The sequence below is a fragment of the Neophocaena asiaeorientalis genome, unplaced genomic scaffold, assembly GCF_003031525.2.
Source record: "Neophocaena asiaeorientalis asiaeorientalis breed wild unplaced genomic scaffold, Neophocaena_asiaeorientalis_V1.1 scaffold533, whole genome shotgun sequence".
Lineage (NCBI taxonomy): Eukaryota > Metazoa > Chordata > Mammalia > Artiodactyla > Phocoenidae > Neophocaena > Neophocaena asiaeorientalis.
The window spans coordinates 106,543-178,631 of NW_020172671.1; positions in this window are offsets into that span (position 1 = coordinate 106,543).

The following is a 72,089-nucleotide window of genomic DNA, read 5'->3' on the forward strand; positions in this document are numbered from 1 at the left end:
CACAGAACACAGAGAATATCCAATTCTATTTTCAAGCAAATGTGCAAATGTTTATGTTCTCTATGGTTTATTCTGCCACCTCCCTCCAAAATCTTATAAACATGGATCTCACTTTAGCTCTCTAGAGTCACAAAAATTCTTGGTCATCATTTTTCTATGTGTCAGACACTGAGTACATTAGCAAAAGTTTCATGTCCACTATGTCTTGTTTTTTCCAGGGTAAAAACTTTATTTTTGTCAAATATTTTTCATATTGCCTTTTCATGGTGGTCCAGAAGAAAGACTGCATTCTTGCCTCCCATGCAGCTGTGTATAGATAACTGACCAAGTGCTAGTAAATTGAATATAGAAGGAAGCAGTCTGTGCTAAATTCAGAAGTGTCTTTAAGGAGAGATGTGTCCCTCTCTGCCTTCCTCTAACTTCCTCCTTTCATTGGTTTCTTTTAAATGTGCTTGAAATTTGGTTATAAATATATGGAGCTTATGTAAACATCTGAGTATAATTATGAGCTAAATATTCTAGGAAGATTTCACTGGAAATAGGGAAGGCAACCTGTTACTGGTATCTTGGAGGAACAATGATCCCAACTTGAATGACAAATCTCCAGAGATTTGAATAAGGAATAAAACTTTGTGTGCAATTAAAACACTGTTAGTATAGGTGTTTTCTCAATTGCTGCTGAGATGTCTTTTTAAGGAGATGTATTTTTAATGGATACATCCTCATATAAGCTCTCATATTCCAGATGTTTTTGTGTGAAGACATTTTGCAATACTGAAAAAAAGCACTATATTCATGTATAATATTAATTATGAATGATGACATTTAACTGATATTAAATTATATGAAAAGAATTAGAATAATTTCAAACATTTATATTATTCACTGCACCTGCTGACTCTGTTTTGAAAAATGAGAGATTTAGCACACTTCTTCCTACCTTTTATCTCCATTCCAACAACCTGATTTTGTCCGGTGAATTATCATTTTATATAGTCGAGATATATCACATTTACTTTCCTCTTACCTAAGTGTAATTTTTAAAATTAGTTTGCACAGATTTCAGATTGAATAGAGTCAAAGTTCCATAGCAATTATTTTTTTAAACTATAGCTTTCCAAATTCCTTCATTCTTTATTTTTAGGAATTTATTTGTTGTCCAGATATGATACTCTTCTAGTAGTTTTCTCAATAGTAAATGCTCAAGGATGGTTTTGCAGATATAAGAACGTTCATTGCTTTATGGCTGGTTGAATTTTTTCTGAATATAAAATTACTGAGATACATTTCCTTTACTCAAAATTTTGTTTTATTTTGAGAATATCTGAAGCCAACATGATTTTCCAGTAGGATACAAATTCCTTTTCTGACTAGATGCCCATCAGCTTCATAGGACATTTTTTAGTGTTAATTATTTACATAAAAATTTTCCCAAAAACTTCTAAATTTTGTACTGTTAGATTTTTTTGAATTTGTTAACTTTCCTTCATGGAATTAGTTTTCTTTCTGATTGTTTTTCTGTATTTTTAATGACTAATTCTTGTTCACCAGTGTTTGTTCTATGTATATAATTCTATTGAGTGCATGGAAGGGGTAGGATTATGTAAACTTTATAACTTCCCTAAAGCATCTCCCTCATTCTTCAGTGCCAACAGTGGTTAGCCAACCCTCTTATACTACGACTTCCTGCTTAATAACTCTAGTGAATGCCAGAGGGTTCAATATTATTCTATTAAGTTTGGTTTATATATCCCTTGAAATATTTCTACTGCATCAACAATGTATTTTTGTTATTGATTTGAACTGTGGTTTCCCTGGTTATCTTTCTCTGTAGAATCTGAAAATGAAATCTTCTTCTTTACTGAGAGAAATTTCTGAAAATTTTTGACATATTGATGGCACGCTTTCTTGTTTCTCTCTGCCATTGTAGCTATAGTCTTATCTCTATGATGGTGCTTAAACTTTCCATGGGACCTGGGGGTTTGTAGGGTTGGTGATCTTAGCTTTGTGTGGAATTTTTGTCTGCTGTCTTAAACTTGCCTCTCTGAAGCAAAGTAGTTTCTCTGGAAAATATGACTATATTTTCCAGTCTGTTGTGGTAATTTTATAGCCTGTCTATGTGCTTCAATGGCTTACTGCCAGCTTCAGGTCATCTGTGAATTTCATTTGCATGTTTTCCATGTACCTGGCTAAACCACAGATAAAGATGCTCAACAGGATAATATTAAGAACGAAGTCCTGTGCCTCTGTTCATTCCAAGCTGACACTGAGTCATTAATCAACATTCCCTTGGGATTCTCACTGAGAAGTTATTAAGTGTTGCTAACCATATTATCAGGAAGTTCAGAATTATCCATCGATTCCTCAAAAATATGAAAAAAAGTTGTCAATAATCACGTTAAAATTCTCTTACTCTGTAGCTTTAGCATTTCATATCTCGTCTCTCTGCTTTCACTGTCCTTCTGACTGTTCTCTGCTCAGGATCCAAAATAATCCTTCAAATCTGATTAGGTTACAGCCCTGATCCTAATGCATCAATGTCTTTCCTATAAGTCCCCAGATGATCTGAACTCTAGTTACCTCCAACCATTCTTGTAAAACATTGCCTTTCTTCAGAAATTTTATAATTGCTGATATTCTTACATGAAATGTTCTTCCCTCACATAGGGACATGGCTTTCTCCTTCACAGTGTACAGACTCTACTCAAATGTATCCCAACAGATACCTTCCCTAATTATCCTGCTTCAAAGAACATGTCCTGGGCTTCCCTGGTGGCACAGTGGTTGAGAGTCCACCTGCCGATTCGGGGGACACGGGTTCGTGCCCCTGTCTGGAAAGATCCCACATGCCGTGGAGCGACTAGGCCCGTGAGCCATGGCCGCTGAGCCTGCGCGTCCGGAGCCTGTGCTCCGCAACGGGAGAGGCCACAACAGTGAGAGGCCCACGTACCACAAAATAAAAAAAGAACATGCTCTTTTCATCACTTTTTATCTCCTTACACTGTTTTATGTTTTTGCATAGTATTTGTCATTACTTGACATTGCATATCACATAATATGTATCATGCACAGATCAATAGATGATAGATAGATTTAGAGATAGGTATAGGTGTAGATGTAGATATAGATACATAGGTATAGATACATATATAGATATACACTTATATTAGGCAATTATGTTTTAATCCTTTTTTTATTTTTCACCAAGAAGGCAGGGCCTTTTTGTTTTATTCACAAGCTTATCCCCTGTCTTTTGAAGAATTCCTTGCACTCAAAAACTGTTTGCTGAATAAAAGTCTAAATGATGGAATGGAGGAATGAACCCTCTTCTTCTACAAGTCTATCAAAAAATAACTTTAATTAAGTGAGGATTTTTAAAAAATCCTCACTGGCTTTTATGGGTCATTCACTGCCTTTCTAAATGTTTATAAATCATCTGTTTGAAATTTTTTACCAACATTTTCTTGACATTAGACTGAAATTCACTTGCTCATCGTCCTGGCATTTAGACCCATTTCATTGACTTTTAAGAAAATTATGTCTTTGAGTATTTCTAACCTTAGAGAGCTTCTAAAGAGATAAATATCATAGATAAGTGGTAGAGTATGTGTTAAAATAGCCCATCTTATCCCAAGAACAACTATATTATGCTCACTGTGATTCATCAGTTTTCAGTGATGATTGGTAGAGAGTCAAGAGCTAGGAAATCAGGGGCAGAACTCTAGGTTGGCTCCTTGGTTCAGCTGCTTATTTACCTTATTTCAATTTTCTGCCTCAACTTTTGCAATCATTATCCTAGGAATTATACTTCAAAGGGTTGTAAACAAGTATAATGGAAACAAATATAAAATACCACAGAAGTAGCAGGTGTTCAATAAAGATATGTTAATATAATTAATAGCGAGATGGAGCAAGGACAAATCTAGTGCTCCCACAGTCTTACCTAAACTGGTATTAACAGTTATTTTCACACAGTCTTACCTAAACTGTACTTTAGTTTTTTATACCAACATTTTCTATACTTTTCTACTCTGATGAGCATTTTCTTTGAAAATAAAAGGGAAGTTTGAATTTTTTTTCTTTATGTTTCTGTCAATACAATTCATAAATTCATAACATGGATCACTTGGTGAATGTTTTTTTTTTTTGGTTGTTATTTTCTTTATGTGTCTTGTCAATGAAAATTTATTGCTTAATTAAGGTTTCATTGTTTGTAATATAATTAATGCATGATTTCTCTAAATTTACCCATCTGCCACATCTGGACATGTTAGTAAATAAAAATAGAAATACAACACCCCCTCCACTGACACATACACACACACACACACACACACACACACACACACACACACACACACAGATTGCTTCCAGAGAGTAATGGCAGAAATTAATAGTGATCTTGTAGATATAAAGAATATAAGGATGGAGGTGGCTGTCTTTCTGTATATAATTACCAGTCTGGCTGTTACAGAGCCAAATAGATTATGTTAAATGACAATGGGCAAGTACTAACAGCAACTGAAGTTATGTTATATCTGGTGTCTTCCTTAGAGCATTAACAAGGCCTCAAGTAAAAGGAAGGTGACCAGTGAGCCAATTAATATATTCTTGTCTATCCCTATCACTAAAAGAGGATTTTTCTTTTGTTTTATGATTTATGATTTTGAATTCTATTAAGAACTCTTTACCTAAACCAAGTGCAAGGTATGCTTAGGGCTAAATATTTTTGCATATTTTCCCACCCCATTAGTTGAAAAGTATTCTACTCTTATAGTTTTGTACTAGGCCTGGTCTCCAGATTTTTCTACCCTCTGATCATAGGAGATAGGAGTCTTTATATGTTTTCAAAAAGAATGACTAGTTTTCACACTTAGGAATTAATTGGTGGCTAATCACCTTTAGTTTTTCTTTGTATTTCTCTAAGGCATTAATTATACTCAGAAAAAAATCTAATTCCATAATATCTATAACAACTATTTATATCTTTCGAATGTCTAACACATTATATTTGCATATACATTCTCTCCTACTAGTACCCCATACTAGGTCAGATCTTAAATTATGCCATAAGACAAAGAATTAGGAAGTATAGGGAAGGAAGAAATGAAATGCTGCTGTTTGTAAATAACATAATTATATAAACAGAAACTCCCAAAAAACTGCAAATAATATATCCAAATTTATAAATAAATTTAATTAGGTCACTAGAAACAAGGTAAATACTGTACTAAAATAATTACATTTTTATTTTACAGCAAAGAGTATTTAGAAAATGTAATTAATATCATTTACAACTGCATCAAAAATATTAATACTCAGAAATACACTAATGAAAGATGTTCAGGATCTTTATAGTAAAAATTATGGCCATATTGGTTTCCTATTGTTGCTATAGTAAATATCCACAAACTTAGAATACATATTCATTATCTTAGAATTCTGTAGATCAGAATTACAAAGTGGGTCAGCAGAGCTACATTCTTTCTGGAAGCTCTAGGGGAGAATTTTTCCTTGCCTTTTCCAGCTTCTAGAAGCTGCCTATATTATTAGTAGGCTTATGGCTACATTTCTCCAGTCTTTACTTCCTTTGTCACGTCTCTTTTGACTCAGACCCTCCTGTCTTCCTCTTACAGATCTTTGTGTCCACCCAGATAATTCAGGATAATCTCCATCCATAAATGTTTAACTTGATCACACCTACGAAGTTCCTTTTTGCTTTGCTATCCAGACAATTCAGGATAATCTCCATCCATAAATGTTTAACTTGATCACACCTACGAAGTTCCTTTTTGCTATGCAAGGTAACATATCTACAGGTTCCAGAGATTAGCTTGTGGATTTTTTGCCATACTGCCTACCACAATCGAGAACAGTTGAAGAAGAAATGAATGAAAATCTTTATAGTAAACATTATGGGGAACAATTGAGGGAGGTGTAAATGTTCATGGGTTAGGAGTCTTAATATTGCAAAGTGGTCAACTCCTTCTAAATCATTCAATAGTTTCAATGTAATGCTATTTAAAATATTAGCAGTATTTTATCTTACCAAACGAAAATGCTGATTCTAAAATTTATATGAAAATTCAAAATACAAAGTGATATATGATAATTTTAAATTGACCTTAAATGTTGTACCACTACATTGTCATACATCAAAATTTATCATGAAGTTTACCATAGTTAAGACAGTGAGGTGTTAGTGTAAAGATAAATAAATATATCAGTGAAATAGGACAGATTAGAGATTCCAGAAATTCATATATATATATGAACATTTCTATATAGAGCCTATCTATATTATATTAGAACATACTATAAGAACATTACCTAATGATGTCATGGCAGGCATACCACTAATTCTTAAGCACAATACAGAAAAATCTAATTATAAACATAAGATTTAATAATGGGGGAGATTGATGTCAGCAAGATTGTAGAATAGGAGTTTTCTCTTTTTCCCCTCAAAGAACACCAGTTTTGACTATCACCCATGAACAAGAGAGAATACCTTTGTGGAAGTTTGGTAGTCTAGTACACTACTGAAGCAAAAATTCTGAGACTAGATGTACTGAGGAAGGTAAAAGGAATAGTTTCACTTTTGCCCACATCACCCTCCCCCAACGCAGCACAGCTCAATGCCAAGAGAGACTCTCTTAGTCCATGATGTCTCCCACAAGGGAAAGTGAACATTCTTCCCCAGCTGTGCGGGATGCTCCCAAAGAGGCCCACTTCTTTCCCAGTCCATCCAGAGTACTGAGGCTGCCTGCACAACTGTGGGGCAGGGAGAAAGTAGGAATGCAGCAGCCAGGGCTCAGAGCCTATCAAAAGGATATGGATCCTACTAACTACGGGGCTGGGGAGCTTTGGTGCTTCAGATTAGGAGGGGCTGGTCTCACCAGCCCCGAGCCCAGTTCTGCTGGGCCTGGTCCTGGGGGAAGCAGTCCCAGGTCCTGGAAGAAAGCTTGTCTCAGGAGCTCTCTCTCAGTCTCAACCTGCAAGCTCCACGCGGGGCTGTCATGGAAGCGTTACATTTAGTTGCTTATGCTACTGTCACCTGGGGAGTTAGTTTGCCTTTCAGATCTAAGCATTACATAGTTCAATAGGGTTTTTTCTCCAGATTAAAAAGAAACCTAGATGGAGATCAAGGTTTTCCCCTGTCCCAAGGCTTTTCCTCCACTTCATGCCTACAGATAAGATTAGCACAATACCGTTCAATACAAGTGTGAGACATGAACTGGGAGTGGTGGTGAACCCACAAGCAGTCTGAGTTCCATGCAGGGACCCCATTCAGGGAGAAGAGAGAGGAAAGCTGAACAGGGAGGTCACAAATAACTCAGGGCTCTGAGGTAGAGGACTAGTGGTCACGTGGACCCCACTCCTGGAGAGAATATGGCAGGTGAACTGAACAATCTAATCCAGCCTCGACTGGATTATTAATCACTTCATGGATTCCATCTAAAGCCTGTCCAGAGAATGCTGAAGATTCCTCACCTGTGGATCCCCCTGACTGGCCCACAGCCACCCCCAATATTCCACGTGCCTCACCTACACACTCCCAACCCCTATGATGGGCTGCCTGAGTGAGCCCCATGAGTGGAAAGTACCAGACTTTGAAGACAGTTAGTGAGCATGTGCAGAAAGCCAGCCCAACTACAAAGATTAAGAGAAAGCACACAAGCTTGAACATTTAGCACCACCTTAGAGAAAGAAAATGGGAGGCTGTCAGCATTAAGCCTGGCTTTGTAAGATTAATAGAAAGCATACCATTTTAAGAATTATCACCCTTCCCCAAGAGAGAATAAGTGTGGGAGGGGTAAATCCATACAAAAGTTCTGAGAAAACCTCAGAATCCCTAGCAGGGCTGACAGGTGAGAATATTTCTCTTTAGAAGCCACTCAGTAAGGACTGGAGGAAGGCACTGCTTCTATAAATGCAAAGATAGCAACACAAGATGTAAAGGAACACACAAAAAAATCAATAAAACATGACATCACCACAGGAACACAATAATTTTCCAGTAACTGACCACAAAGAAATAAAGATCTATAATTTGTCTGATTAAGAATTCAAAATAATTGTTTTAAGGAAACATAATGAGTTATAAGAAAACACATAAAGACAATAAAACCAAATCAGAAAAAAAAACACAAACCAGTTGAGAACTTAAACAGAGAGATGAAATCATAAAATATAACCACCCAGAAATTTTGGAGCTGAAGAACAGAATAAATGAAATGAAAAATGCAAAAATCAGTACAGAGATTGAATCAGTGATCAAAAATCCCCAACAAAGAAAGTTCAAGATCACATAGTTTCCCTGCTGAATCTACCAAACATTTAAAAAATTAAATTAATTTTTAAAATTAAAAAATTAATGCTAATACTTCTCAAACTCTTCCAAAAAACTGAAAAGTAAGAAGTACTTCCAAACTTATTTTACAAGGCCAGCATTACCCTGATACCAAAGCCAGAAAAGGACATAACAAGAAAAGAAAATTACAGGCCCATATCCCTAATGAAAATAGATGCAAAAAGTCTCAACAAAATACTAGCAAACAGAGTTCAACAGTGCATTAAAAGGATCATATACCACCAGAATCATGTGGAATTTATCCCTGGGATGCAAGGATGTTTCAATATACATAAATCAGTGTGATACAGCACATTAACAAAATGGTATGGATAAAATCATATGATCATCTCAACAGAATGACAACATTCATCCTATATTCATGATAAAACTCTCAACAATATTGGATATAGAAGGAATGTACATCAAAATAAGAAAAGCCGTGTATAACTCAAACCCACAGCTAACATCATACTCAAAAGGAAAAGCTCAAAGATGAGGAATAAGACAAGGATGCCTATTCTCACCATATCTATTTAACATAGTACTGGAAGTCTTAGCCAGAGAAATTAGGCAAGAAATAGAAATAAAAGGCATTCAAATTGGGAACGAAGAAGTAAAAATTGGGTCTGTTTGCAAATGACATGATCTTATATATAGAAAATCCTAAAGATCCCACCAAAACTTTTTAGAACTAATAAATGGGTTCAGTAAATTTGAAGGATAAAACACCAAAATACAAAAACCAGTTGCATTTCTATACAGTAACAAAGAACTATCAAAAATATAAATTAAGAAGACAATCCCTTTATAATTGCATTAACACAATAAAATATTTAGGAATAAATTTAACCAAGGAGGTGAAAGATTGGTACACTGAAAACTATGAGACACTGATGAAAGAAATTGAAGAATTCACAGATAAATGAAAAGATATCCCATGACCATGGATTGTGAGAATTAATATTGTTAAAAGGTCTACCCAAAGCAATATACTGATTCAATGTGATCCCTGTTGAAATTCCAATGGCATCTTTCATAGAAAAAGAAAAAAAAACCCTAAAATTTGTATAAAACCACAAAAGACCCTGAATAACCAAAGAAATCTTGAAAAAGAAGAAAGCTGGAGGCACCACACTTCCTGATTTCAACTTACAGTACAAAGCAGTCCAAACAATATGGTATTGGCAAAAACAAACACATAGACTAATGGAACAGAAGTAAAGAGAGACCAGAAATAAACCCATACATACATGGTCAACTAATCTTAGACAATGGTGTCAAGACTGAGTAAAGGATAGTCTCTTAAATAAATGGTGTTGGAAAAACTGGATATGCACATGCAAAAGAATAAACCTGGATCTTTATCTTACACTAGTCATAAAAACTAACTCAAAATGGATTAAACACTTAAGTGTTAAGACATGAAGTCATAAAACTCTAGATGAAAACTTAGGGAAAAAACTCCTTGACATTGGTCTTGGCAATGATTTTTTGGATATAATACCAAAAGCATAGGCAACAAAAGCAAAAATAAGTAAGTGGATCTACATCAGACTAAAAATCTTCTGCACAACAAATAAAACCACCAACAAAATGAAAGGCTACTTACAGAATGGGAGAAAATATGTGCAAACCACATATCTTATAAGGGGTTAATATCCAAAATATATAAGGAACACAGATAATACAATAGCAAAAGTAATACGGTTTTAAAATGGGCAAAGTACTGAATAGATATTTTTCCAAAGAAGAAATATAAATGGCCAACAAGTGTATGAAAAGTTGCTCAGCACCACTAATCATCAGGGAAATGCAAATCAAAACCACAATTAGCTATCACCTTACCCCTGTTAGGACACCATTTATCAAAAAGATAACAGATGGCAAATGTGGAGAATGTGGAGAAAAGGGACCCCTGTAAACTGCTGGTGGGAATGTAAATTGGTACAGCCCTGAAAGACTATGGAGATTGCTCAAAAAAATAATAAAACTAAAAATAGAACTACCAGACAGACATTCCAGCAATCACATTTCTGCATATATATCCATTTATATCTGAATGAAACAAAATCATTATTTTGAAGACATATCTACACCGCCATGTTTATTGCACCATTTGGAATGACAGCCAAGATATAGAAACAACGTTAAGTGTCTGTCAACGGATGAATGGGTGAGGGAGATGTGAGATAGATAGTTAGATAGATAGGTAGATGATAGACAGACAAGACAGACACAATGTAATTCAGTCATTAGAAGGAAGGAAATCATTCTCTTCATGACAACACAGATGAACCTAGAGGACACTATGCTAAGCCAGACAGAGAAAGACAAATAATGTGGAATCTAAAAAAAAAAAAAAAAAAAATCATAGAAAGGAAGAGTAGAATAGTGGTTACCAGGAGTTGAGTGTGGGGTAAATGGGGAGATGCTAGTCAAAGGGTTATAAGATGAATAAGTTCTAGGGATAATGTATAGCATGTTTACTATAGTTAATAATACTTTGTTTTACACTTGAAATTTGCTAAGAGTAGATCTTAAGGAATGGAGAGTGATGTCTAAGAGCCTGTCAATAAACTACATGAATCCAAAGTTTTCTGGTCCCTTCATAGTTACCTCTAAATCTGACTGTAGAATTAAATTTGGGCCAACCTATCTAAAGCTGCCCAAGTGTTCCTAGTACTAAAAACTAAGAGTTAGGGCTTCATTAATACTCTGTAGCAATATGAAACCCTGCTTAAATGCTTTCCTTAGTTTTATCTAAGCCCCCTCTGCCAGCCACACATCAGCTAAGGCTGGAGCAAGCAAGCACACACACACACACACACACACACACACACACTCCAAGTGTAGTTCAGTATCAAGATGTGGCCTGTAGGCCTTGCTTAATGCCCTTTGTATACACTTGCCATTTATCTCAGGCCATTTTCAAAGCCTAGCCTCACCTCCACAAGGTCATAAACTTTACCCTTGGTTAAAAAGCAATCCCAGGACTTCCAGTTTCCACTCCAGCATGTAAGAAAGTCATCAATTTGTCCTAACAAGTACAAATCTGAACAAACTGAAAAAATCAACAACTCTTCTTCGATCTGTCAGAGAAGTGAGGTCAAAGGGCAAGCCACTTTTGCCAAAATTGGAGAGATAGACAGGTGCATAAAAAGAATCACAACTTACCAAGAGGAGACTCATGAGCAGAAACCTCCACAGGAACTAGTGCTGGGGAAGGAAAACCTGAACTGTAATTCTTGGATTGCTGGAGGCTCAGCATGAACAAGTCTGAGAGTTAAAAACTTCAGTGAGGTCAAGTCATAGGTGGTCACCACACTTTTGTGAGTTTTACTTCCTGGAGCTCTACCAGGTTCTCACAGGGAATATGGTAAAACTTCTTCTGCCTCATGTAGGGGGACAGGGAAAATAACATTTTTAAACAAAGCATTCTATCCTTTTTAGTAAGACCTGCCCTTAAGACAAATGTTTTAAAATCAGAGCCTAACCTGTTGGGGTTTTACAGGGCCTAACTGACCCGGGAGAAAAGAAATACCCAACTCCAGCCCTCTCGAGCCATCCTTGTTCCACCTAAGGCACAGACAGGTAGGGAGGATGGGGAACTAAAGGCACTTGTAAAGTTCACAGCTCAGGGTCACAGCTTCAGTAAGTCTGAGAACTATTCATAGGAATATAGAACATTCTCCTCCCCCCACACTTTACCACCACATCATTAAAGTCCTATTTACCAGAGTTCCTCTTACCTAGCACATCATGTCTGGGTTTCAATAAAAAATTACAAGGTATACTAAACAGAAAAAAAGAAACATAGTTTGAAGAGAGAGAGAAAGAATCAGAACCAGACCCAGATATGGCAGGGATGTTGAAACTATCAGACCAGGAATTTAAAACAACTATGATTAATATGCTATAGGTTCTAATAGAAAAAGTAGACAACATGCAAAGAGAGATGCAAGAAGACAACATGCAAGAAGACAACATGCAAGAAGAGATGGATAATGTAAGCAGAGAGATGGAAATTCTAAGAAAGAATAAAAAGAAAGGCTAGAGAACAAAAACTATGTAAGAGAAATGAAGAGTGCCTATGGTGGGTTCATTAGTAGACTGGACACAACTGAGGAAAGAATTTCTGAGCTTGAGGATATGTTGACAGAAACTTTCAAAACTGAAAAAAAAAAAAAGACTGAAAAAAATGGAACAAGACATCTAGCAACTGTGGGATAAATACAAAAGTTGAAACATAGGTTTGATGGGAATACTAGAAGGAAAAGAAAGGAACAGAAGAAATATCTGAAGAAATAGTGACCAAGAATTTCCCCAAATTAATGTCAGATACCAAACCATAGATCCAAGAAGATCAAAGGACATCAAACAGGATAAATTCCTACAAACCCACACCTAAGCTCTACCCTTAACTTTCACCAAGGTCTCCAAGCACATACACCCCAGAGTTTATGAGAAGCATCCATCAACTGTAGATCAATGGTCCTCAATTGAGGGCAATTTTGGTTCCCAGGGGATAGTTGTCAATATCTGGAGACATTTTTGATTGTCACATGAAAGGAAGGTACTACTGGCATCTAGTGGGATACTACAATGCACAGAAACGTCCCCCATACAGACAACAAAGAATTATCCAGCCCTAAAAGTCAACAGTGCCAAGGTTGAGAAACTCTTCTTTGTACAAAGCCCCTAAAGCTACACTCAACCTTGAATAACAAAATGGCAGGTTTTTGGAGGATTAAAAGCCCCTACCTAGGCATCAACAGTTAAAAGCAAATGCAAACTCCTGCCCAACTGAAAATAAGCCTTCACAAAGCACCAGGTTAAAAATTTCCAATCTACATGTTGAAGAAGTAGAGAGAGTTCCACCAGTTGTGCCAGCCTGAATCAGCCAGCAGAAACCTTCAAAGAAAGGAATGTGATTAGGGTCTTTAAACAGATTTGGGTTTCATGAAAATTCTTCCACTTAGATTTACAACCCTGAGAGATTTACTTAAATTGTTTGAGTTTCATCTATAACATGAGGAGGAAATGCACAATTTTATATCATTGTTGTACAGATTAAGTTACTTGGTATATAACTGGTAAGTGTTCAAAGACGTTAGTTCTGATGAGGAAGATGAGAGTTTTGCTGTATGTCCTATATTTTCTCCTAAAGAGCTTCTCTGCAAAAGTTTCCACCCCACTCCCTGCCCTGGGAGGCTGAAGTCTGTAGGGTCTACATCAATGATCTCCCTTGACCTCTCAAACCCTGTTGACTTTGGCAAATAGAGAGCACCAGAAGTTAGCTGGGAAAAGAAGGAAAAGTGAGTATTGGTTATTCCCTGGGCTCCCTCTCTTAGGGGTTTATGGGTCATAACAGCCCTTCTGTTACTAGCCTCAAAGTTTTGAATTATCCCTGTGGTTTCTCTACACGTGACTGCACTTTCCTCTACACCTTTTGAAAAGAGTTCCTTTATTAAACTTTCCTGAAAATACCCAGTTTGAGCTCCACTTCTGTTTCCTGTCAGGACTTTTATTAATTATGATGATGGTGATTGCTGTCTTTGATGCCACAATGATTTCTGTAGGGGCAAAAATCATGTCTTAGACCACTATAAAAACTTTCCTGAAAATACCCAGTTTGAGCTCCACTTGTTTCCTGTCAGGACTTTTATTAATTATGATGATGGTGATTGCTGTCTTTGATGCCACAATGATTTCTGTAGGGGCAAAAATCATGTCTTAGACCACTATTTTCCTCAAAGTCCACAAGACTATTAAAATATAAGGCAGATATAAACAAAACCAGTGGATTCTTCTGTTTTAATTTGATTGCTATTAATATTAATTCATCTAGGTCATTTCATTAAAAAATTCTACACATTACTAGACAATAATAAGCATATAAAGCCAGAAACATTAATGGTAAGCAAACACAGGTATATCATCCTTTTAATGTTGGGGTTTGTAATGTTTCCTCAGAATAATAATTTATAAGCAAATGTCTCCTATTTCACCCTCCTCTAGAATTTTGAAATCTTAAAAAAAATTCCATTAAGTGCAACGAATGCTTAACATAAAATTTAAATAACGGATAAGCTTCTCATACTGCAACTTTTAGCTTAGGGTTCTCAAGAGATTTGGCTCTGAAATTAGATACAATCACTTTTCTGCCAAAGAAAATTATACTAGTTTAATGAAACTGTCACAGACTAGACCAAGCAATATACACATCAAATAGATCAGTTCCCAAAGACTGGTCTTCAAACTTCATGACTCTTTTTCTAATAGAATAGCAAAAGTTGCTCAAATTCTAGCAATCTTTTTAGTTTAGGGAGCATTTTCTTCTCAACAATGAAGGTCTTTTAGGATCTAAAGCATTAGGCCTTTAAGTTTTATGTGATCATATATAATTTATCACCCTATCAGGAGCTCTTTGAGAGTATCTGGTGGGGCTACTAATAATTATTTGAGGTAAAATGTGTAAACTGGGACTATGAGGAGAAAGCTGCGATATTTGGTTACTCCATTAAGTTCCTACTAGACTGAATAAAATACATTTCTTAAGATTTTCAGGTTGTTTTTTCTTATCCTGTATTAGTGTCAGTCCTCAGAATGTCTCACCTTGGGGTACTTTCTACAATTTTTCAACAGGCTTTGGTTTTCTTCACTTTTGTTTTTTGGAATTTAAGTGACAATTAGTCCCTAGGCCTAATTAACAATACTCTTGGCCCTTCTATTACTCTTCTCGGTAGGCATCAACTAAAGAAACAAAAAAAATCTGCTGGGTAACTACATCTATCAGTATTTTTGTGTGTGTGATTATAAATGTGATGTTTACCAGAATGTCTACATTCCAAATAAAGCATCCTATAGACAGGTTGGAATTTAGTAAGACTTCCACTGAGGATATTTCTTATTTAATTCAATTCCGTTAGAAAATATTAAAGTCAATACTATGGTATCAGGAGTGTTCTTTTAAACAAATAACTGTAGCTGATTATAAAATTTTTAAATTTGAAACTTATCTATAAAGGAAACATAGATGACAAGCATGTCATGTACAGAGTTTTCTGCCTACGGCCACGTGAACTGATTGAGACAACAGCCTTCAGTATGAGAGTTTGTAATGCAAATAAATACAGGAACGTAGCACTGAAAACTCTATTGGTTCTGCTGACATGAAGTGAATTAAATATAATAACCTTGTAAATGCTCATACTTCAATCAAGATATGAACATTTTTCATGTCATTTCATGGTTCTATTTTGAAGCAATAAATCATTATCTATGTACTGTTTTGCCATGGTTAAAGTTTAAATGGATGAGCAAAAATTCCATTGAGCTTTATGAAACCTTAGAAATTGAATATTGACTAACAGCTCTGAGCAGTTAGTAAATAAAAACATTCAGATGCAAAGCTCTTTCACTGTAGCTTAAAGCAGGATGTTGATATATAATGAGCAGTACAATCTATATAAATAACTGGCACCTATGTTGATAAGTTTATCAAACATATTCTATTAAGCCTTCATGAATTTAGAGATAAGTGCCTCTCTTTAGTTGATACAGAGAAACTTTTGACATTCTGCAAAGTAAAAAATGGTGTTCAAATTAAAATTACACCTTAGAATGTTCTAAGCAGTACCACACTCATTCACCTCAAAGAAACACACCTGACACGTCACTCATTCAAAACATTCTTACCATTGTAATTACAGTACATACATGGATGAGAGTCAAGTTAACAAGACGACAGACTTTTATCCTGAAAGCTTCTTGTCGGAGCTTTGTCCCAAGCTGACTTATAATAGGTAGGTAAGCCTTTTTATAATATATAGAAAAGCCTAAATCTTTCATGAGTTTGTTGTTACTCTAGCAGAGGGCAGGAAGTTCTGGTTTGAATAATTAAGGAGTATCAGCAATGGAGAAGGAAATCCAGGTATTTCTAAGATTTTTCTATTATTCACTATTCATTCTTCCATTATTGATTCATCTGCTCAACAGACATTCATTGTACCCCCCACATGATGAAGATATACACTAAGCACTGTAGAAACTAAAAATAAAACAAAATCTATTGATCCTGCATGTGGTAGAAAGAATAGTGGCCCCCGAAGATGTCCACTTCCTAATCCCTGAAACCTGTGAATATTTTACAAAGTAAAAAGGACTATGCAGATGTGATTAAAATAAGATTTTGAGATAGGATTATCCTGGATTATCTAGTTGATCCAATGTAATCACAAGGATCATTCTAGAGGAAAGAGGTCAGAGGCAGAAAGAGAAATTTGAAAATATTACTCTGCTGGCACTGATAAAAGAGGAAGAGACCATGAGCTAAGGATGCAGGTAGTCTCTACAATCTGGAAAAGGCAGATTCTCCCCTATGGCCTCCAGAGAGAATGCAGGCTTGCCAACACTGTATGGTAAGAGCCATTTTGAACTGCTGACTTTCAGAACTGTTTTATTAACTTAATAATAACATATTATTTAAAGAATTTTAAAAAGTTAAGTTATTTTAAGCCAAGAATTTTGTGGTAATTTGCTACAGCAGCTATAGAAAACTAGTGCACAACCTTACAGGAATTTGTGGGCTAAAAGAACTACACACTAAAGGCATAAGTTAACAAAAAGTCAATATCCCTCTGAGAGATAAAAGCATGAGATATGATAATGAAATACTAATAACTGATAACACTGATTGAGCAATTATTATATGCCAATGCACATTAATTTTTACAACTCTTAGGATAAAAATATCTTCTACCATTTCCTGTGGTGGGAAGTTTTTTTTAAACTTATTTTACTTAAAGTAAGTTTAATAAATGGGAAAGTCAGAGCTTGAATCCATGCCATGTGATTTCAGATCATGAAGTCTAAACCACTGTGGTCTATATAACACCTCACCACCAAACACAGACTAACGGGAGTTAACAAAGAACAAAGACCTAACCGTACAATGAATTCATGCATATATTATAGAGGGGTGAGGGAATTATTCTTGAGACCAGGAGCAGTAAACACAACATACATGTCCTGAATAAATATCTTCATTCAGGTCTTATGTAGCTTATAATCATACTCACCTACATATGTCATGCTTTATTTAATAGAAGGGCTTTGTGACATGGTATTTTTATCTTTTTTTACTTCTTAGGTAGCTTTCACTGAGTAAATTTTCCCCCAGAGTAATCAGAATCATTTGCCATGGTAAGAACACACACACACATACACATAATGGCCTGACATAGTTGTGTTTATCTTCGTGTATTCCCATACATGTCATGAAGCAAGGCATATACTGAATACCCCCAAAGTTTTATTGAATAAACAAATTAATGAATGAAGATAATCAAAATATTTTATGGTTTTAAGAGTCCTAAGAGCAATCTAGTATAACACTCGCATGAAGAATGAAATTCTTCTTGATAGGGTGATTAAAGTCATGTCTTAGAGCATTTATTTTAAATGTGAGAATGACATATATAATTGTTTCTATTGGAGTAACTTTACCGGTGAAGATTTTTAACGGGAAAATTAAAAGATGATAGTTTAAACTTATGAAAATAAGAAAACTAAATAGAAATTCTGTTTTGAAATATTGTTTGCGAGACAAAGAGAGTCTGTAGTATAAGTTAATATTCATGGAAATGGGAAGGGAGAGGGGTGACTGTATGATTCTTTTAAAAATAGAATTAACCAATTTTATTGAGTGGTTAGATGTAGACTGTTGGGAAAAGAAGAAAAGATAACTCCAATATTTTGAAACTGGGTTAGTTAATGGGAGCTTCACAGAGCCACTGGTAGGCATTCCCAGGAGAATTCTGTCTGGAACTTACTAAATTTGGGACTTCACTTGGAATGCCATCCTGCAGCGTGTTTTCTGTGAAGCCAAATTTCTGGTGGCAATTAGTAGGTTTTTATGAGAAAGAAAAGGGAGAGAGACTCTAGTGAAACAATTGGAACATCTGACCTGATCAAAGTCATTTCTTTTTCAGGATGTCTTTGCACCTTAAGTACTGCAATATACACTGTGATTATCAAAGAGGAGAATAAATGCTTGGCTGTAGCAAATTTTTCCAGCATATTTTCTGTAATATATAATCAAAAGAACATACTTTAGAAAACACAGGAACAGAATTATCCCATAGGTTGTTGAAATAGAAAAATTATGATTAGAAGAAAGAGAGTGACAAGACATTTATGTAGATGAGAACTGAATGTTGGGAGTGCCGAAGGTAGTTACGAAAAATGTGCAGATAGAATAGAGAGTGCAAAACAGATATGAATAACCTACATTTTTACGAGGAAAATGGGAATAGAACACATCAAAGAGGACAGCTAAATTGAAATGAGAATTAAGGGAATTAGAACAGTATGGCATCACTGAAAGAAAATGAAGAAAACATTTCAAGAATGATTCTCTTGATAACAAACCAAATTCTGTATAAAGGTTTCAGGGAATGAATAAGGAGGAAACTAAAGTTTGGGAATCAATTTTCCTAAGTCTAGTTATTTTAAAGAAAGCAGTTTCAATGGAATGGTGCAGTCAGAATTCAGATTGAATTCTGCAGATTGAAAAGGGCTAGAGAAATACGAGGTAAGTAATTTTAGTTGTTAATTTTTCAAAATGTTTATGCTGTTGATGAAATGCTCAAGATAGAAACTTAAAAATGTAACAGATTAGAAAGTAATAATATTAATAAAAATATTTGGGTGGTTAAGTAGAACCTGAGCATTTTTATTTGTGGAAAGAAATTATCAATAAAAGAGAAATGAGATTCAATTAGGTCCAAGAGAGAGACACAGGAAAAAAGCAGGAAAAAAAATTAAGATAACCAGCAAAGAGTGAAGATGGAGGAAAGAAAGGGGATTAGAAGATATTTTTGTAGAAATGAAAATGCAAGTGCCCCGGTGAGATTAACTCACTTTGAAAAGCCAAAGATAGGTAGGGGCAGGGGTCACTGAACAATATTCTGGTGGAAGATGTATTGTAATGGAAAGATCATTGCCTATAGAAAGAAATATCTCGCAGCTTGCCTCAGTCACTTTACAACTACAAACTGGGCAAGTATCTCTAACTTCTCTTAGACTTAGTTTTCATATTTTTTCTGTGTAAAGTGGTTTGTAGCTGATAAACCTCTTAAGGTAGAAGATAAAAGTTATTATAATATAGTCAAAAAAGAGAAACAAGGTCACAAACTGTTCTATTGCTTTGTCAAAGAATGTTTTATCCTTCAAGACATTCTGGTCTTTCTCTGATATACATGAATTTGGGACTTAAAAGTTACATTACAAGTAGTTTCTTTGCCCATAGATACTTGCAGTGTGGATTTGGGTTGGAGTTTCTGTATGTAAGAGATACCCTGTTTGCTTCTCCAAACCTTCTCATTTTCTCCCTGTTCTGCGCTCCTGGAAGGCTGATCTTTGTGGCTGCATCAGTGGGTTCCCTTGCTCTGTCTTTCTATTTGATTCCACCAATAGGAGTAACTGTAGGAAGATGGCCAGGTGGGAGAAGGGAACGGTCAGAGCCACAGGATCACAGTTTCCCACTAACCAAGGCCCAATTCCCGCAAGATGGCTCCCTCTGAGAGCTACTCTCTCTGTATTCTGACCACTGACCCTCACTTTTCTTCTTCAGGATTTGGGCTGATCATAGCTCCATGCTGTTACTTGGAAGAATGCTTCACTGTCTCACTTGTTGCTCTTAGCTCTGCCAAGAGCTTTGTAAATAATTCTGTTCTTCCTACATTAAATTATTCTCAATTATCCCATTTATGTGTGTCATCTGTTTCTTCCAAGGATCATGACTGATGCAAAGGGGGAATATATGTGTGTTACACGGTGGAGCTTGTCCACATCTAAACAGGATCCCATTCATTAGCTATATTACATATTATATATATCCCTTATCAGTCCATAATGATTCCTATTTCTCTGATGCTAGACATGAGCTCTGGTCAGGTCAGTTACTCTGATAAATCGACGTAAGCATCTTTAGCCCCGGGGAGTGAATCTACACTATCACGCCGTTGATTTATCTCCATAATATAAGTGATAAAACAGAGAAATAGGGATTTTCTTTCAAAGTCATCTTACCTGTGTCCTTGAAAAAGTTATCTATAATTATTTCAGCTAATTAATAGTTTCAATGAGTAGATTAAGTGGGTGATATATGGCAAGTGCTTTGAACTGTGCCTCAGACATAGTATATAATATAGGAATATTAGCTGTTCTTTGTCCTCGCTTGTTCATCTTGTCATTATTATTACTGTCATTATTATCATTGTTGTTATTATTCCAATGGGAACAGCCATCCCACAGGAGACATGAGTTGCCCAGGGTCTCTATAACGTCCAGTGAAATACACAGAAGACAGCTTAGACTGATCACTCACACTATTCTACGATTCCATGATGGCTAATTCCATTATTCTCCATATGCCTGTTTACTTCAGTCAGTACCAGAAACCCAGGCCTTCCAATTCATGCATCATCACCTGGAATATTATTTCTATATCACAATTTATATCTCAAGATCCAAATCAGTTTTCTTTTTTTGTCTTAAAAAAGCTTTTAATTTAACCTCTTAAAACTCAGTTTATCATCAGCAAATGCTTTGGAAAGCTTACAAAACTTTCATTCCACCCCAGGTCTTCTTCAGTGGCTGTGTGGAGGGCAACCCACTGATCTTACTATGTTATCACAATCTATCCTTGCCCCATCTTGTCATAGCTCTCTTTAGCCAACTTAGAGGCTATAACTTATATGAAAGTTCAACATAACTTAGATGAAAGCACCCTGTATTAGTCAAGGTTCTACAGAAAAACAGAAGCAATAGAAGAACTCATATACAGGAATTGGCTCACAAAATCAATTGTTGGATATAGCAGATCTGAAATCTGTAAGGCAGGCTGGCAGTCTGGAAACTCAGACAAATTTTCAGTGTTACAATCTTGAAGCAGAATGCTTTCTTCTCTAGGAAACCTTAGTTTTTGCTTTTAATGCCTTCAACTGATTTGATGAGGCCCACCCACATAATTGAGGGTAATATTTACTTAAAGTAAACCAATTGTAAATATAACCAAATCTACAAAATACCTTCAGAGCAATATCCAGACTGGCATTCGGCAAAAAAAATCTGGGTACCATAACCTAGCAGAGTTGACAAAGAAAATTAAGTATCACACACCCTTAAATTCTTTTCTGTTGTTTTTTAAAATGACTTATCTGAAAAAATTCAACTACTAGCTTATTCTAATTACTTGCCAACTATTTTTCCCCAGTAAAGTCATGATCCCAATCACCAAGATAGATATTTTAGATCTTTCCTCTAATCTTAAACCTCTAATATACACTAATAACATCCCAACTCTTACTGCAAGCTGATAAACTTGCAATAAACTTCATTAAGATAAAAAAGCAATCACAGAGAAACTCCCTCATTTTCTCATCATGGAATTTACTAAGTTGCTAGTATTTGTATCCATGTTCTTTTCTTTTATTCTGGTGTGATGGATGGAAGAACATCAACTGTTTTAATTAGTCCAATCCCTCCACTTGTGTTCTGTAGTCTATTAACTCTTGACGCCTCAAGGAATTTGTTCTGGCAACTGAACCAGTTACCAGTTTCTCTCTTTTTGCTGTGCATTTTCATCAAATGTTCTAGTATCTTCTTACTTAAGAATAAGCAAAAACAAAACAAAAGAACAAAAAGAAACAGAAACAATCCTTTTGTGGGACTGTAAACTTCTTTATACTGCTATATTAAGCTGAGATTTTTTTAAACAATTTTATTGGAGTATAATTGCTTTACAATGTTGTGTTAGTTTCTGTTGTATAACAAAGTAAATCAGCTATACATATACATATATCCCCATATCCCCTCCCTCTTGTGTCTCCCTCCCACACTCCCTATCCCACCCCTCTAGGTGGTCACAAAGCACCGAGCTGATCTCCCCGTGAAGTGAGAGAGTAGCATTGATATATACACTACCAAAGCTGAGATATTTTAAAATATCTATTTACTGTTATATAGAGATAACATTTAAACTGTTGGATATGCCTGGGCAAATTTTACTGAAACATGGGACCTGTGTTAAAAGACAAGCCTAGATAGTGAAAACTCTGGAGAGATGTAGTCTCCTTGAGGTAAATATTTAAATTTCAAGGAGTATAAAACCCTGGGTTGTGAACTCAGTGACGCACAGCAGATCTTCCCCCTAGAGAAAATTATTCATATTCTAAAGGATAAGAACCCAGATCCTGGGTCTTCTCCTTTTGTTCCCAAAGATAATTTGTTTGCTTTAGAAGCAACATTTTATCTCCCTGTCTCAGGAAGAGAGAGATCATGGCAGATACTGTTACAAACCATTGCTGTACTTCATGTACAGCAGTTAAAAAGCAGATAAAATCCACGGCAGATCATCAGGCAGTTAAGGCAAAACCCTGGCATGAGAGAGAAGCAAGAGGTGCAGATATAATTATTGATCCTAGAGAAAACAAAGATATTTAAATATATAATGGAGAATACTTATGCTCTAGGATGCTGCTTTCTTTTTTTTTCTGCTATGCCTTACTCTGAAAATTGACAAATTTCTGAAGGGGAAAAATTGTTTAAGAATTCAAGACTAACGTTGTTAGAGTGTATGTCTATACACAAATATATTAATTTTACTGTTAATATGATATGTATAGATAGAGTATAGTAGGGATTCATTGCTAATTTCAGATCTTTACTTACATATGAAATTCTTATTAAAGAGTAACCACAATAACATATGTACCCTATCTCTAGTTTTCATTGTCAATACTACTTATACTCCACTAATTTTGAGTGCCTACTATATGCATGTATTAGACTGTAGGTGATTGAGAGTTTATAATCATAATAGTGGTTAGTTAATACATTTTTTAATCTTCTAAAGTATGCTAGACCCTACTAAATGCCAGGCATTGTTTGAGGTACTGTGTAGATTTTCGTAAGGAGGACAGATGGTGACTGCTAGTAGGAAACACATACAATAAAAAAGAAAAAAAGATGTAAGTAATAGTAATTCTGTTAGTGAAACACTGCTATAAAATTAAAATATAATTACAGAATAGACAACAATAGGGCATAACCATACGCAGAGTAGTGGTCCACCTATTTAGTGGGAAGACATATTATGTGATGATATTTGAGTTGAGCTCAAACAGATGTGGAGGACAGTCATTGAAGATTGGGGAAGGATAGGGGTTGGAGGGTGGGGGGAGAAGAGGAAATTTCCAGGCAAAGAGGATTGCAAATTTTAAAGCTCAAAGGCAGGAAAGATTTTAGATCATACAAGGAACAGAAAGAAGACAATTTATATAATCTCTCTCAGATATAGCTCCATCTATTATTCAAAGAGAATAATAAAACAATTGTAATTTAGAGCTGTTGTGAGAACTGAAGGTGAGAGTGAGTGAACGTACAATATTTAGTAGACAGTGCTGTGGTGTATATTAGAAGACAAAGTTATATTAATTAACCATTGTGATTATAAATTCTTAATCATCTATGGTTTATCCTATAATAATAAAATAAAATATTACTTTTTAAGGCTCACCTAATAACATGTAACAAAATCAAGTATTTTGAGAATTAGGATGATATGGAAGATGTTTGCAGCATTCAGTTTTTGACCAAAGTGAATTTCTAAGAATAAAGATGGGGAGAAATATACAATATGCCATATTATAAATAAAGATAAACAAGTAAGATGCCTGGGTTCAAATTAAGGCTCTACCACTGATTATTTATTTGCTCTTGGATCTCTTGCTAATTATCTTCTGGCTTCAGGAATCATGATATGCCCCTTACAAAGTTGGTACAAGGTCTCACATCAAATTATTTTATTTTCAACAAAGACTTAACTATATTTTCTGTTCATGTTTTAAATTATTTCATTCACTGATTTTATTTGTTTTTAGATTATGGCAAAAATAAACTTTATCCATTGTGTTTACATCTGTCTCTGGGTACCTAGAATCATGCCTGGCATGTGGAAGTCATTTTAACATATTTGCCAAATGATTAAATGAAGGAATGAATGCTCCCCAGTTTGTTTAAATTATAATATCCATGAAACTGAAAATGTGCATACTTTTCTTCACAACACGTTCTGCAAGTTTAAATGATGTTAATACAGGATCAATAGTAAGATTCAACCCAAGAGGTCAGACTAATAAATATTCTAGTGATGATGGCACCACACAAATCTTCAGGGCTTACAGTCAGGACATGTGCACAACAGGTGGAGACTTTGGAGACTGAATGACTAGGTAAACTAGGACCATGAAGAGGTGGAGTGTGAAAAGTTTTACAGACACACTGAAAAAAAGACGGCCTCAATTAGGGCCTTGAAGAAATACTAATAGAAAACACTTTTTCATGTAAAATTCAAAATGAAATGAGTCATTTTCAGAAACATAATTGTGAGTTTAAGGGGCAGCATGGTAAATAGTGATTACAAATACCCACGAAGAGAAATATTGTTATGTGAAGGCTTTCTTGTAAAGACTGCTAATTGCATCAGCTTTTTTAGTCGTGCTCATTCACATTCAATAACACCACCATAATAAGCATCAAATTCAAACATAAAGGGCATGATTCATGAAAAATCGGTACTTTCCTCCAGCATAGGTAAGATCAATTATGAGTTCCTGGTAATAGCTTACCGATTTAAGTTTAAGAGAACTAAAGATTTTTCATCAAGAGTTTTTTCTTTGAACATCCTCCAGACTTAAAAAGGAGAACTAGTCAGTTGAATTTTTTCAGGGATAAATCAAGCTTACTAAATTGATTAAACTTCATATTTCTCCTAAGGTATGTTCTCCACTGCTTATGTGTAACCAAAATATTTTCTGAAACATTTCCAACAAGCTCTCATTCTTAGAGAAGGTGTATATCGGTGACTATTTAATTCTTATAGACCAATGTAAGATTTTAAGTGAAAAAAATGCTTTTTTAATCTAAAGTCAAATTTACCGATTTCTGAGTGAAGAATTCCTGAATTCCTAGATTATAACCACCACCCAACCACCACCATCAGTATCATCACAGCTACTTAATTTACAAAGCCACAAATCCTCTTTGAAAATTATTAAACATGGGTCCATATTATATAACATGAAAATTCTTTTCCTACCTCACTCCTTTCCCAATTCCCACTCTTCTGGTATTTTTTAGGGTATGCTTTTCCAGGTTAATTTTTGTGACCATAATGAATAAAAGAGTATTTTCTATTTTTTATAATAATGACAGAAATGAATTGAGTACTTTCTGTGTCCTGCATTAACTAAATTGTTTACATGTATTATCTCACCTAATAAACACAACTCCATTACACCAGTCATTAATATTCCTGCTTTACAGATGGGAAAATGGGTATTTAAGGTAGTTAAATAGAATTGTATCTACATGTATGCATACATATTAGTATTTGTGTATTTGTGCAACATACATGTACATATATGTTCATATATTTATGTATATGTTTATAGACATTGTTTCTGGAAAAAGAATACTTGAAGATAATACTAGCTCAGATGTAGGGTTATCATATGTTTGATAGTTTTTGGAAAATTGTTCTATAAAGAAACTAGAACAAATTTTACTATCATCATCATCAATCACATACCAAGAAGTACTTTATCTCTCATATTTTCAGCAATCTGATGAATCCTTTATATTTTCCAACGTAATGGTTTTAAACATACTTTTGTTTGTTATTTGCAGTTATTTTTCCACTACGATATTAGTGATATTAACCCCTAGTTATACATATGTTGTAAATGTTTCTTGTCAGTCTTTTGTGTCTGTGGAATGGTTTTGATCCAAATTCTTAGCCTACCAAAAAAGGGGAATACAAACCCCTAAAGTTCATGCCAGGATTGCTTTGACCTTTTCACGGATCTTAGAAATGGATGGGGCTCAAGTCTGCAGAGTTTTTTATGGGAGACACAGAAGTTCTCTTTGGACCTATAATGACTTTAAATAATCAAGAAGAGAAAAATGCTATACCCAAGGATGTATGTCTTGGACCTTACGGTGAAACTTCTGACTTATGATATCCTGTTAAATATAAACCTATTGAATTTTAATCATTTCAACCAAAGGAGTTATGAAATGAAATATTCACTTGAGAACTTTGATGCAAGGAGGAAAACTATGCTTTTTGACCTGATTATTGTATTTTCCAAACTATATGAAATGACAGCATTTGTTAAGTCACATCAACAGTGTAAAATATGTAGGCACAGTATTCACATACCAAGTAAACACCACCATAAATAAATCAAAAGTTTTAAAGTTACCTGCATAATAAATAGAATGTTATAAATGTATAGGCATTTTACAGGTACAGAGAGACCTCTGATGTATGACCACCTGGCAGGTTTCGACAGAAGATGTCCTTGAGGCAGATGTAACTGTGAAATACTAAGTTTCTTTGCAACTGTTAGTCTAATAAGTGGATTTAGAAGCATAGCTGTGAATATAATAATGTGTCTGGTGTCTTTGCTAGAAACTTTAAATCAGTGCATTAGTAACGTACAGCTAAATCTATTTTTATGCTACATTTGATTCGATGGTTTCTTCCAAACACTTTAGGTGGAAAAAAGAGTGTTCCTAGTTGACTGCCTGTAGGAGAGTGGCTTCTGGGGTTAGGAAGAATTCTGCTGACATTGACTTTTTTTTTTTTTTTAACATCTTTATTGGAGTATAATTGCTTTACAATGGTGTGTCAGTTTCTGCTTTATAAAAAAGTGAATCAGCTATACATATACATGGATCCCCATATCTCCTCCCTCTTGTGCCTCCCTCCCACCCTCCCTATCCCACCCCTCTAGGTGGTCACAAAGCACCGAGCTGATCTCCTTGTGCTATACGGCTGCTTCCCACTAGCTATCTATTTTACATTAGGTAGTGTATGTATGTCCATGCCACTCCCTCACTTCGTCCCAGCTTACCCTTCCCCGTCCCTGTGTCCTCAAGTTCATTCTCTACATCTGTGTCTTTATTCTTGTCCTGCCCCTAGGTTCTACAGAACCATTTTTTTTATTCCACATATATGTGTTAGCATATGGTATTTATTTTTCTCTTTCTGACTTACTTCACTCTGTATGACAGACTCTAGGTTCATCCAACTCATTACACATGACTCAGTTTTATTTATTCTTGTGGCTGAGTAATATTCCATTGGGTATATGTGCCACATCTTCTTTATCCATTCGTCTCTCCATGGACACTTAGGTTGCTTTCATATCCTGGCTATTGTAAATAGAGCTGCAATGAATAGTGTGGTACATGACTCTATTGGAATTATGGTTTTCTCAGGGTATATGCCCAGTAGTGGGATTGCTGGGTCATATGGTAGTTCTATTTGTCCTTTTTTAAGGAACCTCCATACTGTTCTCCATAGTGGCTGTACCAATTCACATTCCCACCAGCAGTGCAAGAGGGTTCCCTTTTCTCCACACCCTCTCAAGCATTTACTGTTTGTAGATTTTTGATGATGGCCATTCTGACTGGTGTGAGGTGATACCTCATTGTAGTTTTGATTTGCATTTCTCTAATGATTAGTGATGTTGAGCATCTTTCATGTGTTCGTTGGCAATCTGTATATCTTCTTTGAAGAAATGTCTGTTTAGGTCATCTGCCCATTTTTGGATTGGGTTATTCATTTTTTTATATTGAGCTGCTTGTAAATTTTGGAGATTAATCCTTTGTCAGTTGCTTCATTTGCAAGTATTGTCTCTCATTCTGAGGGTTGTCTCTTGGTCTTGTTTATGGTTCCCTTTGCTGTGCAAAAGCTTTTAAGTTTCATTAGGTCCCATTTGTTTATTTTTGTTTTTATTTCCATTTCTCTAGGAGGTGGGTCAAAAAGGATCTTGCTGTGATTTATGTCATAGAGTGTTCTGCCTATGTTTTCCTCTAAGAGTTTGATAGTGTCTGGCCTTACATTTAGGTCTTTGATACATTTTGAATTTATTTTTCTGTATGTTGTTAGAGAGTGTTCTAATTTCATTCTTTTACACATAGCTGTCTGGTTTTCCCAGCACTGCTTATTGAAGAGGCTGTCTTTTATCCATTGTATATTCTTGACTCCTTTATCAAAGATAAGGTGACCATAGGTGCGTGGGTTTATCTCTGGGCTTTCTATCCTGTTCCATTGATCTATATTTCTGTTTTTGTGCCAGTACCATACTGTCTTGATTACTGTAGATTTGTAGTAAAGTCTGAAGTCCGAGAGGCTGATTCCCCCAGCTCCGTTTTTCTTTCTCAAGATTGCTTTGGCTATTCGGGGTCTTTTGTGTTTCCATACAAATTGTGAAATTTTTTGTTCTAGTTCTGTGAAAAACGGCATTGCTGGTTAGATAGGGATTGCATTGAATCTGTAGATTGCTTTAGGTAGTAGAGTCATTTTCACAATGTTGATTCTTCCAATCCAAGAACATGGTATATCTTTCCATCTGTTTGTATCATGTTTAGTTTCTTTCATCAGTGTCTTATAGTTTTCTGCATACAGGCCTTTTTTCTCCTTAGGTAGGTTTATTCCTAGGTATTTTACTATTTTTGTCACAAAGGTAAATAGGAGTGTTTCCTTAATTTCTCTTTCAGATTTTTCATCATTAGTGTATAGGAATGTAAGCAATTTCTGTGCATTAATTTTGTACCCTGCTACTTTACCAAGTTCATTGATTAGCTCTAGTAGTTTTCTGGTAGCCTCTTTAGGGTTCTCTATGTATAGTATCATGTCATCTGCAAACAGTGACAGCTTTACTTCTTTTCTGATTTGGATTCATTTTATTTCTCTTTCTTCTCTGATTGCTGTGGCTGAAACTTCCAAAACTATGTTGAATGATAGTGGTGAGAGTGGACACTCTTGTCTTGTTCCTGATCTTAGAGGACATTGTTTCAGCTTTTCACCATTGAGAACGATGTTGGCTGTGGGTTTGTCATATATGGCCTTCATTATGTCGAGGTAAGTTCCCTACTTTCCCTATGCCTACTTTCTGGAGAGTTTTTATCATAAATGGGTGTTGAATTTTGTCAAAAGCTTTTTCTGCATTTATTGAGATGATTATATGGTTTTTCTTCTTCAGTTTTTTAATATGGTGTATCACATTGATTGATTTGCATATACTGAAGAATCCTTGCATTCCTGGAATAAACCCCACTTGATCATGTTGTATGATCCTTTTAATGTGCTGTTGGATTCTGTTTTCTAGTATTTTCTTGAGGATTTTTGCATCTATGTTCATCAGTGATATTGGCCTGTAGTTTTCTTTCTTTGTGACATCTTTGTCTGTTTTTGGTATCAGGGTGATGGTGGCCTCGTAGAATGAGTTTGGGAGTATTCCTCCCTCTGCTATATTTTGGAAGAGTTTGAGAAGGATAGGTGTTAGCTCTTCTCTAAATGTTTGATACAATTTGCCTGTGAAGCCATCTGAGCCTGGGCTTTTGTTTGTTGGAAGATTTTTAATCAAAGTCTCAATTTCAGTGCTTGTGATTTGTCTGTTTCTATTTTCTGTTTCTTCCTGGTTCAGTCTTGGAAGGTTGTGCTTTTCTAAGACTTTGTCCATTTCTTCCAGGTTGTCCATTTTATTGGCATATAGTTGCTTGTAGTAAACTCTCATGATCCTTTGTATTTCTGAAGTGTCAGTTGTTACTTCTTTTTCATTTCTAATTCTGTTGATTTTAGTCTTCTCCCTGTTTTTCTTGATGAGTCTGTCTAACGGTTTATCAAATTTGTTTATCTTCTCAAAGAACCAGCTTTTAGCTTTTGAGCTTTGCTATCGTTTCCTTAATTTCTTTTTCATTTATTTCTGATCTGATCTTTATGATTCTTTCCTTCCGCTAACTTTGGAGTATTTTTTGTTTTTCTTTCTCTAATTGCTTTAGGTGCAAGGTTAGGTTGTTTATTTGAGTTGTTTCTTGTTTATTGAGGTAGGATTGTATTGCTATAAGCTTCACTCTTAGAAATGCTTTTGCTGCATCCCATAGGTTTTGGGTCGTCACGTTTTCATTGCCATTTGTTTCTAGGTATTTTTTGATTTCCTCTTTGATTTCTTCAGTGACGTTTTGGTTATTAAGTAGTGTATTGTTTAGCCTCTATGTGTTTGTATTTTTTTACAGATTTTTTCCTGTAACCGAGATCTAGTCTCATAGCTTTTTGGTCGGAAAAGATACTTGATATGATTCCAATTTTCTTAAATTTACCAAGGCTTAATTTGTGACCCAAGATATGATAAATCCTGGAGAATGTTCCATGAGCACTTGAGAAGAAAGTGTATTCTGTTGTTTTTGGATGGAATGTCCTATAGATATCAATTAAGTCCATCTTGTTTAATGTATCATTTAAAGCTTGTGTTTCCTTATTTATTTTCATTTTGGATGATCTGCGCATTGGTGAGAGTGGGGTGTTAAAGTCCCCTACTATGATTGTGTTACTGTCGATTTCCCCTATTATGGCTGTTAGCATTTGCCTTATGTATTGAGGTGCTCCTATATTGAGTGCATAACTATTTACAGTTGTTATATGTTCTTCTTGGATTGATCCCTTGATCATTATGTAGTGCACTTCTTTGACTCTTGTAATAGACTTTATTTTAAAGTCTATTTTGTCCGATATGAGAATTGCTACTTCAGCTTTCTTTTGGTTTCCATTTGCATGGAATATCTTTTTCTATCTCCTCACTTTCAGTCTGTATTTGTCCCTAGGTCTGAAGTGGGTCTCTTGTAGACAGCATATATACAGGCCTTGTTTTTGTACCCATTCAGCCAGTCTACTGACATTGACTCTTAACACACAAAGAAGGGAACGCTGGAGGAGGGAAATAACATTTATAAGCTTCGTTTTATAAAAGAGGAAATTGACACTTCAACACAGAACTTCAATAATGACACACACAGTAATGTGAACCAAAGCTTTCAAATACCAAGATTGTTGTTATTCTCACTACACCATAAGATCCCAGGTAAGTTATAAACATGAAAATTGAAAATTCTATTTTTTATAATAAGATAAAAACCTAATTTATATAATATTTATATGGGCTTATATTAGGGTTAGGGTTTTTTAAGTATACAAGTTAATTCTAATAGTTATATTTTAAATAAATCAAAATACATCATGGTATTTTGTGGGATAGGGAGAATAGAAGAAATGGTAAAAGTGAGATGCCAATGAGAATCACAATTATTCATTTTATGCTTTTAAGGAAAAAGCATAGTTAATTTGAGTTGCGTATTCCTCCCTAGAGTTAGACTGAGAAAACTGAATATAACACCCTCCACATGTCCTTTAAGTTTCGATTGAAATCTTTTAAAATAAATGTAGGTATAGCCAACTGATACACAAAGATTTCTGAGTAGAAATCCTAAATCTTCAAAAATGTTACAACTCATGGTAGTTCTTTGGCTAAAGACAAGAAAACATTTGAAGCTCTGGAAATTTTTGACTCAGCTTTCTTGTTTTCCCTCAGTTATACTTCTCCTAAGGCTGAATTTGAGAAATATTTCTTCTTTTATACTACCCCAGTTTACCTCCCTTTTCTCTTCTTAATTCCCACTGCTGTGTTTTTCTAATACAAACACACATCTGCTACAGAAAAATCTTGCCTAGGGATGTCTCTATTCATGGTAAATTCTCATCAGAATAACTCTTAAAATAGTGGATCACATTTTGATATAATTTACATTTGATATAATTTAACATCTTCCTTACTGTTATATTGTTTTTTCTTCCTTTCTGCTAGCAAACATGAAGCTACATTTGTTTTGAATTTTCCTGCTGACAGGTGATTGATTAGCTACATGAAAACATACAGTTTCAACATCATTTCCATTAAAATTTACTTTGTTCAATAACTGACAAAGTGTAACATCAAGTTATCTATAGGGTGGATTAACATGGGGTTGAGGTCTCAATGTGCATCTCTTGCTTTTCTCCTACCTGACATATAACAAATGTGTCCTTGAAGATACCTCAGTGACAAAAGGCTCTGGGAGCTCATGGTTGGCTTTGTTATTTGATAGCTGACCCAGAAAAGCTCTGACTGATGCTTAGGAGCACCTGCTGAAAAACCACTCAGCTGGGCAGAACATGTGCTGAGACTAAATGGCAGCAGAGAATCTAAACACCTGTTGTTTGGTGAACTGAAATAGGCAACTATAAGCTGGAAAATGAGATTTAAAAAGACACCAAACCTACACATCTTTAAGAAATTCTCCATTGGTGTAGGTACTGCACAGTACTCAACCTGAGTAAAGACTGTATTCCAAAGAACTGTTTCCAGCACAGAACAACCAGATCTGTGGAAAATAGGACATAGAAATTTTGGACATAATGGGCTGTTTGATTCTCATAATACTGCTGTATACTAAAGCACTGGCCTTTACAATAGTCAAGGTCTCCCTCCAGCTGTGAGTTGTGTTATGCCTTCCTCCATGGCACATAGAATGAAAGCCAAGGCAGTGGGGGAAGGGGGATTATCAGAAATCTCATAGGATAATGGAGAAATGAGGATAAAGCTGTACCCTGTCTTCTTTCTTTTTCTTAGTGAATAAGAACTGACATTCCAAAGCCAATTCTGGGCTAGACCATAAAGCATTCAGTTATTTCCAAGCCAAATGAAAATAAAAGTCTGCTCTTACAAAGTGGATGCGGGTCTTATGGAGTAGTGTAGGTCCATAAATACAGGAAAGAAACAGAAAGGAATATTGGACATAGAAGGATATTCCAAGATTTTTCACTGAAAATAGGAAGAAGAATGGAGCCAGTGTGTTAGAGAATGGCTATCAGAAGGAGCTAGTAGGTAGCAGGTCATAATCATACTGCTGAGGCACTTGTCAGGATTCTTCTTTGAGCTGGAAAATGCAGAGAAACTTAAAACATTGAAAAGACAAGGAAAGAAGGAAGGCAAAAAGCAAATTACTCGACTCATGAAAGTATTTGGGACAGCTGTTCTCTGAGAGTTCTGTGAAAATATATATGTCTACTTTTGAATGAAGAGTAGATGATACTTCATCTAAATGTCAGTGGCTTTAAGTAGAAAAACATGCATTGTTTTTGTGGCAGATTTGATATTTCCTGACATGCTTTGGGAATAGGAATGGCTCTTCCTTCCTTATACATCACGGTGTAGAACCTGACATTGTGCCTTCTCAAAGATTACTTTGAGGATCAGGTTGACCAGAGAGCTTGGTACAAATGGCGGGATAAAAACGATGTCCTCACTTGTAACACCATGAAGATGGTTAGGCTTACAACTCCCCACATTTGCTAGATCTGGTAAAAGTCCATTAGGATTCAATCAAACTTGAGGAAGTGGAGGTCGTCCCTAATGAATGTGGCTCAAAGGCAAATATGTGTACACAGAGTGTAAAAAATTAGAGATTTTAAAGGTAGTACCATCATCTCTAAAGCCACTGTGGTCTTGACAATGATGAACAATGTCTAAGGCCTCAGAGAGAGGGGCCCAGGTTGTTCCCATGTGTAACAGGATTTTCTTTAAACACCAGCCTGAGGAAGGGGACTGTGGGTTACTTTTAAGTGGCAAAAACCATTATGTTGCGATGCCTTTCTGACTACTGAAATCCAGTTCTCTGTTTCTTGTTTTTGTCTCTACTGTGGTTCCAGAGAGCATTTAGAAATCAGTCTCGTTCTACCCAATCAATAGCATCAACTTTTGTAATCTCCATATAGCACCTCTGATTCTGCACCTGAGTGCACTGACTATATTGGTTTATACTGCTAGAGTTGTTTGTCCTGCCCTGACATGGTCTTGCCACTGCCTCACCCTCAAAAATGTCTTTGCAGCTACACCTGCCTAGCACTTTATGGGGAAGTTAATTTTTCTGCCAGTCCTGGGCTATGTACTGGGCCAAACTCACTCAGGTGGCCTTCTGTGTCAGAGTCCAGAACAAAGCTGGCCTTGCTTCCTTCTCCACTTCTGCCAACACTCTCTTTCACCCATCACTATCTTTGTCAACATGGCACTTTCTGTGCTAGTTTTCAAACAGCCCTTCCTATGCCATGGGCTTTCATAGATTTTGAGAAGTTGCCAACTCCCTACCCCGAAGCCAGGTGCTAAAAGGAAGCATGATAATCTCTCTATTCCTCCCCAAATCCCAAAGGCCATTCTGCAGCCAGAGAGGCTCACTTATTTCTGACCAACCAGACCAAGTTGTTCCAGACTCACCTGGTTCTTCCCATCACCAGCTCAGTCTTCACCAGGAAGCAATTCTGTGGCCACAATCCAAATGCAAGTGAATAAAGCAAGATAGAAATTAAATGGCCCAAATCAGTGTAAGTTATTTTTTAAAAAGCCTCAAAAAGACTAAAGAATCTCTGTACTTTCTTCCTTTTATCTTATTTCGAACAATTTATCATCACATAAATGAATCTTGAATTTCTCTGCTAGGAGACATTAAGCAGCCATTCAATTGAGGGAGAAAGTGCCCATCAAAGGTACACCTAATGATCAACACTCAGAAAATGAATGAATGGAGATATAACTATTTAGATTAGAAACATGGCAGACAATCACCTTAAGTTTTCAAAGTGTTCTCCCTAAACTAATTTGACTTATATTGTCTTATATAATTATTTGTATTTTCTTTAATAAATGTAAAATTTAGACATATTTAAATGCTTAATATTTCTGTTCTAAGAAAGGATAATTTCTAAATATCATAAGGAATATTTTTCTTATTTTACTACATGTGTCTTCGTATGTATCTTTCTCCTTCACATTGGATCTTAATTATAGAAAGAATCTGATCTGAGATTCATCACCTAGGGAAAATATAATGACTTTTAGAAGTAAAATAGACACTAAGGGAAGCTAAGGCAGGCTTTGCGATCCTTCCTAATGAATGCACATGAAAATGATCAATCAAGCCTATTGATTAATCAGCTGTTAAGATATAATCAGCTATAGATAAATGATTAATCAGTTGTTAAGATATAGATAATTGCTGCTGTATGATGACAGCTCACATATGGTCTTCTTAATCTTGCTCTAATGCCAGGATGTCAGGCAGATTTTTGTGTAATAGTGAGAGTATGCTAAATAGCTCTTAGATTTAAGAAGCTTTACTTGTTCGATCGACTCTGAAGTTGATAAATGTCGACTCAGCTTCACTCCACAAGAGAGGGTGGGAAAGTGCTTCTACATCATGTGGATTGGGGATAGTCCTTCCTGCTTCCTAAGGTTATACAAGAATTCTGAGAGGGTGGTACTTTATGAGATGCCTAGGAAATAGAGAAAAGGCTTTTGGTCTGTAGCTCAAGAATGGTAGTTACTGGAATTTTATCCCAAGAATCTATGGTCATTTGAGTGGAGCAGCTCTAGTTCCTCCACACTAAACATTGTCAAAGAGCATCTGCTGTTACTCGTCAGTCTCCAAAGGTGCACTGCAATACCTTCAGAGGTCCTATCTCTGCAGAGGTTCACCTGCAGAGGTGCAAGTCACAGTGTTCACTGAACTTGCAGAACCTGCCACTGTTGCCCACTCCCAAGTAATCCTTCTTAAAATCTTCTCGGGCAGGGCAAAGCTACCTCTTCCAGGCATATCACCAGACACATCTATTCTGCCAGTATGTTCTTGAAACAAATACCTGGGTTGTATTTTTCATGTTAAAATACAACCTCTACAACACAAAACATTCTTTGAGATTGAGGAGGCCAGACTCAGTTGAAAAAATTACAAGCCTTTTTACAACAAAGAAAAGAATAACCCAAACAATCAATACAACATTATCTGTCTATCTATTCATAGACAGATATGTCATATATAGAGATAGATATACATAGATGTAGGTAGATAGATAGATAGATAGATAAAGATATAAATAGATATCAGTAGGGCTATACTAATAAGAAGAATACAATTGAATATATTGATACATTATGCTGCCACACTGATAACCTCACTTATTCATTTATTTAACTGATATTTATTGAGAAATTTTAAACTTGGTATATTCTGGTAGCTATCACTGCAAAAAGATAAGACAGGCAAAGGTAAAGGCTCTTGTTCCTGTCACTGGAACCAATTCCCCATATTTTCTACATTTACTGAGAGAGAAAATATAAACAAAATTAAAATAAATTGTAAACAAGATAACACATATGAAAAAATAGAGACCTTAAGATAGTTGCTGATGTTATGAATGTCACTTAAAAACATTCTTGAAGATAAGTTGGTAGCCCCAGGCAAAGTAAAAATCTGCCAGGACATTTTCTTTTAAAATATATTTACTGTTGGCTACGTATGAAAAATGAGGTATCTACATATATCTACATCTTTCTCTATATAAATATAAATACCCACAATTTTTATGAATTTAATATGTACTATCCAAAATATGTTCTTGTTAAAAACAAATATGAATCAATGAAAACAAAAGGAACTGTTCATCACAACAAAAATCCCATGCTAATCAGTATAAGTGATTTTTAAAGTAATGTGATATAACCAAATCCTGGGACCTGACTAAAGATCAAAGGCCAAGATTTTTGAGAGCATCTGAGATTAACACAGTTATTTCCTCATGAAAGATCTACCCTAGAGAGAGTCAAATGAAGCATCTGTTTCCTGTTAATCTCTTGAAAAAAAAATTACGAAATGTTCTAAACTAAGCCGAATAGTCATCCAACAGCTGTTTTTGTAGCAAAAAGTGAAAAGGATTCTGGGCTGTTTTCCTTTAGGGAACCTATAGAAGAGATTCTTTCATAATTAGCATCGAGGAAATGTGATGACTCCATTTACCTTTTAATTGCACGCCATTTTATTGAAATTGTGTATGTGCTAAACAACTTAATGTCTCTTTCATACCTGAAATACTTCAAAGTTATAAGATTTGTATAAGAAAAATACATAAGACATCCCAACCCTATTTGACATTCACGAAATCTACAGTAGTGTTGCCCATGGTATGTTGCTTATTTTTTGCAACATACTCCTGGGAAAAGAGAGAAATCGGGTTATTGATCCACTTACATTACACACAACCACATCCACCCATGCCCCCCCCAACACACACAGAGAACAGTGTCTCTCAACTGTGTGATATACAAATATAAAAAAGTAAATAGCAATCAATACATGTAACATATAAATGAGAGTCAACTGTACAATCCTACCGCTCTTTATGATAAATTATATACCACCTGAAAATGAAAAAGCAGTAATATTCCATTGAACAAGAGCACTTATGAATTTTATCAGTTATTCACCAACAATAATTTAATGTAAAATGTCCCAAAGTTCTAATTCCACTAGATCATAGATACAGTCAACCTAATTTGGCAGAAGGTGAATTATATTTTAAAAAGTAATTCTCATTACAAAAGAGATAATATTCCTAAAACTAGTAGTTCAAATTTGGGGGAAGAGAATTTTAATGGTGCTAAGCATATGTGGGGAATTCATCGAAGCCCAGGAGATAAATATTTCCTCACCCTAGTACCTCAGGTAACTTGAATATCATGAGTGTCAACTAGAAAATGAAAATGATCTCCAAATTCTTTGTAGTATATTTTAAAAGATATGGAAACCATGAGAACATTTTTATAAAGGCAAGGATCATGGTTAAACTATTCAAGGCTCTTTCTCCAGTACCTAGCATGGTGCCTGGCTTATAGCATAGACCCTCATTAAATATTCATTCAGAGAATGAGTAAAATATGCTCCCTCTTCCTTTGGAAATGCTCACATATTTCAACATTTTTTTGTAAGCATGTCAACTACTCACAAAAGTTTTTTACATACTTGGACATATGTATATATATTTTTTATTACCTTCGAGTAAACAGAGTAATCATGATCTCAGCAGTATGATGTATTTTTATCATTGGCACACACATAACATTGCTTGTCTGTTTGCTTGTTCATATTTCCTTCATCTCTCCCTCCCTTCTATCTTTCCTTCTTCATAATAAAGCAACATGTTCCATGAAATCACCACCCTCTCCAGAGGCTATTACCTTGAAAATAATTTCATCTAGCCACTTGATACTCCCCTACCCCATGCTTCTGCCACCCTCCATCCAAATTAACTATGCCCCTCGTTCTATTATTTGTTATTTTCTCACTTTCCTTTCAGATATTTCTATCTCAAGTATATATATAATAAGTGAATACAGGTAAATAGACATATATTTAATTTTGGTTCTTTTAACTATGTAAGAATGACATCATTAAGTGCATAATTTGGGGCAATTTATTTTCATTTATTGTGATTTTGAGGTTCATGCATTAGTAAACAGCACTGCACATCATTAATTTATATTATTGTATTAGCATCCTAGTTTATTCATTCACTGTCTTGTCATAGGGCATTAGAATTGTTTCTTTATTTTTCACTATGCTATTTTTATAGCATTTTTATGAGTTATGGTATATATCTCCCAAGGTGTAGATGCAAGAATTTATCTTACATATATACCGGTGTTGGTAACTGCTAAGTTATCGGATAAGTGAATGTTCAACTTTATGATGAAATGATGAACCAATGAGTATAGAATGGTAACTTTTCCTCGTCTTTATTTGCATTTCTCTGATTACTAATTAATTTTTTAAGAACAGAACTCCTTAATTTTAAAATTATTACAATGATTAGTTTTAAATAGTAAGCCCAACAGGTACTACTTAAGAAATATATTTTAATCTTATGGATAGGGAAGGATGTCTTAAAGAATACACAAACAAATTTAAAATTTAGATGGTGTTCAAATTCTTCAGATTTTTTTTTTTGGTTGCTGCTTTTCTTGGCCCTTAACTGTCCCATATAAACTTGAGAATCAATTTAACAAATTTCATAAAGTACAAGTTGTGATTCTGATTGGAAGTTTTTGGAACATATGTTAAAGTAGAAAGACTAGAGAATTTTATGAATTTCAGCTTTTCTATCTATCCATTTATTTAATTTTCTTTAATCCACTTAAAAATGTTTTAAGTTTTTTCCTGTAAAGATCTTACCTATGTTTTGTTATATTAATTATGAGGCCTTAAATTCTATTGTAAATTATTTCATATCAATTATTTTTTCTATGTATCTGTCATTGGTGTAGTAAAAAGCAATTATTTTTTCTAGTAATTGCTAATGTCTAATAATTTTCTGATAAATTGTCTAATAATTTTGTTTTATATGTAAATGTTTACATAAAACACATTATCTATAAAACAATAATATGTTTCCTTTTTAAAATTCTTAAATCTCAAGTTTCTTTTCTTATCATACTGTGCTTGCTACATCCTAAAATAGATGTTAAATAAAAGTAGTAATGGCAGGATCCTTATATTGTTTCTGATTTTTTTTTTTAAGTGTTTCCAATATTTCTCACTTAGGATCCTGTTTTCTTAAATAATTTTAGCATTTTTTTTTTTTTTTTTGGCCATGCTGCATGCAGCTTGTGGGTTTTTAGTTTCCCGACCAGGGACTGAACCCCAGCCGAGTCCTAACCACTGGACCACCAGGGAATTCCCTAATAGATGTTTGTAAGTGGCTTAGGAAGTCTTTCTTTTCCTAATATACTAAGAGTTTTAATGTGAATTTATGTCAAGTTTTATCAAATTTCTTTTTTCTGTTAATTGAAATGTTTGTGTACTTTTTCTCTTCAATAACTACTGCCATACTCAGCCAAATTAAATAATTTAATTTATATTACTTCTATAGCTCCTCTAAGGGCTAGCAATATTTTTCCTTCAGTAGTCAAATAAGCATTTCTATTAAAGAAAATTTAAGGGTGTTTAGGACCCATATTTAATTTGAATAAAGTTTCATGATTTTTGTTTATCCAAAATTTTTTTTAAAGATTTATCCTATGGTATCATTATTATTTTGATGTTTTATATATCTTCTTCATGTTTGGGCAACTATCTTCAGGTTTTATGATTGATGATAAAATCTAACGTATCCAGTATACAACTATCTATTTGATATGGTATAAAATAAATAATTTAGAGTTACAGAAACCCAATGTGAATCCCCATTGTATCAATTACCAGCTTTGTAATATTCTGAAATTCATATACTTCTTTTCATATTTTTTTAGCTGTAAAAATATAAAGTTTTTGATTTTTGATCCATAGAGACTTGATCTGTATGACGTGGACAACAAATAGTAGGTATTACTTTTTATTGCCACTGTAATTATTATTATTTATATGTTCCTATATCACATATTAAATAACAGAAAGATATAATACAAAGTGAGATTTTATAAGAAACCTTGTTAGGATCCTACATTACACATATAAATTCCAAAATTTCAAATACTCTGAGAGTGGCAAATATGAGAACTTAAAAATAATGCTTCCCATTTCTAAAATTATAATTAGGCCTTGGAGTGTCCAAATGAAATTCACATTCTGTTCTTTTCCTTAAAAGGGAGCACTGACCACCATTTACATATTCACTGTATAAAAGTCATTGTGTATGTGTAGATTCAGGCCTTACCTTTGGGCTGATTCTGAACAGATAATTGTGGACTTCATTTTTAATTTTGAGTACTAATAAATGATAGTTTCCGTAGATACATGATGACTAATTAGAATAATGAGCTTTTCAAAAGTGTCTGTCCCATGGCTTTAAAATAATGAACTGAACTGTCATGCATTAGATATATCTCCTACTTCCCCTCTAAAAAATAATAATCTTATTATGCTTTTAATGTCAATAAGGGTTGATACATAAAGATATCCATTCAGAAGTCTCAGGTAAGCTGAGGCTCTTATCTCCACTTTAACTCTGTATTTTTCAACTCCTAGCTCTTTCCCGTGTCCCTTTCCTCTGTCCCCTGAGTCCATAAAAAGGCAGGAACTTTTGTTTGGGATTCTTAGCAGTGATGTAATTCCTTCCTTCCATACTGTATTCATCTGATCCCCACCTGGTGCCATTCCATGGGGGGAAAAGGAACACTGGGGAGATGGTGACTCTCTCTTTGGCCTCTTCCTTGTACAGTCACAGTAAGTGAATAAAAACTTGATTATTGTTTTCAGTTTGGCTTATTGTCCTAATTGACTACCTTGATACCAGGAAGGTCAACACAGAATTTAATGTTACTTTTCTCCAGCTGGAGGATGAACTATAGGGTCAATTGGATTGTTGATTTAAAGCAGATCACTTGATCTGAGCTCAATATTTTGGATAACAAAGTGTCAGCGTCAAAGGACCCTGTTTGAACTGACTTAGAGTGATTATAATGATGGAAATTGTAGCTGAGGCTACAGCATTATCATGAAGCTGAGGGTAAATGGAATTTTACAGGAATGGTGATCGAACTGACATATTAGTATACCATACGAGATATTTACTTGATCCAATACTGAATCAAAAGTTTGGAAACTAAAAGACAGGACAAGCAATAGGAATACACAGGAGTCAATATTTGAAACATGGCAATGGGAAACACTAGGAAGGTAGTCAAGAGTCTGGAAGCATGACAGCAAGTCATTCAGGGAGCATATTAAAAAAAAGACATTGAGATATTCAAATTTCAATGTGAAAAATAAATTCTGAGTCATAAATTGAGCAGAAAATTTCTATTTCTGCACACAAAACAATGCAGGAATAGGAAAAATAGGAGGGCATTTGGAAGGTGCTGTTTGTGGGGACACATACAAGAAAAGCAGGATTTAGAAGTGGAAGAAAGCAATTTGGAGTCAGATATAGAGCATCAGCAATAAGGAGACTGAAATTGGCAGGGTGGGGCAGTGGATAGAGAATGGAATTAGTGGTCAGATAACCTGGGGTAAGATTTCCACATTTAATATTTTTATCAGTTTGCTCCAGACTTGTTACAGACAAAACAAAACTGACCCCAAAGTGGCTTAAGAATGTAGGAGACTTATTCATTCACTAAACTGAATAGGTCTAGTAAGTTGACTTAAAATGCAGCTTTCTGCAGGGACTCAATTTCACAAGGCCTAGACTTCTCTCCTTTTCCTTCTCTGCGTCTACCTTCCTCTAAATTCATTCCAAAATCTAATATCACCTCCTTATGAGGCACTGTTCCAAGAGTATAAACAATCTCTCTCTTAAGGACTCCAGGTGGGCTTCCCTGGTGGCGAAGTGGTTGAGAGTCCGCCTGCCGATTCAGGGGACGCGGGTTCGTGCCCCGGTCCGGGAGGATCCCACATGCCGCGGAGCGGCTGGGCCCGTGAGCCGGGGCCGCTCAGCCTGCGCGTCCGGAGCCTGTGCTCCACAACGGGAGAGGCCACAGCAGTGAGAGGCCCGCGTACCGGAAAAAAAAAAAAAAAAAAAAAGGACTCCAGGTGCCATAGAGAGAGCATCTCTTCCTGAAGCTTCAGTAATAGTCATAGGTTTTCTTATGATCGCACTGGCTAAATGCTATGCTCACTCCTGATGGATCACTGTACCTAAAGGAATATGAGCTAGTGTGATGGAGGATCTTAGTCAAAGTAGTAAAAGGAGGATTATGAAACATAATATATGCAAATAATCCAGTTGGGTTCTAACCCAATATAATCGCTGTGGCTTTAGAATGCTTACCTTCATTAGTATGAATAATTAAAAAATACTTCTCCCTTTTGTGCTAGGGTACATACCAATCCCAAGGAAGTTTGCAGAAGAGAGCAGTAAGTAAACTCAACGCAATAAGAGAGTGAGCAGGTAATTAACCTGGAAATTCTTTGTGGTCATATATAAAGACAGGATAGGAAAGAAAAGAAAAAAGAGTATTAGGTAACCAGATATATAGCAAAAGAGTCAGAAACTATGGCTGTAGGTGAAGTTAGCAACCAGTGTCTCACATTGGTGTCCTGGTTTTCCATCATTCTCATCTTATCAATAAGTCATGGCATTCAGAGCTCACAAAATTTATACAAGGAAATTGTTGAAACTTAGAATCTAATTTAAAAGCCCAAAACAAGTAATTTTGGGGACTTGAATCAAGTTGACAGAGTAGAAGGATGCAGAACTCATTTGCCCCCATGAACACATCAAAAATACATCTACAAGTGGAAAAATTCTCAGTGAAAACTAACTGAAGACTAGCAGAAACACTTCTGTACAGCCAAGGCTATAAGAAAGATACACGTGGTACTGGGTAGGAAGGGAAGAGAATTATCAGGTCAGGACTCACGCCCCTGGCAGGGGACTCAGAGGAAAAATGATATTACATGAGAGATACCCTCCCTGGGGAGGAGCAGTTAGATGCACATATTGGGTGCCCCAGCCCAGGGGGCCAACAAAGGGAAGATGAGCCCCTTTGGCTGGTTGGAGGGCTGGTAGGACTAACAGCAGGGCTGGGGAAACCTGGATTCTGCTTGTGAGTAGTGCACAGATGCTTGCTTGCTCTCGCAGAAGGGCAGAAAGGGTAATTGAGACTGTGCAGCTGGCTGACTGGTTTCCCAAACTATCCTGGCACAAGTCCCAGTCTGAGTGGAGCAAATGCTCTGGCACCATTTGCCTTACTTTGCAGCTCTGCACTGGAGAGAGGGCTTCCACAGCCAAGGAAAAAGCTCAGCCATGGGGTGCTGTGGGAACTCAAACCCTTAGCGATGTCTGAACAGGGAGGGGCAGCCATTACTGGCGATTGCACAAGTGTCACATCAGAGGCAGACCAGATCTCTGACACACCATGCCCCAACCCTTGCCAGATACCCACACAAGCCCCTCTAGCTCCAGCACTGGTCCCCTCTGGGACCAGTATATATATACCGATATATATACACACACACATACATATATATATACACACACACACACATACACACACACATCTATATATAATATATAATGTATAGTATAGTATATATAGTATATTACTCAGCTAGATAAAAGAATGAAATTCTACCATTTGCAAAAACATGGATGGACCTAGAGAGTATTACGCTTAGTGAAATGTCATATAGAGAAAAACAAATACTCTGTTATTACTTAAATGTGGAATCTTAAAAATAAAACAAAGTAATGTGCATATCAAAACAGAAACAGACTCACAGATATAGAGTATTAACTACTGGTTACCAGTGGAGAGAGAGGATGGGGGAGGGGCAAAATAGGGACATTGGGATATGGGATTAAGAAACACAAACTACTATGTATAAAATAAATATGCAACAAGGATATATTGTACAATACAGGGAAATATAGCCATTATTTTGTAATAACTTTAAATGCATTATGATCTATAAAAATATTGAATTATTATGTTATACATCTGAAACTAACATAATATTGTAAATCAATTATACTTCAATAAAACAAACAAACAAAACAAAAAAATAAATCATTTTTCTTTACCCAGCATCCAGAGTGGAAGACTTTGCACTGCAGTACTAAAGGCATGAATTTACATTAATATACTACTGCTATATAGACATGACATATAATTCTTGGATAGTGATATCTATTTATTTACCTATTCATTAAACCACTCATTTATTAACTTATTAATTTATTATTCAATCCAAATTTATTCAAAATCCAGTACATGCTAAGTATTCTGTTAGATGTTGAGGGACAGCAATAGTTTTCCCTTTAAGAGCTCTCAATTATGTAGTAAAAAATGCTGGGGAGTTACATGTAATCAGTAGTCCCTCACAAAATCCTGAAATTCACTTAAAAGAGTAATCACCTTGTCTGAGATCCACTCCCAATCTAAACTCCACCTATATCATCTACTCATCTTTAAGACGTGTCAACACCCATCTCAGCGATAACATATCCCTTGGCCATTTACCATCTTGTCTATCCTCCCCAGCAAGACTCTAATTACTTATTAAGTCCTGGGGATATGAAAATAGAAAATATGTATATCTTATATTTCTGTAATAGACCACCTTTTTGAGTTGAGTAAGTGCTCAACAATACATACTGAATTAAAATGTTTAAGTAAGTAACTCCCCAAAAGGCAATAGATATATTTCCTAGCATATGTATAAAGGCACTATGCTTGCTTTAGACTCTCATGAACTAGCCCAATGTGTACAAAATACTTAGGTGGACTTTAAAATATGTAAAAATAAATTCAATAAATTTTAATAACAAATCTTGGATGGCATTTCAAGTATAATGGAAGTAGAAGCTATTTTATGTCATTTGATTACAATATAACAGAAGTATAAATAAATTTATAAAATGCATATATAAGAGGAAGGAGGTAACATTCTATCTAAAAGGAGAGAGCATGTGACTGCATGGTCATAATCAGTGATTCAAAATGACACTGACTTACCCTAATGAGTTAAGATTCTGCCAAAGTCTATTTCTATTTATCGTATCAGTGAGAAAAATGTATGAAGAAATGATATAGGTGAAATTTAAGTTTAATAAACTTCAAATATATTGATATAATTAAATTTTAAATTGTCAGGATGAATACACTTCAAAACTGATTATTCTTGATGAATTAAAACTTGAGGTTAGTAATTCCAGCAAACAAATTTTAAGTAATCAGAGAGTATGTAGATACTGACTAGTCACTTCAGAAAAAATCTTGTCAAATATTTTGGTTTAGTAAATGGAGTCCCATGGGAATATTTTAGGTGATTTGCAAAAAAAAAAAGTTTTAAAACATAAATCTACTTAAATATAGTCTACTGTTTAAAATCAATGGGGGAGGGACTTCCCTGGCGGTTCAGTGGGTAAGATTCTGCGCTCCCAATGCAGGGGGCCCAGGTTCAATCCCTGGTCGAGGAACTAGATCCCGCATGCATGCCACAACTAAGAAGTCTGCATGCCGCAACTAAGAGTCCATATGCTGCAACTAAGAAGCCCGCATGCCGCAACTAAAAGATCACACGTGCCGCAACTAAGACCCGGAGCAGCTAAAATGAAATAAAATAAAATAAAACAAAATAGGGCTTCCCTGGTGGCACAGTGGTTGAGAGTCCACCTGCCAATGCAGGGGACACGGGTTCATGCCCCAGTCCATGAAGATCCCACATGCCGCGGAACGGCTAGGCCCATGAGCCATGGCCGCTGAGCCTGCACGTCCGGAGCCTGTGCTCCGCAACGGGAGAGGCCACAACAGTGAGAGGCCCACGTACTACAAAAACAAATAAATAAAACAAAATAAAACCAATGGGGGAAGTCTGTTGGTTCATCGTATTCTTTTGCACACTCATTTCTTCCTAAGTTCCACAATATTGTTATTAACATTAGTATCTTTTTCTACCATCTTTGAAATTAAGGGCTTATGTTGATTCCTTTTAACTTGTCATTATTCTTGACTCTTTTCTGGTACATGCCTTGATAGTTAACCTGCTTTTCCTCTGTTTCTGTTAAAATTCTTCTAGAGTAATTCATGAAGTTATGTGGTATGGTCCCCAATATATCTGAATTTCGTGCCATAGATTAACCAACATATTTATAATCTCTTAAAATGAGTAAAAGTAAAGAAATGCATCATAATAAATATAAAACCACAGAACGAAACATGAGAAATTTGTAACCACTTGTAATTCTGATTAGTTTCACTACATCTTTTGGATTTATAGATTTGATTTGATCTGATACATCTTTTACGAGTATTAAAATTTCCAAACTGGAATAATAATAAGGCTGAAATTAAATTTAAAAAAAAAACAAAAAATTCACACGTAATTCAATCATTTTTTAAGTTGAAAATATTATTATAATGTCTCCAAGGAATTTTTAGGAATTGGTTGAGATGGTTGGTAATAACTATTATAACTGTTTTTGAAAAATTGCAAATATAAAACTTCATAATTACTGAGAAGTATGTAGAGAGAACTTTTTGACTGGACAGCCCTTCTTTCGAATACTCACATAACTCTCTCAGTTGAATCAATTATTTTCTCAAATGTTAGTTCCTGAGAGAGGATGTCCCTGAACTGGCCCCACTAAGATCATCACCTAACAAAATGTGATCTTATTTCTTTAGCCCTCTATCCTGACTCCACACCTTAATTTTGTTTTTTAATACGTGCAGAACACTCCGATTGAAATTTTATGCTGGCAAAATATTCTATATCCATTTTATCCAACAGAATAGTCAACTGTCACATGTGACAACTGAACATTTTAAATGTGACCAGCATGACACATTTCCCTCTTGTGTATCCCTCCTACCTTCTCTTCTAGGAGTTTGATGGTATCAGGTCTTGTGTTTAAGTCTTCGATTCATCTCAAGTTAATTTTTGTAAGTGGTGTGAGATAGGGGTCCAATTTCACTGTTCTGCATATGTTTCTCAAGTTTTCCTAGAATAATTTGTTGAAGAAACTATTCTTTCCTCATTGAGTATTCTTGGATACCTTGTTACATATTAGTTGACTGTGAATACTGGGATTTAATTCTAGGCTCACTATTCTGTTCCACTGTTCAATGGGTCTGTTTTTGTGCCAGTAACATATTATTTTGGTTGCTATGGCTTTGTAGTGCACTGATACCACCAGCTTTGTTCTTTTTTTCTCAGGATTGCTTTGGCTATTTGTGGTATTTTGTGGTTCCACAAAAATTTATGATTGTTTCTTCTATTTCTGTGAAGAATGCCTTTGGTATTTTGATGGGGATTGCATTGAATCTATAGATGGCTTTAGGAAGTATGGCCTTTCTTTTTTTTAACATCTTTATTGGAGTATAATTGCTTTACAATGGTGTGTTAATTTCTGCTTAAATATATCCATTTTATCCAACAGAATAGTCAACTGTCACATGTGACGACTGAACATTTTAAATGTGACCAGCATGACACATTTAAAATGTGACCAGTATGACACATTTCCCTCTTGTGTATCCCTCCTACCTTCTCTTCTAGGAGTTTGATGGTATCAGGTCTTGTGTTTAAGTCTTCGATTCATCTCAAGTTAATTTTTGTAAGTGGTGTGAGATAGGGGTCCAATTTCACTGTTCTGCATATGTTTCTCAAGTTTTCCTAGAATAATTTGTTGAAGAAACTATTCTTTCCTCATTGAGTATTCTTGGATACCTTGTTAAATATTAGTTGACTGTGAATACTGGGATTTAATTCTAGGCTCACTATTCTGTTCCACTGTTCAATGGGTCTATTTTTGTGCCAGTAACATATTATTTTGGTTGCTATGGCTTTGTAGTGCACTGATACCACCAGCTTTGTTCTTTTTTTCTCAGGATTGCTTTGGCTATTTGTGGTATTTTGTGGTTCCACAAAAATTTATGATTGTTTCTTCTATTTCTGTGAAGAATGCCTTTGGTATTTTGATGGGGATTGCATTGAATCTATAGATGGCTTTAGGAAGTATGGCCTTTCTTTTTTTTAACATCTTTATTGGAGTATAATTGCTTTACAATGGTGTGTTAATTTCTGCTTTATAACAAAGTGAATCAGCTATACATATACATATATCCCCATATCTCCTCCCTCTTGCGTCTCCCTCCCACCCTCCCTACCCCACCCCTCTAGGTGGTCACAAAGCACCGAGCTGATCTCCCTGTGCTGTGTGGCTGCTTCCCACTAGCTATCTATTTTACATTTGGTAGTGTATATATGTCCATGCTACTCTCTCATTTCATTTGTGAAATGCTTTTTCTGTGTCTATAGAGATGATCATGTGATTTTTATCTTTTATTTTATTGACATATATAGATTGAGTTTGGTAGTGCTTCCTCCTCCACATTTTGGAAGAGTTTGAGAAGAACTGGTGTTAATTCTTTAAATGTTTGGTAGAATTCTCCAGTGAAGCCTCTGGCTCTGGAGTTCTCTGTGTTGGGAGTTTTTTGATTACCAATTCAACCTCTTATCTGCTCTTTGTCTGCTCAGATTTTCTATTTCTTCCTGATTCAGCCTTACTAGGTTGTGCATTCCTAGAAATGTATCCATTTCTTCTAAGTTATGTAATTTGTTCCCATATAAGTATTCATAGTAGTCTTTTATGGTTCTATGCATTTCTGTAGAATCAGTTGTAATGTCTCCTCTTTCATTTCTAATTTTATTTGTTTAAATCTTCCTCTTTTTCTTAGTCTAGCTAAAGTTTCATCAATTTTGTTTATCTCTTTGAAGAACCAGCTCTTAGTTTCATTGATCCTTTCTATTGTTTTTCCTTTTTTGTTTCTATTTCATTTATTTCTGACCTGATCTTTATTGCTTCCTTCTTTCTGCTAATGTTGGACTTAATTTGTTCTTCTTTTTCTAGTTCCTTGAAGTGTAACATTAGGTTGTTTATTTGAGATCTTTCTAATTTCTTAATATACACATTTATTGCTATATACTTTCCTCTCAGAACTGCTTTTGCTGCATCCCACAATATTTGATATGTTGTATTTCCACTTTAATTTGTTTCAAAATAATTTTTTATTTCCCTTTTGATTTTTCTTTTACCCAATAATTTTTTAGAAGTATATTGTGTAGTTTCCACATATGTGTAGATTTTTTCACTTTCCTCTTGTTGTAGGTTTCTAGTTTTATAATATTATGATCGGAAAAGATAGTTGGTATGATTTTAATCTTCTTAAATTTGCTACATTTGTGTGTGTGTGTGTGTGTGTGTGTGTGTGTGTGTGTGTGTGTGTGTGTGTGGCCTATCATATGATCTATCCTGGAGAATATTCTGTATGCACTTGAGAAGAATTATTCTGCTGCTGGTGGATGGAATGTTCTATATATTTCTATTAAGTTCATTTCAATTGCAACATTTACTTGCTGATTTACTGTCTGGACAATATATCCATTGAGGAGAATGGGGTATGGAAGTTCCCTACAATTATTGTATTGCTTTCTAATTCTCCCTTAAGATCTGTTATTATTTGCTTAATGTATTTCAATGCTCAGGTTTTAGGGGCATATATATTTACAATTATGTCTTCTTGTTATATTCTTTTATTGTTATATAATGCCTTCTTTGTTTATTGTTACCCTTAGTTTGAAGCCTATTTTGTCTGATATAAGTATGGCTCTGCCTGTCTTCTATTGGTTTCTATTTGATTTTCACTTTGAGCTTATTTGTCTCTTTAGAACGGGGATGAGTCCTGGCATCATATAGGCAGCAGATACTTGGATCTTCTTTTGTTTGTTTGTTTATCTCTCCTGTCACTGTTTGCCTTTTTATCAGTGTGTTCAATCTATTTACATTTAGGATGATTATTGCTACGTACCTCCATTTTATCTTTTTCCTTCCCTTCTAATTTTTTTCCTCTCCATTGTTTCTTTCTGTTTCTGTCTACATTTGTAAGTTGGTGGTTTTCCACAGTGAATTGCTCAGTCTCCCCTTTTTTTTTTAAGCTTTGTGTCTCTGCTCTAGTTTTTTGTTTTGTGCTTACTACAAAAATTACATAAAACATTGGCTTTTCTGGGTTTTTTTTAATTAATTAATTTATTTATGGCTGTGTTGGGTCTTCATTGCTGCACATGGGCTTTCTCTAGTTTTGGCGAGTGGAGGTTACTCTTCATTGTGGTACATGGGCTTCTCATTGCAGTAGCTTCTCTTGTTGCAGAGCACAGGCTCTAGCCCCACAGGCTTCAGTTGCAGTGGGTGGGCTCAGTAGTTGTGGCTCGCAGGCTCTAGAGCGCAGGCTCAGTAGCTGTAGTGCACGGGCTTAGTTGCTCCGCAGCATGTGGGATCTTCCCAGAGCAGGGCTCGAACCCATGTCCCCTGCATTGGCAGGTGGATTCTTAACCACTGTGCCACCAGGGAAGTCCGAACATTGGCTTTTCTAATAGAGTCTGATAGCTCTCTTAGGGTTTCTTCACTTTTTAAAAATCTTAGTTCTCTCTCCTCTTATACCTGAATCATCTCTAGATTCTTATTTTCCAGCTCACTAATTCTCTCTTCCATCTGATCTCCTCTATTCACAATGCATTTTAATGCATTCTTCATCTTATTTTTGAAGTTTGTCAGCTCCGGAAAAAGGCGTGTACTTAGTACTTGGGGCTATGGGTATACCCTGGGCTCTGTAAATGGACTCTCAAAGTGGAGGGTCCCAGAGGTCTGTGGGCAATCTTCATGCCAGACTCCTGGGGCAGACAGCAGGAGATACTTTCCTTCAGTTTTCTTGGTCTACATAGGTCCTTTTACTTTTCCTCCTCCCAGTCACTGTGGTTTCTGCTCAGAGAGAGCAATGGCTCTATCCTGTTGCAGAATGTGTGGCCAGACCCTCTACCTCCTCTGCCAGAATGGTCATACTGTCCCCATGCTAGACCTGCCACTGCCTTCTCTGCTGCTGCCACCTCTGCCACTGCCAGTTTCACCACCACACTCCATGTTTAGTGCCCTCCTCCATGGTCCAAGCCACCATTTTCAAATGATTTTCAAATGCACAGATGGATAGATCTTTCAGGTGTCCTGGTATACTGTGTGGAGGTATTTTGTTTTGTTTTGCTTTGTTTTGTTTTTGATATGGATGTCCTATTAGTTGTAAATTAATTGAAGGGTAGAAAAAATAAACCACTCATGCTTCCAAAGAATATTTTCTTAAATCTCATAAGATTCTTTTTGCACTGAAAAGGAATTTAGTGAAATTTCTGGAGGTGGGGAGAGATGAATGCATTTGTCAAGAGTTGAATGTTCTTGCTTTGTGTTAATATTGCTTATTTGTATTATGAAATAGGCTTTGAGAGTTTTTACACACCATTAAGCATTAGTGTACATGGCTAGTTTTGCTTTTTCTTTCTCTAATTGTTATAATTTTGAAATATATCAAGTATGGCAATGTTTCTAGTAAGGCAAAACCAATGGTAAAAAGAAGATTATAAACATGTGATGGTAAATGGTAAAGATAATCTATAAGATTTTTTTAAGTGTATTTGATATAAAATGCATCCCAAAACATGTACCTTGTGAATAAGTTCTTGTAAATAGCAGCCTAGAAACCCTCTACTTCAAGAAATTCAATAAAAATTATAATATACTAACAATTTTTTAGCATTTGTTTCATTTTTGATATGATACTCCAAGATATTTTTCAATCTATTTAAAGACTCTTATATAATCCAAATTTTTTAGATGATGTAAATAATTTTGAATTTTTTCAACAAAATGTATTTTTCTTATGTAATTTAAGATAAACTGGGTTTATCCCTTGTTAAATGGAAAATAAACCATTTTTTAACCTCTTGCACATCAGAATTGTTTTTGACAGCAGCTAACAGAACACACAACTTACTCTGATATTTGTTTCACATTTCAAGAAGGCTAGCAGCAGGGACTACTCTGAGTATCTCTTGGCTTTTCCTTGGCCTCCATATAGTGTAGCATATTGGAGAAGGTAAAGCATTACAATCTTACAGGATGCCATCCACGCACAAAAAAATGGCAGAGTTCTTAATCCCTTCTCTTTTATCAGGGAAGGAAATGATGCCCACAAGACTTAAACAGATATTCCATGTGTCTCATTAACAGGAACTGTGTCATATGCCTGTCTCTAGAACAATCATTGGAAAAGGAAAATAAAGGTTAATTTTTGTTGCTTTTACCCTCCAAATTTGTATACTGCTATGGCCTGCTTATAGGAATTATAAAAGTATGCTCCTCCTACAGTAACTTTTAAATTAATTTTGTTAGCATATTGTCAAATTATCATACTTTCTTAATGCAAATTTTTAACATTTAGATAAATCAGTTGTCATATTTGGGGATAAACTTGTTAAAAAGCTAAAAGTAAAAATAAAGTTTTTTTTTTAGTTTTTTAACATTCTTCCTATAAAATTGGTTTATTGACCATATCCAAGCAAGCACACACACACATCATTTTATGTGAATGAAGTACAATATTAATGCCTCAAACATAGTTGATACTCAGTAACTGATGGACAAATGAACTTTTGAAAAACGTGGATTTTCATATCAATTAATTTCAATATACATTACCATACGTAACTGAATACAATTCAATTGTATAAATGTATCATCATTAATTCCCCTAGTATTATGACTTGACAAACAGATTACTTGTAATTTTACAAGTAATCCTATAGGTAAATTTCTAAAAATAAAATTGTTAGTCAAAATATGTTAAGTTCCATCTAATACATATTTTCCACTGTCTATTGGAAAGATTGTAACACACAAGGAGTCCCAAATTCTCCACACTTCGGTAACAAATGTGCCTGTTAATCTAACAGGTGATAAAAGTAATTGTCAATTTATTTTATTACGTCTCTTTGTGTATGTGTGTTTAAACACACACACATACATTTATTTCATTATATATATATAACAATTGATAATTATTTAACATATATTTATTTCATTATAAAGATTGATATGGTTGAGTATATTTTTATGTGTTTTTGGCCATTCACAATACTTTCCTTTTATCAATTGATCATTTATGTGTTTTCCCACTTTTGTACTGGAATGCTTGTCTTTTTCTAATTGATTTCTGCTAGTTTAAATTAAATTTGGGCTATTGCTTACTCTCAATCAATTGAAAATGTACCTGTATATTTGCTTGAAACTCATATGACCAGTTTAGTGTTAATATTCTTTTTTTTAATAAATTTGTTTATTTATTTTATTTATTTATTTTTGGCTGCATTGGGTCTTCGTTGCTGCATGCGGGCTTTCTCTAGTTGTGGCGATCAGGGGCTACTCTTCATTGCAGTGTGTGGGCTTCTCATTGTGGTGGCTTCTCTTGTTGCAGAGCATGGGATCTAGGTGTGTGGGCCTCAGTAGCTGTGGCTCATGGGCTCTAGAGCACAGGCTTGGTAGTTGTGGCACACGGGCTGAGTTGCTCCGTGGCATGTGGGATCTTCCCAGACCAGGGCTCAAACCCGTATCCCTTGCATTGGCAGGTGGATTCGTAACTACTGCACCACCAGGGAAGTCCTAGTGTTAATATTCTATGAAAGGCTCACCCAAAAATAAGCCTTTAGAAAATGTAATTAGAACATGGTTTTTCAGAAGCAAATCTGCATCATAAAAGGCACAGATTTGCAAAACACTAAATGTCAATTTATTGAATTCCTTCCAACAGTAGTTGCACCAATACTGGCTCGTGAATTAATGTATTGCTGTGTGCATTATATATGGTAACACATATTGGATTTCCATCAACTTGTTTCTAAATGTTTTCCAAATATTTAATAATATTTGGATAAATAAATAAATAAACTTCAACAAATAAATTCCTTAAAGACAACTGTTAGTAATACAGAAATAATAGGACTCAGGAGACCCCAACACAGAGCTTTTAATATTTTAACCTATACATATTCAGGTATAGTTGCAAGATTCTGATTTATGTTGCATTTACCAGCTGGTACTTTCCCTCTTCAGTATGAAATTAAGCAATTTTCTCAACCTTGAGACTATAATAATAATTGCCTCCATCAGTCCAATTTGTCAAAACTTCATTTGTAATTCAAATGATAAAAATAATTTGCTTTCAAAAAAAGTACTTTCCAAGGCCACTCAATATTTTGAAGAAAATTCTCCATTTTCACAGTCACCTCTCAGATTTTTTTCTCTCATAACTTTAAAGCTTATTAATGATTTCTTCTTTTCCTTCTTTAGTTTTGGCTATTTCTGTTGTTTAGAGTATCATAATCATGATTTCAATCCACACTGGGGCTTGTTGTTTTTACCTCGTAAAACAAATATTGTGATTGTCCTTCCCCAAATCATGTGCCTTGGTTAATGTGATGTTGCTATCAGTGTATACAAAGTCAGAGCTCCGAGGACCATGGACCTGAAGTTCAAGGGTATTTTCACTAGAAAGCATTTTTGTATTTTAGCTAGCATAGCCTAACAACTTAAAAAGTTTGAAGGATTTGGAATGAAAAAATGTTTTAGAAAATGACACCGTTGCTCAAATTTCTCCCAGACAATAATCACATAGATTCCAATAAGATCATGAAGTAGAGATTCTCTTTGAAGTAGGAATATAATAGAATATAAGATCTACAAACTGTAGAGCCCCAGCCCAACTTATGTTTTCTACATTTCTTAAATCGGTGTTTTTCAATCAAATACTGGAGTTGTAGTGTGAAAGTCCATTACTCCCACATACATTAATGAATGAAAACTATCACTATTGTTTGGTTATTTTCAGAACCACTAAGTTATTTGTCAGTTAACTTGCCGCTAGATCATGGGTTCTCAGACTTGACTGTTCATTAGAATCAACCTGGGTTGCATTTTTAAATTCTCAAGCTTGGTTACACTCTGAGATTCTGATTTAACTGGTTTGATTGGAGACCTAGAAATCATGTTTTTAAAAGCTCCCCAAAGTGATTCTAATGTACATCCAGGGCTGAGAACCATCACCAAAGAGCTTAATGATTATTGATGAAAGATGCAACCCATGGAAAGAAATGTGAACCTCAGGTATCCTAACCTTTAATTTCAATATTGATAAAACTTAATACTGATCTCTCTAATTAATGGCTATTTAAACCATTGCACAGCAAAATCTTCTATTGACTGTTTTTTTTTTTTCTTTCTCAGAGTTCACTCAATCTGATCCTCAAGAGGGGCAAAGATATTATCCCAGTTTATTTTCTTCCTGGTCAAAATAATTCTTAACTGCTATTATGTGGATAGTAAGCCACCGTTATTGAAATTTGAGAATACTAGTATAACCTCTACAATTACAAGTTATTGAATAGGGTCCCTAATTTAATATTTTATCCTCTGATCTGTCAGTTCTATAGTTATACTGATCTAGTTTTTGGTATTGACTTTTTTTTTTTTTAAGACAGAATAAGTTTGGGGAGTTTTTAGGGAATTCCTTCTTAAAGTAATGGCTGTACCATTACACAATTTTAAACAAGAAGAGCTCAAATTTGTTGTAAATTTATTGTATTCCATTCAGATAATGGAGAATGTGATATGGATAATTGTAATAATAGTCATGCCTGACATGTTTCAGCCTTGTTCTGTTTTTTATATCATCTCTAATCCCTGAAACAATCCTGCAAGGAAGGTTTTATACTGTCTGCTTCATAGGTGAAGTAACAAAAATTTGTCTAGGATAGGTTCATAGAGTGAGAAAGTACCAGATTCATATAGTTTTTAGAAAGCAGTAGGGACAGACTTCTATTCATCCAAAACCTGTAATTCATTCATTATACCATGATCAATCAATATTCCTGGAAAATAAAAAGGGTCTGCTGTGTTATTAAAAGTGGTTAGTAGCATCAACTTGTACAATATAGAAAAATAATAAGAATATCTCTTCTAGTAAAAAAAATACAAAGAAAATATAGGTGATCAATGCAAATTTCTAACACCAGGTAATTCTCATACTTATTGAAACCTTAAAAATTTCTTAGAAGCTCTCACTACCTTTTTCTTCCCATTTTCCCAGTCTCCAAAGTCCCCACACACAAAGCCCAGTGAAGGAAGCAGCTGGTTTAAAATCCAAATTCCCTCCCCTGGGGAGAGAAGGGTAAAGAAAATAAGGTCAAATCTCCTCCTGATAATAATTACTAACAAAAAGATAAAAGGAAATCCTTACCTATGGAGTATTTTTAGCATGATATACCTGGTGTCAAGGTTGTTTATAGTAAACAAACTTGGAATTTATGCATATATGAGGCATGGAACTCTGGAAAATGTTCATAATATATGTAATCATTGGAGTGTAAAATTGATCTTTTATGACCTAAATAGCTTCCATTGGCTAAGTGATGCCCTGTACGATCCACCTAGGTACTCATACATAAAATATGGACCAGAGTACTACTTAAATGAAGGAAGAAAGCACCCATAAAGATGTGTTGATATTACTTCTCCAAGTTTTACCTGTGTCTTTCAGTTTTCTGTATCCTATTTTTGGTGTCATTTAAATTAGTTAGTTATAATATTGTATAAGATCAGATTATGAGACTGATTTGACAAGCACCCATAAAATGAAATAATAAAGAATAAATTTAACAATATATGCACATGGTCTTTATGAAGAAAACTATACAACTATGAAGAAATAAGTCAAAGAAGATATAAGTAAATAATGTTCCACGTTCAATATTAAGAAGACTATATTGGTAAGATGCCAATTCTTTCTCACATGATCTACAGATTGAATATAATTCCAATAAACTCTCAGCAACTAATTTTGACAACATCAACAAACTGATTCTAATGATTATGTGCAAAAGCAAAAGACTCATTATAGCCAACATGTCACTGAAATAGAAGAACAAATTCGGAGGACCAACACTACAAAATTTCAAGACTTACTGTAAAGGGTACAGTAATCAAGTCACCATGATATTAATAAGAGACAAATAGATCAATGAAACAACAGAGAACATAGAAATAAGATCTACACAATATAGTCACCTGATATTTGAAAAAGGAGCAAAAGCAATTCAATGGAGAAAGTATAGATTTTGGAACAAATGGTACTGAAACAACTAACTGGACATCAAAAAGCAATGAAAAAATAATGAATCTAGACACAGGTCTTACACCTTTCACAATAATTAACTCAAAGTGGATCAAAGACATAAATGTAAAACACAAACCTATAAAATTTATAAAAGATAATATAGAAGAAAATCTAGGTGACAATGGGCTTGACAATGAGTTTTTAAATACAGCTCCAAAAGCATGATCCATGAAAGGAAAAAATTAGTAAGTTTCACTTCATTAATAGTAAAAACTTCTGTTAAGCAAAAGACACTATTAAGAGAATTCTTTTTTTTAGGCCACACTGTGCAGCATGCAGGATCTTGGTTCCCAACCAGGGATCAAACCCATGCCTCCAGCATTTGGAGTATGGAGTCTTAATCACTGGACCACCAGAGAAGTCTCTATTAAGAGGATTTTTAAAAAACATAGAATGAAAGAAAATATTTGTAAATCACATATCTGATAAAGGACTTGTATCAAAGATATGTAGAGAACTCACATACGAAAAGATGCTAAAAAACAGATACCAGGGCTTCCCTGGTGGTGCAGTGGTTGAGAGTCCGCCTGCCGATGCAGGCGACACGGGTTCGTGCCCCGGTCCGGGAAGATCCCACATGCCGCGGAGCGGCTGGACCCATGAGCCATGGCCGCTGAGCCTGCGCGTCCGGAGCCTGTGCTCCACAACGGGAGAGGCCACAACAGTGAGAGGCCCGCGTACCGCAAAAAAAAAAAAACAAAAACAGATACCAATAAGGAATTATAAATTACAACAAAGAAATACCCCTAAGCAACTTTTCCATCAAGGGATCTAATCTAGATCACTAGTTCAGACTGAACATTCACCCTCTGAAGTATTTCTTCAGGCATGCAAAAAACAGGGCTAACAGGTTTAATCTGTTCTTCTTTCAAAAGTGACAATCCAGCAATTCCAAATAGAGTATGAAAAGGATCTAATTGGAGTATAATTGCTTTACAATGGGTTGTTAGTTTCTGCTTTATAACAAAGTGATTCAGTTATACATATACATATGTCCCCATATCTCTTCTCTCTTGCATCTCCCTCCCTCCCACCCTCCCTATCCCACCCCTCTAGGTGGTCACAAAGCACCTAGCTGATCTCCCTGTGCTATGCGACCGCTTCCCACTAGCTATCTATTTTACATTTGGTAGTGTATATATGTCCATGCCACTCTCTCACTTTGTCCCAGCTTACCCTTCCCCCTCCCTGTATGCTCAAGTCCATTCTCTAATAAATTGGTCTTTGTCAATGAGAATGTTAACTGATAAAGAATTGATGAACCCCATAGGAATTAAAAGATGAAAAAAAATAAATGGCTGAAATTTGGGGGAAAAAAAAAGAAATACCACTGTATACCTACTAGAATGGTTAAAATTCAATAATAGACAATAGCAAATTATGGTAAGGATGTGGAACAACAGGACCTCTCATTCAATGTTTATGGGAATGAAAAATGGTACAGTCATTTTGGAAGATAATCTGGCAGTTTCTTATAAAACTAAACAGTCATAGCATAAAATCCACCAATTACACTACTAGGTATTTACCCAACTGAATTGAAAACTTATGGCCTCAAGACACTTATACATAAATGTTTATAGCAACTTTATTCATAAGTGCCAACACTGGAAAATGACACTATGTCCTTCAATAAATAGGTGAATGTACCAACAAACAGTGGTAAATCCATGCAATGGAATATTATTCAGCAATAAAAAGCAATGAGCTATGAAGGCATGAAAAGACACAAAGGAAACTTACAAGCATACTTCTAAGTGAAAGAAGCCATCCTGAAAAGACTAGCTACTATAAAATTCCAACTATATGACTTCCTGGAAAAGGCAAAACTATGGAGAAAATAAAGAGACAAGTGCTTAGCAGGCTTTAGCAATAACATGTTGGCTTGAATAGGTGAAGAAGTGAAACTATTTTGTATGATACTACAATGGTGGATACATTACATTATGCATTTGTCAAAACCCATAGAAATGTACAAGAGTAAACTTTAATGTAACTACAGATTCTGTTAATAATAATGTATTAATATTAGTTCACTAATTATAACAAATGTACCACACTAATGCAAAATGTTAATATTAGGGGAAACTGTGGGGGTGGAAGGGAATATATTGGAACCCTGTACTATCTGCTCAATTTTTCTGTAGATCTAAAATCATTCTAAAGATAAAATCTATTATTTAAAATAAATAAATTGTAAAGTTGGATGTAATATAGCCCTGGCAGAATGCCATTATTCTTTGCATACAATAGAGTCAAAGTAGGTCACCCGAACTAAAAAAGAAAACCTCATCGTTGTAAACATTTCCATGCCCTGGTTCCATGCCCTTTGTGTCATCCAGCTCCTTTCACTGCTGTCTAATCTTACCATTGCCATCTATCATCAGGACAGTAAAGTGCTGTTTTCTGTGACAATGACAGGATAGTATGCATTCCTCGAGAGGTACTGACATGTCTGCCTAGTGGTGAAAGAATTGTACTCTGATGGCCACATGCACATATAAACAATAAAGTCTATTTGTACAGGCCTTACCTTCTCTCATAGTTCCTTGAATTCAGTGTCCTGGGGACTCCATTCAGTTCACATCTGACTTGGACTTCCTAGGAAGTGATTTAGCCACCATGTCTCCTGTTGCCTCTATAAAAATAATTACTTATATCACTAATATAGTGGGTGCTATTGTTTTGTTAATATATAATTAATTTCATGATTTATTATTATTAGTATGGCATTCAGAAACATTAATGAGCACTTATTATATGGCAAGTAGTGTTGCATGTGCTTTTTACCAGTAACATCTTTTATCCTTACAGGAATTAAATGATAAACTTAAAATAACTATTCCTTTTTTACAAGGGAATAAACCAAGGCTTTGAAAGGCTAAATAATCTGCCCAAGGTCACAGCTAATAAGTGGTGTAGCCAGGCTTTAAACTAAGGAAGTGTGACTTCAGAACCTATGCTCTTATTGCCTCTGTTCTGCTGTATGCAGAGAGCTGCTCTCTGATATTCCAGATTGTGGAATTAACCTGAAGTATACTGTGGTGTAGTGAAGACTGCAATGGACAAGAAGCAAGGCATCCTGTATAATTTTACCATCAGGTCACACGAGTTTTTAGAAAATTCAGGGGGGTTTAATTTATAAAATATAACTAAGTCTATCTTCAAAAATGTGTGAATATCCCTTGAGAGGCTGTATATTAAAGAGTATATAAAATAGTCCTTAGGCTGGAAACCACTACATGCATAAATTTTTTCTTGTGATATAATAAAGTAGAAACACAAATCTTAAGGGTATAGTGCAAAGTATTTTGATGAATATATACACCCTTGTAACCAAAACCCCAATGAAAATATAGAGTATAACCATTATCCTAGAAAGTCCCCTCATGCCTTTCCTGTCCATCCTCCTCCAGTGGCCTCCACATAGAAGTTCTTGAACTTAATTAAAATAGGGTCATATTGTTTGTACTTTTAGGTCCGGCTTCTTTGCTGACTATAATGTTTCTGAGATTCACCTCAGTTTGGCATATGTTACTAGTTATTACCAGTTCGTTCCATCTAATTTCTAAGTAGAATTCCATTGTATAAATTGACAAATTTGTTTACCTATTCTTCTAATGATGGATATTTTTGTTGCTTCCAATACTTTGCTATATTGAATAAAGCTAAAATGAACAATTGTGAAAATGCATCCTGTGGACATATGTTTTTTCTGTGTCTTTTTTGCAAATACTTAGGATTGGAAGTCCTGAATCAAAAGGTAGGTGTAGGGGCTTCCCTGGTGGCACAGTGGTTGAGAGTCCGCCTGCCGATGCAGGGGACATGGGTTCGTGCCCTGGTCCGGGAAGATCCCACATGCCGCGGAGCGGCTGGGCCCGTGAGCCATGGCTGCTGAGCCTGCGCATCCAGAGCCTGTGCTCCACAACGGGAGAGGCCACAACAGTGAGAGGTCCGCGTACCGCAAAAAAAAAAAAAAAAAAACGGTAGGTGTATATTTAACATTATAAGAAACTGACAAATAGCTTTGCACAATGATTTGACGATTAGACACTTGTATGTCTAATCTTGTATGAAAGTTCCACATGTCTTCTCACCCTCTGCAACATTTGGTATTGGTAGTGACTTTATTCTAGCTGTACTACTGGGTGTATCATGATATATCATTATGGCTTTAATTTACATTTTTTTCTGATGAAAACAATGTTGAGCATGTTTCCATGTTTCCAAGTGCTAGTATAACCTCTTTTGGGAAATATTACAAGCATAATCAAGACTTAGTAGCACTAGTATAAAGCTAAACAAACAAAGCAATAACACTGATATAAAGTCCAGAAAGAGACCCAAACATATATGGACACATAATTTTCAACTGTTACAAATGAAACATATATGTATATATATATTTCCCCTATATAAATGGTATAATATAATCTATATTTTTCTTCCACATGATTTCATAACTAGGGAGGATATTTTTCAAATAAATAGATCATTTTTAATGACTATGTATTATTGGATTATATGAATGTAACAATTACTATTCTATTCTCTTATTCACATACATTTAGATTTCTTTCTGATTTTGTATCATAAAATTGATCTAATGACTATTTTTGTAAAAATAGATTTATCAAATTATACCATAATTTTTAAAATTATTGTAGAAACATTAAACAAGATTTACTCTCTTAACAAAACTTTAAGTGTACAATACAGTATCATTAGCTATAAGCACAATGTTGTACTTCAGATATCTAGAAATTATCTTGTATAACTGAAAATTTATACTTATTTAATAGCAAACCCCCATTTTCACCTCCCCCAAGCTCCTGGACAAAACCATTCTACTCTCTGCTTGTATGAGTTTGACTATTTTAGATACCTTGTAGAAGTGGAATCATGCAGCATTTGTCTGTCTGTGATGGGCTTATTTCACTTAGCATTCCATTATTCCATTGTATGTATATACCACTTTTTCTTTATCCATTCCTCTATTGATGGACATTTACACTGTTTCCACAACTTGCCTATTGTGAATAATGCTGCAATGACTGTAGAGGCAAATACCTCTTCAAGATCCAGATTTCAGTGTCTTACAGCTTTCTGCATACAGATTGTCTCCTTAGGTAGGTTTATTCCTAAGTATTTCATTCTTTTTGTTGCAATGGTAAATGGGAGTGTTTCCTTAATTTATCTGTCAGATTTTTCATAATTAGTGTATAGGAATGCAAGAGATTTCTGGGCATTCATGTTGTATCCTGCTACTTTGCCAAATTCATTGATTTGCTCTAGTAATTTTCTGGTAGCATCTTTAGGATTCTCTATGTATAGTATCATGTCATCTGCAAACAGTGACAGTTTTACTTCTTCTTTTCACATTTGGATTCCTTTTATTTCTTTTTCTTCTCTGATTGCTGTGGCTAAAACTTCCAAAAATGACTACCTGCTAAAATATGCCACTATCTCCTCCTCGGAGCAGTGCCAGAGCTACAAAAACGACTTCAATGCTGAGTATAGCAAGTACCGAGACCTGCACGCCCGCATCGAGCAGATCAGGCAGCACTTCATGCAGCTCGATGCCCAGCTCTGGCAGCTCTCCCAGGGCTCCAAGGAGTACGAGACTACTTCTGGGCAGATTTTACAGGAATATCGAAAAATCAAGAAGACCAACACCAACTACAGCCAGGAGAAGCACCGCTGCGAGTACATGCACAGCAAGCTGGCCCACATCAAGAGGCTCATCACTGAGTACGACCAGCAGCAGCTGCAGGCCTGGCCTTAGCCCAAGGCCACAGGGCAGGAGGCCCCACCCAGCAAGCCAGGCCAGCTCACCTCACCGGGCTGACCATTCTGGATGGTGGGGGAGCCTTGAATAATAATGTTGAGATTGGGCAACCTTGTCTTGTTCCTGATCTTAGTGGAAATGGTTTCAGTTTTTCACAACTGAGAATGATGTTGGCTGTGGGTTTGTCATATATGGCCTTTACTATGTTGACGTAACTTCCCTCTGTGTCCATTTTCTAGAGGGTTTTTATTATAAATGGGTGTTGAATTTGTCGAAAGCTTTTTCTGCATGTATTGACATGATCATGTGGTTTTGCTCCTTCAATTTATTAATATGGTTTATTACATTGATTGAGTGTATTGAAGAATCCTTGCATTCTTGGGATAAACCCCACTTGATCATGGTGTATGATCCTTTTAATGTGCTTTTGGATTCTGTTTGCTAGTATTTTGTTGAGGATTTTTGCATCTATGTTCATCAGTGATATTGGCCTGTAGTTTTCTTTTTTGTGACATCTTTGCCTTATTTTGGTATCAGGGTGATGGTGGCCTTGTAGAATGAGTTTGGGAGTGTTCCTTCCTCTGCTATATTTTGGAAGAGTTTGAGAACGATAGATATTAGCTCTTCTCTAAATGTTTCATAGAATTCATGTGTGAAGCCATCTGGTTCTGGGCTTCTGTTTGTTGCAAGATTTTTAATCACAGTCTCAATTTCAGTGCTTGTGATTAGTCTGTTTCTATTTTCTATTTCTTCCTGGTTCAGTCTCGGAAGGTTGTGATCTTCTGAGAATTTGCCCATTTCTTCCAGGTTGTCCATTTTATTGGCATATAGTTGCTTGTAGTAATCTCTCATGATCCTTTGTATTTCTGCAGTGTCAGTTGTTACTTCTCCTTTTTCATTTCTAATTCTGTTGATTTGAGTCTTCTCCCTTTTTTTCTTGATGAGACTGGCTAATGGTTTATCAATTTTCGTTATCTTCTCAAAGAACCAGCTTTTAGTTTTATTGATCTTTGCTATCGTTTCCTTCATTTCTTTTTCATTTATTTCTGATCTGATCTTTATGATTTATTTCCTTCTGCTAACTTTGGGGTATTTTTGTTCTTTCTCTAATTGCTTTAGGGATAAGGTTAGGTTATTTGAGATGTTTCATGTTTCTTGTTTCTTGAGGTAGGATTGTATTGCTATAAACTTCCCTCTTAAAACTGCTATTGCTGCATGCCATAGGTTTTGGGTCATTGTGTTTTCATTGTCATTTGTTTCTAGGTATTTTTTGATTTCCTCTTTGATTTCTTCAGTGATCTTGGTTATTAACTAATGTATTGTTTAGCCTACATGTGTTGGTATTTTTTACAGATTTTTTCCTGTAACTGATATCTAGTCTCATAGCACTGTGGTCAGAAAAGATATTTGATATGATTTCAATTTTCTTAAATTTACCAAGGCTTGCTTTGTGACCCAAGATATAATCTATCCTGGAGAATGTTCCATAAGCACTTGAGAAGAAAGTACATTCTGTTGTTTTTGGATGGAATGTCCTATAAATATCAGTTAAGTCCATCTTGTTTAATGTATCATTTAAAGCTTGTGTTTTCTTATTTATTTTCATTTTGGATGATCTGTCCATTGGTGAAAGTGGAATGTTAAAGTCCCATATGATGATTGTGTTACATTTATGGTTGTTAGCATTTGCCTTATGTATTGAGGTGCTCTTATGTTGGGTGCATAAATATTTACAATTGTTATATCTTCTTCTTGGATTGACACCTTGATCATTATGTAGTGTCCTTCTTTGACTCCTGTAATAACTTTATTTTAAAGTCTATTTTGTCTTACGTGAGAATTGCTACTTCAGCTTTCTTTTTATCTCCATTTGCATGGAATATCTTTTTCCATCCTCTCAATTTTAGTCTATATGTGTCCCTAGGTCTGAAGTGGGTCGCTTATAGACAGCATATATACATGTCTTGTTTATGTATCCATTCAGTATCCATTCATTATGTATCCATTCATAATGGATCCATTATGTATCCATCCATTCAGTCTATGTCTTTTGGTTGGAGCATTTAGTTCATTTACATTTAAGGTAATTATCGATATGTATGTTCCTATTACCATTTTCTTAATTTTGGGGGGTTTGTCATTGTAGGTCTTTTCCTTCCCTTGTGTTTTCTGCCTAGAGAAGTTCCTTTTGCATTTGTTGTAAAGCTGGCTTAAGAATGAAATTAGAACACTCCCTAACACCATACACAAAATAATTCAAAATGGATTAAAAACCTAAATGTAAGGCCACACACTATAACACTCTTAGACGAAGACATAGGCAGAACACTCTATGACATAAATCACAGCAAGATCCTTTTTGACCCACCTCCTAGAGAAATGGAAATAAAAACAAAAAAAAAAACAAATGGGACCTAATGAAACTTCAAAGCTTTTGCACAGCAAAGGAAACCATAAACAAAATGAAAAGACAGCTCTGAGGGGCTTCCCCGGTGGCGCAGTGGTTGAGAGTCCGCTTGCCGATGCAGGGGACACGGGTTTGTGCCCCGGTCCGGGAAGATCCCACATGCCATGGAGCAGCTGGGCCCGTGAGCCATGGCTGCTGAGCCTGCGCGTCTGGAGCCTTTGCTCCACAGAGGGAGAGGCCACGGCAGTCAGAGGCCACTAGAGTCTGTCATACAGAATGAAGTAAAGAGAAAAACAAATACTGTATGCTAACACATATATATGGAATCTAAAAAAAAAAAAAAAAAAGGCTCTGAAAGACCTAGGGTCAGGACAGGAATAAAGACCCAGATGTAGAGAACGGACTTGAGGACACAGGGTGGGGGAAGGATAAGCTGGGATGAAGTGAGAGAGTGGCATGGACATATATACACTTCCAAATGTAAAATAGATAGCTAGAGGGAAGCAGGCACATAGCACAGGGAGATCAGCTCAGTTCTTTGTGTCCACCTAGAGAGGTGGAATAGGGAGGGTCGGAGGGAGATGCAAGAGGGAGGTGATCTGGTGGTATACGTATAGCTGATTCACTTTGTTATAAAGCAGAAACTAACACAGCATTATAAAGCATTTATACTCCAATAAAGATGTTAAAAAAAAATTTAAAAATAAATAAATAAAAGGTTTGAAAGAAAGACTAAAAGAAAGATCCAGATTTCAGTTTTTTGGATAAATACACACAGAAATGGGATTACTGGATCATATTGTATTTTTATTTTTAATATTTTGAGGAATGTACATACTCTTTTCTAAAAGGAATGCACTGTTTTACATTCCCACCAACCATGTACAAGGTTTCCAGTTTCTGACATATTCACCAACATATTCAAGTATTCATTGTTATCTTTTCTTTTCTGGTTAATAACCATTCTAAGTATGAGGTGATACATCATTGTGGTCTAATTTGCATTTCACTGACCATAAAAGAAAAATGTATTAACTTGTCTTCACCATATTTTAAAATTGCTGCTTTTCAAAAGACATTGATAAGAAAATAAATAGGCAAGCCTCAGACTGGGAATAATATTTCCAGCACATGTCTGATAAAGGACTCATACTTAAGTTACATAAAAAACTCCAAAATATTGATTTATATATGCAGTTCTAATAATCATAGGAACCCTTAAGCACTACATAGAATGAGATATTAACAGAGTTCACATGAAACATTGAATGCCATGCATTTTATTATCTCTCAGAGGTCTTTGAGGCATCTGTGTAATACCTCTATGGTTGAAAGCAAATGCTCAGATGTTGACATTTAAAGTAGCATTATAAATAAGAGAACAACGTTTTTACTTGATTTGTTTCTTTTTTTCTCCCTTAGGAAGTCTTTCTGGGGAATCTCACTGTTAAAAGGAAAGTTTTGCCTACATCTAAGGATGCTCTCCAGCTGCCATAACGATTTAAGTTGTCCAAAGTTTACCAAAAGCAACGGTTTACCCTTGTTGCTGTCTGGTAGGTGGGCTAAGATAAAGAGGTTTAGTGATTTGTTCAATGCTCCATTTGAATTATTACAGATGTAGGACTATTCCAGTTTTCTGAACAAGTTTAACAAACCTCTACTTGTTCCCCTGAATGGCAAGATGATAAAAACATAAATACTTCAGGATCTCAAATCTCAATGAATATGTATTCTCTTGACTCCCAATAAGTTGTTTTATCTGCCTGATAAGAGGGCAATCTAGTGAAAAGGAAACATACACACACACACACACACACACACACCAAGGGGAGGTAACTCTAAATACAGTGGGATAATAACATCATTTTTGATGAAAACATAACGGCAACAGTGTTCTGCAATGTACATCATGCCTTATCTTACACAGAATGGCTGATCCAATAAGCATTCTACAATGTTCTCCCTCTGAACACCCAGATTTCTAGCATGGAGGGGCCAGTTTATCTACCATCTCTTTTTGGGACCCTGGTTCTTAACCACTTTTGCATCACTCCTACAATGCCTTGCTCATTAAATATTACCTGAATTAATTTCATTATCTTAATTTACCATTCTTCTCACAAGTAGTACATTTCAATTAAAAATCTCTGCTGATTTGTCTTTTTGTCCCAATAATACAATTATATCCAAACTTGAATTAATTAGATTTTTGTGGGTTGATCTGGTAGCTTAGCACTATAGCATTGCTTTGCTAAAAAAGTATATTCCTAAAATATAATAACTCATTTATAAACAACTTTGAAGCATAAATAATTCATAAGTTGGAAGCTTATGAAAAAATAAAATACAATGCTTATGGTTATTCTAAGTCAACTGATATCACCAGCATTTTGTACTCCTCTGTTAACTGTGGTATGAATGTTTGTGTGTGTGTGTGTGTGTGTGTGTGTTTGGTCCAAACTTCTATCCTCCCACATGCCTAAATAATAATGATAATATAACCATATAGACTTAGTCTATGGATATGTTCCTTAACATTTAAAAAACCTGCTACGCTTGTAGACAGAAAAATCTATAAAGATGGTATGTGGTCTCTGGGTTCTCTATTATTAATTGATGCATCACTTAATTCACTATTCCTTTTAGGGCATTTTAGTTACTCATTAAGTAATACATTTTGGGAAAATTCTAAGTATCTGAATATTCTTTTTAAAAAAAGAAGCATCACATTGAATTAATAGAAAGCAATGATGTGATTAGAAATGTTAAGTTCTATACTTTCCAAATTATGTAAATAATAAACTAAGCATGTGGCATTTTGTAGTGAACAGAAGAGGAAATTAATTTCCACTTTTAAATTAGCCTTTTTATTTATATCATTAAGATGCAAATATGAACAAAGAGGGAACACAGAGGGAACAAAGAGGGGGAACAAAGTGTATTCACTGAGGGAACAAAGAAGGTGGATTAGAAATTTCAATTCTCTTCACATAGCTCCTGACTCTGCTAGTACTTTCAAATAATCAGAGCATCATGGAGCTTAAATGGGGTTTAGAGATCATCTTGTCTAGCACCCTCATTTTGTAAATTTTTGAATCTCAGAGGGGTGCCAATTCTCTAAACAAATATATTCCAGCAAAGGAGATATCTTGATTATATGTTTATACGATGGTTATTTAAAATTCTAATTAGTATATTAAAGTAATTATTAAAGAGAAGTCTGTAAAATATTTATTTCTCTCACAGTTCGGAAGAATCACAATAGAGCATTTCTCCCTCATGTGAATTGCATTTAAGAAAAAGAATACAAATGGTATGGTTTTTCCCATGATCAGTTATAAAACCCATTAATTCATGCTGACATTTAAGTGGTTCATTTGAAAAATGAAAATCAGTTACCCAAATAGAGTATATCAAAAATAACATTAAATGTTTTACAGTTTAAATTCTGTTAACTTGCAAACTCAGTAATTTCTGTCAAGTCTTATATGAGAAGAGTTAATTATAGTAGCTAATAGGACAAATTTATTTCTTTTAAATGCAAAAGATGAATTTATAAAAATTTTAGAATCCTATAGCTCTTGGAGAGTATATTCAAGAACATCTCCATTCAGTAAAGAAAACCCTAAATCCATCACTGAAACATGCAAATTATATATATTTTAAGAACTCAGTTGAAGAGGGATTGTATAACTTCCCTCTGTAATTCATTCCAAGGTTTGAAAATCCTATTGTCAGGATTTTCTTCTTCTTATCTAACCTACATCACTCACGATTCAGTTAAGTCCATTACTTCTTGTTTTTTTTCCTCAGTATAAATTGAAAACTGTTGAGATAGAGCTGATTTATAGATTGAAACAGGTTGAATTGTTTCCTGGATTACTATCTCTTAGAAGAGAACATTCTAAAAACAGAGCAATTTGGGTAACTTAAATAGAGTTAAATATACTGAATTACCAAAAACAAATAAATTTCACTGAAATGATTTGTAAAATTCTTGAAAAGTAGTAGAACCGGTGGTAAGTTTACTTTTAGGTGGTTTCATACGGCCAATGTCTTAGGTAAACAGAGGTAAATGCTCTCATTACAGTAAGAACAACAGAAACAGAAAAATGTGTTGGCATATATTCAGAAATTTCAGAGTATGTAGAACTCTACTATATAGAGAGTTCTATATATTTTGATTTTTTAATTTTTAAAATGATATAATGTACAACATGGGGAATAAGGCCAATATTTTATAATAACTATAAATGGAGTACAACCTTTAAAAACTGTGATTCACTGTACTGTACACCGGCAATGTATACAATATTGTAAATCAGCTATACTTCAATAAAAAAATATATTTCAAATTTCTTTGATTTATCTGAGCTTATTCTTAAATGAATATTACAGTTTCTGTTTAAGTTGATGAAACTTCATCACCAAGTGATTACAACAACTTAGAGAAGATGGCAGAAGCACAGCATGAAATGGAAACTTGCATGCTGAATTCTTGGGTATTTTTCAAACCCAGTTCACATACCTCACATTACTAGCACTCTGTGGTTTGATCAGTAGTTCTATGCCTATGACTTTCAGTCCTTTCAAGGTTAGAGAAACTATGAGAAATCCTTGTCTTTGGAAGAAATCCCATAGATGAACCCAGAGATCTGTCTTTGAGAGAAATGATACTTTATACTCTGCATAAATCTAGAGATTCCTGTAGTACCTGCAGTTGACCTGAATCTATGTACAACCACAGAGAAAAATTAACCAAGTCACACCAAACTTGGGACATTTTATCCATAAAAAAGAAAGCAGAACTTCAACAGAAAGGAAATGTAATTTAAGAGATTACAATTCAGACAACCTGGGTTAATCAGGGTGCCGACATTCCACATCCGTTGTACTTGACACGACTTTGCAGGTTCAGTGCTGAAAAAAAACAAAACAAAAATTTGTTGGCTTCTACCACAGCCCTACTTGAAACTGTAAGACTTAGAGATTTTTCTCTGTAAATTTTTCTTACTTTCACACTTTTCCAGCTACCACATCAGTATATTTTATGTAATCAAAACAGTATATTTTCAACTTCTCTTTTAGATAATTTTGTTGAACTTTAAAATAAGCCATGTGGAGAGAGAAAGGGAGAAAACAAAATTTGCACAGAAATCTCAAATACCCAGACAAGAAACTTCCACAAGATAGAAATGTTCCAAATCCTGTAAAGGGGAAAAAGAAACAACTAAAAATGCTTAAACTCAGAAATATATTTTTTAAACATCTTTATTGGAGTATAATTGCTTTACAATTGTTAGTTTCTGCTGTATAACAAAGTGAGTCAGCTATACATATACATATAACTCCATACATCTTCTCTTGCAACTCCCTCCCACCCTCCCTATCCCACTCCTCTAGGTGGTCACAAAGCACCAAGCTGATCTCCCTGTGCTACGCAGTTCTTTCCCACTAGCTATCTATTTTACATTTGGTAGTGTATATATGTCCATGCCACTCTCTCACTTCATCGCAGCTTACACTTCCCCCTCCCCATGTCCTCAAGCCCATTCTCTACGTCTGAGTCTTTATTCCTGTCCTACCCCTAGGTTCTTCAGAACCTTTTTTTTTTTTTAGATTCCATATATATGTGTTAGCATATGGTATTTGTTTTTCTTTTTCTGACTTGCTTCACTCTGTATGACAGACTCTAGGTCCATCCACCTGACTACAAATAACTCAATTTCGTTTCTTTTTATGGCTAATATTCCACTGTATATATGGGCCACACCTTCCTTATCCATTCATTTGTCGATGGACACTTAGGTTGCTTCCATGCCATGCCTATTGTAAACAGAGTTGCAATGAACATTGTGGTACATGACTCTTTTCAAATTATGGTTTTCTCGGGGTATATGCCCAGTAGCGGGATTGCAAGCACCACTTACTGAAAAGGTTGTCTTTTCTCCATTGTATATTCTTTCCTCCTTTATCAAAAATAAGGTGAGTATATGTCCATGGGCTTATCTCTGGGTTTTCTCTCCTGTTCCATTGATCTATATTTCTGTGTTTGTGCCAGTACCATACTGTCTTAATTACTGTAGCTTTGTAGTATAGTCTGAAGTCTGGGAGCCTGATTCCTCCAGCTCTGTTAAACTTAGGAATATTTTTAAAACCTACACAAACTCAAAAATCTGAAATTAAGATTTTTTTCTAAAATATGGATTA